General features: G+C 47.9%; 1 protein-coding gene across 1 annotated transcript; it reads left to right on the forward strand.

The window, feature by feature from the left end:
* Positions 1 to 32,881: 32,881 nt before the first annotated feature.
* CDA (cytidine deaminase) lies at positions 32,882 to 59,664 on the forward strand. Its single transcript, XM_003934913.3, has 4 exons — positions 32,882 to 33,097; positions 46,025 to 46,136; positions 53,980 to 54,037; positions 59,226 to 59,664. The coding sequence occupies exons 1-4, from the start codon at positions 32,944 to 32,946 to the stop codon at positions 59,340 to 59,342; spliced, it is 441 nt and encodes a 146-aa protein (XP_003934962.1). The 5' UTR covers positions 32,882 to 32,943; the 3' UTR covers positions 59,343 to 59,664.
* The last annotated feature ends 1,284 nt before the right edge of the window (positions 59,665 to 60,948 follow it).

Consider the following 60,948-nt stretch of genomic DNA (forward strand, 5'->3'; position numbering starts at 1 on the left):
TCAGGACAGGTGCAGTTTATAACGTAACACGAACAGTCAAACCTGGGCTTTGGCAACAGAGAGACCTGAATGCCAACCCCAGCACTGCCACCTGATGGCTGAATAACTTTGGCTAGGCTTTCGGAGCCTTGGTTTTCCAACCTTGAAAATACGGTGCCGGGCGCATCACTTGAAAATAGGGTGCCATGGCTCACACCTGTAACCCTAGCACTTTGGGAGGCCGAGGTGGGCAGATCACCTGAGGTCAGGAGTTCGAGACCAGCCTGGCCAACATGGTGAAACCATGTCTCTACTAAAAATACAAAAATTAGCCAGGCATGGTGGCAGGCACCTGTAATCCCAGCTCCACCGGGAAGCTGAGGCAGGAGAATCACCTGAACCCAGGAGGCAGAGGTTGCAGTGAACTGAGATGGAGCCACTGCACTCCAGCCTGGGCAACAAGAGTGAAACATCCAAAAAAAAAAAAGAAGGAAGGAAGGAAAGAAGGAGGGAGGGAGAGAGGAAGGAAGGGAAAGAAAGAGAGAGCGAGCGAGAGAGAAAGAAAACAGGGCTAGGTGAGTTTATTTATTTATTTACTTATTTTTGAGAGAGGATCTCTCTTTGTTGCCCAGGCTGGACTGCAGTGGTGCGAACTCAGTTTACTACAACCTCTGCTTCCTGGGCTCAAGCCATCCTCCCACTTCAGCCTCCCGAGTAGCTGGGACCACAGGTGCATGCTGCCACCTTGCCTGGCTAGTTTTTTTATGTTTTGTTTTTTATTTTTGTACTTTTTGTAGAGACAGGGTTTCACCATGTTGCCCAGACTAGTCTCGAGCTCCTGGGCTCAGCGGTCCACCCACCTCAGCCTCCCGAAGTGCTGGGGTTATAGGCGTGAGCCACTGCGCCCAGCCTCTTTTTTAAACACTATGAAAGAATTGGGGTTGTTTTTGTTTTGTTTGTTTTGTTTTGAGACAAGGTCTCAGGCTGGAGTGCAGTGGCAGGGTCATGGCTCATTTGCTCATTTGCAGCCTCGCCCTCCTGGACCAAAGCAATTCTACCCCCTCAGTCTCCCAAGTAGCTGGGACTACAGGCATGTACCCCCAAGCCAGCCAATTTTTTAATCGAGTCTTCATTGTATACAGCTGTTGGGGGAATGATGTAAGGCATTACGTTTGGATAATTTACTTAGCACCAGTGCCAGATACACACAGTAAGTGATGGCTATCACTATCCTGTTTATTATCATTTTACCTGGAATTCTCCTAACAGACAGCTCTAGGATGAGAAGTTCAGGTGGCTGGCCGCTGAGACACTAAATATGTTGTTTGTTTATGCCCCAGGATGGGTACCCACCTAAACTCTCATTCATCTCTAAACCAATAGATTGCCTTATTAACAATTCCTCTCTCATTGTTCAACCGACATAAGCCTGGTGCTTTGACACCAGATCAGTGCATGCAATATCTTATACTTCCTGTATATTCTTTTTGCCCTAGCACCCAGCACAAGGCCAGGCACACAGTACACACTCGGAGGTGAAGAAATGAATGATGGCATGAAGGATTCACTGCTGCCGACAGCAGCGTTGGCACACAACCTTCCCTGCCAAGCTCTTCCAATGGCTGGGATGCCACGTCTTTGTGGCAAATGGGTCTCCTTCCCTTCCTGGTCCCGTTTGCCCTGAACTTCAGGTGAAGAAGAGAATGCTGTTGGCTGAGGGGAAGAACAGCCGAAAAGCATCGGATGGCAGGCTGCAGACCCGGCGGGCCTCTGGGCCAGAACTGCTCCCTCTCACCCTTTGCTCCACTCCTGCTGTCCTCAGAGGGTTCTGTCACCTAATGCAGAGTGACTGATGAGCATCAGCCCCTAACAGTCGGAAGAAGGCTGTGTGGGGATCAGAGGCGAAGCTGAAGTCCAAGCCGTCAAAGAGGAGACCTCAGTTGGGAAGATGGGGCCAATACTCCTACGTGCCAGGAACCTGTGACTGAAAAGTCCCAAGGAGCTGGGCTGTACTAGAAAGGTCGGGAAGACTCTTGCGTTCGCCTGTGTGGCATCCATCCATTCCTCCTGCACAGTGGAGTCCGCCTCCTCTTCCCCAGGCGCACAGCCAAACGCCCCCTCTAGTCCCGCCTACTTAGGTGGGATCATGTGACCACGTTCTGGCCAATAGAATTGATGCATGCCATTCTCAGGCCTGGATCCTGGGAAGCGTGACCTACCCACCTGGACAGCATAGTGAGACTCCATCGCTACAAAAAAAAATTTTTTTAATTAGCTGGGCATGGTGGCATGCATCTGTAGTCCTAGCTACTTGGGAGGATGAGGTGGGAAGATGGCTTGAGCCTGGGAGTTCCAGGCTTCAGCGAGCTGCGTTTGCACCACTCCACACCAGCCTGGGAGACAGAGCAAGACCTTGTCCCTCCCCCCACCCCCCCCAAAAAAAAAAAAAAATCACGGTCTTTATTTTGCTGCCTGCCTCCGGATGTTATCACTTAGAGTTTTCTTGGAACACACGTTAAAGATGACAGAGCCCTTCTATCAGCCTGGGTCTCTGAGCGACCACATGAAGCAGAGCCCTGCCTCTGCCACCACCGGAAGCAGAAGTCATTTGTACTGTGTTCGGTCACTAACATATTGTTGTTTATTGCAAGCATGCTGCTTGCCTTGACTAACACACTCTCCTTGTAACCCACTACCCTAACGTTTCTAGTGAAATCACCCATTCCCTACTCCCCCTCCCTGGAAGTCCAGTGGAGGTGACTCCACATGGGCTCCGGGGCAGGACACGTGATCCAGCCGATGTCTGATTCAGTCCTGAGCAATCAGGATAACCCATCTCCTTAGCCACCAAGATTGGTTCAGGATAGGGCGTATGACACTGTCAGAGCCGGTGGGACCTAGTTCTGGGATTTTTGTTGAAACTGTTGGGAAGAGAGATGCTCACTTTCTGCTGGAGTTGCTGAGAAGGTGGGAGGTGTGTCTGGTGCTGCTGGCGGCCTTCCTGCCGACATGAGGGGAGGGCGCCTGAGAAGGAGGCCAGCACAGTGGGAAGCAGGGACCACGTCCAATGGCACTGCTTGAACCCCTGCATCTCATCGAGCCTGCCTAATCTGTCCTTGGAGTTTTCAGTTCCTTGAGCCAGTAAGTTGTACTTTTTCCTTAGGCCAGTGTGGGTGGGGCTTTCTGTCCCTGTGTCTGGGAGAACCCTGGCCCCACCATTGCTATTCTTATCCAGTCCCAGTTCTGAGTAAAGTCACTGAAAGACTTCGGGGGGGGTCCATCATCACATTGCCTGACTATAGGACATTCAGGCAGCACATGGGATCTGAAAGCCCCAGGCCCTTTCTCTTTCTGGGGCCACCTGGCTGCCCCTCACACACTTTCCCAGTCTGCACTCTGTGAACCGGCTTCCTTCCCCGTTCAGAGCACCCGCCCCCTTGTGCCTTCCATCAGCACGTGGCTCTGATGCTGACTCCACACGCTTCTTCAGTTCAGTCCAACCAAAGCCTGAGACCTCTGTTCAAGTGCTAAGGTGTGAGGTTGATTTGTGGTCACCTGCTGGTCACAGCCCAGTCTCTGGGTGGTCCCCAGAGCACAGATCCACCCTGATCCACTCAGCTGCAACTGGGAAGTGAGTTGACTGGCTATGAATCTGGCTTACTAAGCCAACCTTTTAGGGGAACTTCGACAGGGAGGGGCACTTCTGAGGATGCAGCATGAGCTGAACAGGCTGATCCTGGAGTCTGAGCCTGGGATTGCCTTCTACTCATCGTGGGCCATGGGCAACTCCCTTTACTGCTTCAGTCTCCATCTTCTCTGCAATATGGAGATAATAATCCCCACTGTTCCTGCCTCAAGGATTGTTCTGAGGGGCCATTCAAAGGAGAGGGAATGCAAGAGGACTTTGAAAAGCATCAAGTACTAGCCAAGAGGCAGGGGCAGGATGATTCCTTACTGGCTGTAAGACAAGAAAGCTGGAGTGAGGCAGTAACTTACCTACTGGCCTTCCTTAAAGGCTCTTGCCTGGAGGATGAAGCCCCCTGCCAAGGAAGCTGGCACAGACTGCAGCGAGGGAGGTTTCAAATGGGCATCTGCAGGGATTTCCTGGAGGGAGAACATGACCAGGAAACAGCTTGCCAAGCTCCAGCAACAAGCTCCCCCACCCCGCTGCTGCCCCCCATGATGGGCCTGAGGGGTGGTGGGTACATCCCCATTTGTAGTCAGAGGAATGACTAGGAGGTCCCAGAAGACCCTTGCAGCTGGAGCTTCTCATGCCATCATCACGCCTGTGATCTCATATCCCACAGGAATACAGAATGTGATCATTCTGCAGCCTTTGAGGTGGGGGCGGGGATGCAGGGAGGGGAGGTGGATATTCTCGTAAGATCAGACTGGGTCCTGCTCACTTCCAATCCTCTACTTCTCTCAATCCCCAAAGGACAGAAGACCTAGAGATCTTGCATCACATCAACCCTCTGCCAAAATTCCACTGAGTCGCGCAAGCCCAGATGGCTGGCTGGGCCCTGCGATGTCTCTGCATCTCCTCGGGGAAGCATACATGAAGGATGACAGCCATGGGTTAGGCATGGCCTAGGGAGCAGTGCATGCTGTCAGGGGCCAGTAGATGTCTGCAAGGATATTTCCCTGACAGCTTGACTCCTTAGAGATGTACTAAGCTCTCCTTCTAAGATGATAAAAGCAAAAAAAAAAAAAAAAAAAAAAAAAAGCAACACGTTTTTACTTGAAATCAGTGAAACAGCAAATATTCAGACAAAATGGGCCAGGCATGGTGGCTCATGCCTGTAATCCCAGCACTTTGGGAGGCCGAGGAGGGCAGATCACTTTAGGCCAGAAGTTGAAGACCAGCCTGGCCAAAATGGTAAAACCCTGTCTCTACTAAAAATACAAAAGTTAGCCAGATGTGGTGGTGAGTGCCTGTAATCCCAGCTACTCAGGAGGCTGAGGCAGGAGAATCGCTTGAACCCAGGAGGCAGAGGTTGCAGCGGGCTGAGAACACACCACTACACTCCAGCTTGGGTGACAGAGCAAGACTTCATTTCAAAAATAAAACATAAAAAGTGGGTAACCTTCCCTTATCCCCTCTCTATGCCCCAGTCCGCATTCCCCACGCTTGTAGCACATACACTCCTGGGTTACTACTCTTACAGCCTGGATCTAATCTTCCTCCGCTTTTCCCCATACCCATGAATATGAACAAAGCCCATAAACACATGGATAGAGGTTTTGTTGTTTGTTTTCACAAACAAACAACAAAAAAATGACGTCATTCTCTAACATGCTATTATTCTGCAACTGGCTTTATTCTCGTTTATATCATGCACGCCCCTCCAGCTCAGTGGATTTAAGTGTATAGCTCATTCTTCTTTTAATAGCTGTGCAACGTATGATGAGACCATTCCCTGTTAATGTATGTTCAGATTGTCTCCTGTTCTCAAAAATGTCTACTACGTTTTGGTTGCATGCACACTTCTCGCAAGAAGGAACAGACATAAGCAGGACATGTCAAGCTGAAAATAAATAGGATCAGAAAGACTTTATGTGAATTCCTGGTGCCCCAGGTCTCAGCCAGAAGAGCCCTTAGAACTTGTGGTCTAATCCCCTGGTTTACGGATCAGAAAAGTGACTTGTCCAAGGTCATGTAACTTGCTACTGAAAAAGCTGTGGCCAGAATTTAAACTAGCTGACTCCCTGATGAATGTCCTGTTCCCTTTACAAAAACTGTTAAAATAAAAGTAGAAACTGGTCCAAGAAGGGTTGGTTGGTTGGTTTGCTTCCTTGCTTGTTGTGAGACAGGGTCTTGCTCTGTCATCCAGACTGGGGTGTAGTGGTGTGATCAAAATTCACTGCAGCCTTGACTTCCTGAGCTCAGGTGATCCTCCCACCTCAGCCTCCCAGAGAAAGGTTTATTTAAGCTCACAGATGCCCAGAGTTTAGGGTCAAGCTAGGAAGTGAGTTATACTCAAACCTCAATGGAGTTAACGGCGAAAGGATAGGGTCTCACTTTATGTTCCTCCTACCGCCCTCCCCAGCATTTTTCTCTTAATACTCCAGGCTCACTTCTGGAGCGCTGACCATTCCTCCTCCAGGACTAGTCTGCTCTCGTATTTGTGCACGGCTGCCTCCTTCCCACGCACAGATCTCAGCTCTAAGGTCACTCCTCAGAGAGGTCCGCCTTGTTTCCAGGCTCGCCCTCCACTGGAAGCCGTCCTGGCGCACCCGGCCTCTTCTGTCCCCTTTCTGTGCCTGTTGTCGTCGTCACTGCCCTGTCACCATCCGACATCTTGATCATGTCTTTGCTTCCTTGTTCATCAGCAGACGCCTCCATTGGAATAGAAGGCCCGTGAGTTACACATCCGGCCTTGGGAGGACAGTGCCTGGCACGAAGTAGGGGCTTAGTCAAGATTTGAAATGATAGCACCTGAGTTCCCTGACTGCTGGTCCAGGGGTGCCTGCTTCCTCCATGCTTCTTAGCATCTTTGCTACATCAGGGCTGCAGAGGCTGGTGGCCCCAGCTCCTGGCGAGAGCTCCTCCTGTGGAGGTTGGGGAAGGGGTAGGGCCCTTCTAAGTATTCAAAAGCCTCAGGTGGGCTGGGCACTTTGGGAGGCCAAGGCGGGCAGATCACAAGGTCAGGCGTTCGAGACCAGCCTGGCCAATATGGTAAAACCTTGTCTCTACTAAAAATACAAAAAAAAAAAATAGCCGGGTGTGGTCGTGCATGCCTGTGGTCCCAGCCAGCAGGAGGATCACTCGTGCCTGAGAGGTTAAGGCTGTTGCGTGGTACGTCTGCACCACTGCACTCCAGCCTGGGTGACAGCAAAACCCGTCTCAAAAAAAAAAAAGAAGATAAAAGAAAAAGGAAATGTCCTTTGGATGACTGGAAAGCCTGGCCACTCAAAAGCTGCTACCTGATAAGTGTGTTTATTCTTCAAAACTGGAAAACAGGAAGCAGGCTCCTTTCTGTATCTTTGTTTGTTTGTTTTCAAAACGGAGTCTCGCTCTGTCGCTCAGACTGGAATGCAATGCGGTCGTGCCATCTCAGCTCACTGCAACCTCTGCCCCTGAGTTCAAGCAATTTTTGTGCCTCAGCCTCATGAGCAGTTGGGATTACAGGCTTACACCACCACACCCGGCTAATTTTTTGTATTTTTAGTAAAGATGGGGTTTCGCCATGTCGGCCAGACTGGTCTCAATCTCTGGACCTCAGATGATCCACCCATCTCTGCCTCCCATGTTTTTCATGCCTGTAATCCCTTTCTCTGTCTTACATAAAAAACAAGTCCTGGTAAAAGAGACTGGAATAGGTTACCCTGTGGAAGCGGATAATGACATGGCACCATGGCCTCTTGTCCAGAGGAAGCTTCTCAGCTCCAGTGGAATCTGGGACCTGGTCCAGAAAGGTCTGGGATCCTTGGGTGGGGAATTCCACCCCCTACAGCTTCCCCAGCAGGCAGAGGAGAGACATCTCTCTAGGGCCTAACGTGCTCTGAAAATTAGACTGCAGGCCAGGGGTCCACATCCCTCATTCATTCAGCTTTCTTTCATTATTGAAATATTTTTTATTGATATGTAATAGATGTACATATTTGAGGGGGTACATGTGATAATTTGATACATTCATGTAGTTTGTAAAGATCAAATCAGGGTAATTGGGATGTCCATTGCCTTAGATATTCATATTTTCTTTATGATAGTAATGCTCTAATTATTCTCTTCTAGCTATTTTGAGATGCACAACAGATTAATGTTAACTACAATCACCCTACGAATCTATCAAACACCAGGTCTTATTTCTTCTAGTTAACTGTATATTTGTACCTCTCTTCATTGCTCTCCCACCGTAACTGCCAATTTGCTCTCTGTCTTCATAAGCTCTACTTTTTTTTCTTTTTTTTTTTTTTTTTTTGAGATGGAGTCTCGCTCTGTTGCCCAGGCTGGAGTGCAGTGGCACAATCTCAGCTCACTGCAACCTCTGCCTCCTGGGTTCAAGCGATTCTCCAGTCTCAGCCCCCCAAGTAGCTGGGACTACAGGCACACACCACCACATCTGGCTAAATTTTTTATTTTTAGTAGAGATGGAGTTTCACCATTTTGGTCAGACTGGTCTCAAACTCCTGACCTCAGGTGATCCATCCACCTCGGCCTCCCAAAGTGCTGGGATTACAGGCATGAGCCACTGTGCCCAGCCAGGATCTACTCTTTTAACTCCCACCTATGAGTGAGAACATGCATTATTTGTCTTTCTGTGCTTGGCTTATTTAACTTAACATAATGGCCTCCAGTTCCATCTATGTCACTGCAAATGACAGGATTTTATTTTTTATGGCTAAATAATATTCTGCTGTGTATATAAACCACATTTTCTTTCTTTCTTTCTATTTTTCTTTCTTTTTTTTTTTTTTTTTTTTTGAGATGGAGTCTTTCTCTGTCACCCAGGCTGGAATGCAGTGGCACCATCTCGGCTCACTGCAACCTCTGCCTCCCGGGTTTAAGTGAGTCTTCTTCTTTAGCCTCCCAGGTAGCTGGGATTACAAGCACCTGCCACCATGCCCAGATAATTTTTGTGTTTCTAGTAGAGACGAGGTTTCACCATGTTGGCCAGGCTGGTCTCCACCTCCTGAGCTCAAGTGATGTGCCCTCCTCAGCCTCCCAAAGTGCTGGGATTATAGGCATGAGCTATCACGCCCAACCCAAAACTGCATTTTCTCTATCCATGCATCCACTGATGCACTGGGGAAGATGGACAACCATACGCAGAAGAATAAAACTAAATCCCTATCTCTCACCATATGCAAAAATCAAATCACAATGGATTGAAGACTTAATTCTGGCCAGGTGTGGTGGCTCACACCTGTAATCTCAGCACTTTGGGAGGCCAAAGCAGGTGGATCACCTGAGGTCAGTATCACCAGGAGGTCAAGAGCAACCTGGCCAACATGATAAAACCCCATCTCTACTAAAAATACAAAAATTAGCTGAGCATGGCAGCACACTCCTGTAATCCCAGCTACTCAGAGACTGAGGCAGGAGAATCACTTGAACCAGGGAAACAGAGGTTGTGGTGAGCTGAGACTACATCACTGAACTCCAGCTTGGGCAACAGAGTGAGACTCCATCTCCAAAAAAAAAAAAAAAAAAATGGATTAAAACCTTAATTTTAAGACCTGAAACTATGAAACTACTAGAAGAAAAGATTGGAGAAATGCTCTGGGACATTGGTCTGGACAAAGATCTTTGTGTGTAACACCTCAAAAACACAGGAAACAAAAGCAAAAATAGACACACGGGATTATATCAAGTGAAACAACTTCACAGCAGAGGAAACTATGAACAAAGTGAAGAGATGACTCACAGAATGGGACAGAATATTTGCAAACTAACCATCTGATGAGGGATTAATAAATACAATGTATCAAGAGGTCAAGCAGTTCAATAGCAAAAAGAAAAAAAGCACAAATAATTCTATTTCAAAACGGGCAAAAGATCTGAATAGACATTTCTTTTTTTTTTTTTTTTTTTTTTTTTTTTTTTTTTTTTTTGAGACAGAGTCTTACGCCGTCACCAGGCGCCAGGCTGGAGTGCAGTGGCACAACCTCGGCTCACTGTAACCTCCGCCTCCCAGGTTCAAGCAATTCTCCTGCCTCAGCCTCCTGAGTAACTGGGACTACAGGTGCACGCCACCACGTCCAGCTAATTTTTATTTATTTTTAGTAGAGATGGGGTTTCACTGTGTTGACCAGGATGGTCTCGATCTCTTAACCTCGTTATCCACCTGCCTTGGCCTCCCAAAGTGCTGGGAGACATTTCTCAAAAGAAGACATTTCTCAAAATGGCCAACAGATATGTGAAAATATGCTTAACATCACTGATCATAAGAGAAATGCAAATCCAAACCGCAATGAGATATCATCTTACCCTAGTTAAAATGGCTTTTATCAAAAAGGCTGGGGATAACGGATGCTGCCAAGGATGCAGAGAAAGGGGGATGCTTGCTTGCACACTATTGGTGGTAATATAAATTAGTATAGCCACTATGGGAAAGAATGTAGAGATTCCTCAAAAACTAACCATAGAACTACCATACGATCCAGCAATTCCGCTATGGGATATACATCCAAAAAAAAAAAAAAGGAATCATTACAACAAAGAGATATCTGCACTCCCACATTTATTATAGTAGTATTCACAATAACCAAGATATGGAATCAACTTTCTTTTGATCAGTATCATATTGAGTGCCTACTACATGCCAGGCACCATCCCAGTGTGGAGGAGACAGTGGTGAATAAAGCAAAGAAAGACCTTTGCCTTTGGGAGGCACATCCTGGTGAGGAGGGATCAATAAACAAGAGGTTTAATAAATGCATAAATTACATTAGAAGGTGACATGCTATTGCAGTGAGGGGTGTGAGCAAAAGTTGAGAGGCGTAAGGAAAGTGAGTGCCTCCCCACTGCCCTGGTCCCATGAAATGCAAAATTTCTGGGCTGGAAACAGTAGTCATAGCAGAAGCTGACTAGATGGTCAACCAAACCCATCACCTCTTCTTCCAGAGCCAAGGCAACACATTTCCCAGGCTTCTCTGCAGCTAGTTACAGCCATGTGACTAAATTCTAGCCAATAGGATGTGAGACTCTTTCAAATCTGGCTCATAAATACTTCCTACTCCTTCAGTTCCCCCACCCTGTGAGCAAAACTTGTTCCCTCTTTCCCCAGCTGCTAGCTGAAGGGAGGGGACACTGAGAACCTAGAGGAGGGCAGAGCCGTAGATAGAAGGGGCCTGGATCCCTGAAGACCGCATAGAGAGGTGGCCCGCTGGCCCTCACCTGTTAGACTTTACATGGGGGGGATGGCTGATCACTGGGCCTGAAGACCAGAAAAGGGTGGTTTGCAAACCATTTTAGGTAGCAAAGAGAAGGCAAGGGCTTTCAGGGATTTCTTTAAGGATTTCTCCATGCCACGGGTCTATTTTTTTCCCATTTTCTCCCACCTGCTACTTGAAATTCCCTATTCATCTATTCATGTATTTGTTCATTCAGTAAATATTTATTGAGCACCTAGTATATCCCAGGCACTGTTTTAGGCACTGGGGATACAATGGTGACAAAGTAGCAACAACCCCAGCTCTCAAGGAGCTAGTAAGCAAGAACAGACAATAAACAAAATGAAAGAAAAGGTCAACACCTGTAGGGGTGTTTGTTTGTTTTTGTTTTGTTTTGCTTTGATACAGTCTCACTCTGTCACCCAGGCTAGAGTGCAGTGACCCAATTTTCGCTCACTGCAACCTCTCCCTCTCAGGTTCAAGCGATTCTCCTGCCTCAGCCTCCTGACTAGCTGGGATTACAGGTGCACACCACCATGCCTGGCTAATTTTTCTATTTTTAGTAAAGACAGGGTTTTGCCATGTTGGCCAGGCTGGTCTCAAACTCCTGACCTCAAGTGATCTACCTGTGTAGATCCCAAAGTGCTGGGATTACAGGCATGAGCCACTCACCCAGCCAAGATCAACACCTGTGAAAAGAAGGGAAGGAAAAATAACAGCTTTGTTACAAACCCACTTTATAGATGAGAAATATGCAGAATAAACAAGTTAAGTGACTTAAGCTAATGTAACTTGGGCCAACTGTAATAAAAGAAGTGCAGCTGAGAGCTCAGTGAAGATGGACTTGACATCTTGTCGTTTCACAAGGTGGTGTCTTGATTCCTCCAGGTGAGGACTTCATTGCTTTTGGAAGGCAGTGGAGATACTGAGGCTGCAAGCAAAGGCTTTCTGTTCCCCTCTGCCTTTAGTAGCTCTGGGTCATGGAGCAGATTTCTTACCCTTTCTGTCCCTCAGTTTCCTCACCTGTAAAACATGGATAATAAAGTTCTAACCTCCGTGGTAGATTGCTTGGTAATGGCCCCAATAAACAAGTTTCCCCTTGCGTGGTCTCCTTTCACATCGACTCTGGGCTTGGCTATGTGACTTCCTTCAGCAATAGGACATCAATAAACACAACTCAAGCAACAGCTTGAAAAATGCCATAAGCCTTGCTATTGTGGAACTCTGCCGTCATGTGAAAGAAACCCAGGCTGGCCTGCTGGAGACATGTGTCCTAGCTGACAGTTGGCACCAGGCACCAGACACATGAGTGAAGCCATCTTAGCCCCAGTTGTGCCGCTGGAAGATTGCACATGACCAGCAAATGAACTACCCAGCTGAGCCCAATCCAAATTGCTGACCTACAGAATTATGGGCCAAAAAAAGTTATTCTTTTAAGCCACTAAGTTTTAAAATGATTTGTTATACAGTAATAGATAACCAATTCAACAACTTCAAGGAGCATTTCTGAGAATAGAATGAGGAAATGCACTGAAAACATTTAAAATCTTTTTTGGCACAAAACATAGCCCCAAAATATAGTTATTATTGTCACTATATCATTTAGAGCCAAGTTTCTTCATTTTTTGGATTCTCCATGTTGGCCTCTGTAGTTACTCAAGTATAAAATGATTGATGCTGGAAAATTCTGTGAGATCACCCTGAATCTATCTATGGTGGCTGTGGGCTTCAGAGGTTAACAGTTGCCTTGGATGGACTTTAGTCTGACTTAAGTAGGGAGAAGAAAAGATAGGGAGAAGAATTTCAGATAGTGAAATCATCACTCCCACTGGGAGTTATTTAAGATTAAGGAACCAAGATTAGCAGTTATAGTATGGGCTTTTTGATCTCTTAGTGATCCCCAGAGATTGCCCTAAACTACACTTTGGGGGTTTTCTCTCTCCCTTCTTTCTGCTTATGTTTTTTAAGCCTCTACTGTTTGCCAGACACAGATCTAGCTACCCAGACAAAGCAAGATACAAGACAGACATTCATCTATTGTTACAGACAGACGGTAAATCTGTAACTAAAGTTACCAGACAGCAATAAGTGCTCTGAAGAAAACTGAGCAAGGAAATGGAACAGTGATGGGTGATGGGATATGTAGTCAAGGAGTGCCTCTTGGAGGTTGTGATATTTAAAGACCACAGGGAAGAGGTGTCCAGGGAGTGAGAGCAACTTATGCAAAGACCCTATAATGAGACTCACCTTGATATATCTAAAACCTCCTTGGGACTAAATGTGGCTGTTGGATGGTGGAAAACCGGCAGGGGATGGTGCCATGGAGGTGGGCAGGCTATGAGCAAGGTTTTGGGTTCCATTCTAAGTATTAGGATACTTCTGGGATAGTTATGTTTCGGAAAGCACACTCAGGTCACTTTTTAAAGGACAGGATTGGCAGGAGGGTGCTACAGTGAAGAAGGCAGTAGGAAAGGAAGCAGGAGATCTAGTCAGCGGGCCCTGCAAGGGTCCAGGTGAAAAATGATGGTACCTTGGACCAGGACTCTAACAGTGAAGATGGTGCCAAGTGGCTGGATTCAAAACAGGTTTGTGTTTCGTTGTTGTTTATTTCAACAGTTTTGGGGGAACAGGTGATATTTGGTTACATGAGTCAGTTCTTTAGTGGTGATTTCTGAGATTTTGGCACACCATCATCTGAGCAGCGCACACTGGACCCGATGCATAGTCTTTTATCCCTCATGCCCCGCCCACCCTCCCCCCACCCCCCGAGGCCCCAGAGTTCATTGTATCACACCTTTGCCTTTGCATCCTCACGTCTTAGCTCCCACTTTGAAGTGAGAACATGAGATGTTTGGTTTTCCATTCCTGAGTTATTCACTTAGAATAATGGTCTCCAACTCCATCCAGGTTGCTGAAAATGCCAGTATTTCATTCCTTTTTATGGCTGAGTAGTGTTCCGTGGTGTGTATATATCACACACCATGTGAGACAGATATATAGATATATAATCACTCATGACTACATATCCCATCACCCATCACTGTTCCATTTCCTTGCTCAGTTTTCTTCAGAGCACTTATTGCTGTCTGGTAATATTAGTTACCCATTTACTGTCTGTCTATAACAGGCGTCCCCAAACTTTTTACACAGGGGGCCAGTTCACTGTCCCTCAGACCGTTGGAGGACCGCCACATACTGTGCTCCTCTCACTGACCACCAATGAAAGAGGTGCCCCTACCTAAAGTGCGGCGGGGGGCCGGATAAATGGCCTCAGGGGGCCGAATGCGGCCCTCGGGCCGTAGTTTGGGGACGCCTGGTCTATAATAATAGATGAATATCTATCTTGTATCCTGCTTTGTCTGGGCAGTTATAGTTAAGTCTGGCACACAGTAAAGGCTCAAAAGAATATATATATATATATATATATATATATATATATATATATATATGTCACATTTTCTTTATCCACTCATTGACTAATGGATCAAAACAGGTTTTGAAGGTAGAGCCAGGGCATGGGAATAGATCGAATGTGAAGGTGAGGGAAACAAGGCATTCAGGGGCATGTCTCAATTTCTAGCCCAAGTAACTGAGTGACTGGTCATGCCTTTAGCTGAAGCATAGACTGGCATGGGGTGGGGACAGGTGCAGGGTTGGGTGAGGAGTGAAACAGAAGTTGCTTTAGACTTTCCTGCTTTAGACTTTCCTGCATTAAGAGGCTAATTAGACATCCAAGTGCAGAGGTCAAGCGGGCAGTCGGATCCATGCAAGACTTTCCAAGAGCAAGGCACACAGGTGTGGGAGTGATGATTCTAAAATGGCACCTCAAGCTGTAACTGTGGATGAGCTCACCCTGGAGAGAAGGAGCAAACGTGGACAGAAGTCCAGAGGGCTTAGGACTGAGCTGAGACACGGCCCTGTTGGTAGCTGAGCAAAAGAGAAGGTAAGCAAGGATGGAGAAGGCAGAGAGGCAGGAGGAAAACCAGGAGAACATGGCATCCTAGAGGCCATCAGGAGGCCGAGGCAGGAAGATGCTCCGAGCCCGGGGGTTTGAAGTGACAGTGAGCTGTGATCTTGCCACTGCACTCCAGTCTGGGCAACAGAGCAAAACCCTATCAGAGAAAGAAAGAAAAGAAAAGAAAGAAAGAAAGAAAGAAAGAAAGAAAGAAAGAGAGAGAGAAGAAAGAAAGGAAGGAAGGAAGGAAGGAGGGAAGAGGAGGGGGGGAGGAGGAGGGAGGGGTGATGGGGAGGGGAGGGAGGAGGAGGGAGGGGTGATGGGGAGGGGAGGGAGGAGGAGGGAGGGGTGATGGGGAGGGGAGGGAGGAGGAGGGAGGGGTGATGGGGAGGGGAGGGAGGAGGAGGGAGGGGTGATGGGGAGGGGAGGGAGGAGGAGGGAGGGGTGATGGGGAGGGGAGGGAGGAGGAGGGAGGGATGATGGGGAGGGGAGGGAGGAGGAGGGAGGGGTGATGGGGAGGGGAGGGTGGAGGAAAAGGGAAGAGAGGGGAAGGAGGAAAGAAGAAAGAGAAAGAAAGCAAAAAGAAAACAAGAAACAGGGAGTTGACACATCAGATAGTCTTCAAAGTTGAAAATGATGGTGTCACACCTTAGCAAGAGCCATCTCAGCATCTTGCTGGGAATCAAAGCCTTAGTAGGAGCACATTAAAGAAAGGAAAGGAAGTCAGAGACAAAGACAGAAGAGAAGGGATTTTGCTGTGAGCAGCTAAAAGAAGTGGTGGCTGGAGGGAGACTGAGGTCAGGGGAGCCACTCTCAGTCTCTCGTCCCTATTCCAGCACGTGGCCTATTAAACACTAGAAGAGGCAGGCACGGTGGGAGAAGCTGCAGGCACAGTGGAGCACGGGACTGTCACCTCCTCAGGCCAAAAGGCCTTCTCCATCCTTCCTACCTAGAGTGGAACCCCTGTGCTAGTCCCTGTAACCCCTAAGATATTCTTCCCAGCATCCTCCTTTACATGTACTGGAACGAGGCCATATACCTTTGACATTTTAAAGATTTTCTCATTCATATCTACAGGGAGAGGGTGGAGAGTACCTCTGAGCCATCGTTCAGGCCGTTCCCTCTTCTTGACATGCCCTTCTCTGCTCAGCTACTGTCAAACGACTCATCCTTCAAGATCCAGCTTATATTTATGAAGTTGGAGAGGCCTCTCCTAGGAGTCTGACTCTGAATTACTTGCTACCGCCTCCATTTGTAATTGAAGCCATGATTCGGCCTTAAAGGAAAAACACGAATGCCCAAAGAACTGGGCCCTGACCCAGCCTGGGTGGTCAGAGAAGGCCTCCTGAGGAGCTGACATCTGCCGTGGGCCCTGAAGGACCCGTGAAAGGACCTGAAAAGTGTTTCAGGAAAGAGCCTCCCTGACCCCTGAACAGCATGTCCAAGGGCCTGAGGCAGCAGGAAGTTCAGCGGCTGAGGATCTGGAGAGGTGACCGCGATGGTGATGGTCTGGGAGTCACAGCCTGCGCAGGGACATTTGAAAGAAATGGGGTGTGGATCAATGCGGGAAGAAGACTGGGGAGGGAACAGGGGTCCGGAGGAGGGAGCCCTGTCCCCGCAGTCTGGGCAGTCCAACTGTCTCAAAGCCAGCTCCTCTCTGCAGCTCACGCCCTCCATCCCTGAGCGGCCCCGGGCTCCAGTAGGGGGCGCACCCACCCTATCTGGGTGGAACGTGGCTTTAAAAAATCAATGGGGAGGAAGTGACAGTGGTTTTAAAAAATCAATGGGGAGGAAGTGACGGCTCAGCTGGGCGAAAGTGGGTAGAAGAAGAGGGACCAGGCCTTTCTCTAAGGGAGGCGGGGGCACAGCAGGCCTGCTGTGGACGGGTCTCGGTCCTTCCCCTGGCAGCTCTGGGCCCTTTTCAACATACCCATTCCCCATTCCAGGGGAGATTCTCATCCCTGGATGGGCTTCATTGCAGGCAGAAACCCATCTTTGAATCTTTGCTGGCAGGAGGGGCCCCTCACAGATTGCTGTTCCTCACCCTGGGATGCGCCCCTACCTAGGAGTCCTCTTAAAGTCCCTCTCTCCCACTCACTGGTCTCCCCCAGCAAATCCCTGAGCATGGAGGCTGGGGAAGGAGGGCATGATGTGTCCTGGGCCCTACAAGGGCATGGCCTGCCTGCCTGACCCCACAGCCGGTGCAGCAAAGGGACCCACTGCACCCATCCCCAACCCACGCCCCATGGCCCTATCCCATGGGGAGCAGGAAGCCCCTCTATTTAAAGGACAAGGGTTTGGTCCAGGAGTGGCCCAGTTTCTACTGAGTTGCTCATGCTTAGGAGGAAAGTGCAGCTGCCTATTTTTGTCTTATGTTTTGGGGTCCCTAAAGGGCCCAGATATATTTCCTGTTTGATATGGTTTGACTGTGTCCCTACCCAAATCTCATATTGAATTGTAGCTCCCATAAATCCCACGTGTTGTGGGAGGGACCCAGTGGGAGATAGTTGACTTGTGGTGGTGGTTCTCGTGGTAGTGAATAAGTCTCCTGAGATCTGACGGTTTTATAAGGGGAAGCCCCTTTCGCTTGGTTCTCATTCTCTCACCTGCTGCCATGATTGTGAGGCCTCCCCAGCCATTTGGCACTGTGAGTCCATTAAACCTCTTTTTCTTTATAAATTACCCAGACTCAGGTAACGTCTTTATCAGCAGCGTGAAAATGGACTAATACACTGGTTGAACCTTCTGTGTTCTCCCTTAATGCTAGTTAGGGTCATAAAATCCGAAGTCAAATCTTGCCACTCTTGCTTTCTGAGGGGCCATGTGCAAGAGATTTCACCTTTCAGAACCTCAGTTTCTTCATCTGTGTAATGGGCAGCACACCTCCCTTGCAAGGTGGCTGTGAGGTGGCAAATGTGTCCGAGTCCCCAGCTGATGGCCTGGCACTTGTATGAGACTCTGCTGTCCCCCCTCTCATAGCTCCCCAATCCAGGCAATCACGGGATGTCTTTTCCCTGGGACTTATCAGAGCCTGGGACTCGCCCCAGCATCCTCCTCTGCAGGCCTCAGAACAAGACCACACACTTTTGACATTCTAAAGATTCCACCATTAATATCTATGAGGAAATAGGGTAGGCAACGTCTTGAGCCATTGTTCGAGCCCTTCCCTACTCAACCCCTGGGGAACTCATCATCCTTCAGGATCTAGCTGCAGTGTTACCTCCTCTCTGGGGCTTTTCCTGCTGCCCCCTCCCCAGGCAGACGGAATCCGCCTCCTCCTCTCCTGTCTCCTCCTTACGGCCACAGTCTATGAGAGGAGCGGCATCGCAGAGACAAATCCTGGCTCAGGCTGGTCTGCAGTGCACAGAGGGTAACCACAGGGGGCGCACCTTTGTCTTCTGCTCCCCTGTGGTCTCCTCTACAGGCCAGACTTTACTCCCTCCAGGGACCCCTGGGAGGGAATGGGATCCCACAGGCTCCCAAGGCTGGGAGTTCAGAACTTTAGACTCCCATGGGCCATGTTAACAATAAATCTGCAAGAGAGTTCCAGAAGAAATTGTCAATGACCCCCTCAACACCCATTTTCCCTCCAGTGACCTCCCTAACCCCCATTCTCCCTCCAGTGACCCCCTAACCCCCATTCTCCCTCCAGTGACCCCCCTAACTCCCATTCTCCCTCCAGTGACCCCCTAACTCCCATTCTCCCTCCAGTGACCCCCCTAACCCCCATTCTCCCTCCAGTGACCCCCTAACCCCCATTTTCCCTCTAGTGACCCCCCTAACTCCCTTCTCCCTCCAGTGACCCCCTAACCCCCCTTCTCCCTCCAGTGACCCCCCTAACACCCATTCTCCCACCAGTGACCCCCTAACCCCCATTCTCCCTCCATTACCAGCTCTGCCCTACTCCTCTGTTCCTGGACTCTGAGAAAGGCAGGGACTAACCTAGGAACTTTGAGTCTGGAAAATGTTTGAAGCAGTGGGGCTGGGCCCTGGGACTAGGAAGAAGTGGATGGGACAGGAAGACATGGCTTAGCCAAGCACGTACCCAAAATCCTAAAGTTCATAATGATTATAACATCATCATTATCAACAACAGTAATAATAGTAGCTAACCCTTGTGCTAAGCGCCTCACATGAACAATCCCCTGTGACCTTCACAACAACCCGGCAAAAGAGATGCTGTGAGGTCAGCCCCACTTGGCAGATGAGGAGAACAAGGCTCAGAAGGAAGTTAGGTAATGTCCAAGATCATGCAGCCAGTCCACTGGTCCCCATGTGCTTTTTTTTTTTTTTTTTTTTTTGAAACGGAGTCTCACTCTGTTGCCCAGGCTGGAGTGCAATGGCATGGTCTCAGCTCACTGCAACCTCCTCCTCCCGGATTCAAGCGATTCTCCTGCCTCAGCCTCCTGAGTAGCTGATATTACAGGAATACGCCACCATGCCTGGCTAATTTTACTGTATTTAATAGACTTGGGTTTTCACCATGTTGGTCCAGCAGGTCTCAAACTCCTGACCTCTGGTGATCCGTCTACCTCCGCCTGCCAACGTGCTGGGATTACAGGTGTAAGCCACTGTGCCCAGCCCCGGGTCCTTTAAGAATGAACACTTTTTTCAAATAAAATTATAAGTAATCCCAATATAGAAAACAGAAAAGAGCAACACGTTTTGGGTTGATTGGTTGGTTTGTGATGGAGTCTTGCTCTGTTGCCCAGGCTGGAGTGCAGTGGCGCAGTCTTGGCTCACTGCAACCTCCGCTTCCCAGGTTCAAGTGATTATCCTGCATCAGCCTCCTGAGTAGCTGGGGTTACAAGCACCTGCCATCACACTCGGCTAATTTTTGTATTTTTAGCAGAGACAGGGTTTCGCCATGTTGGCCAGGCAGGTCTCAAACTCCTGCCCTCAGGTGATCTACCCTCCTCAGCCTCCCAAAGTGCTGGGATTACCAGCATGAGCCACTGTACCCAGTCGAGCAATATGTTATTAATTCACATGTCTTTTTGGTAAAAATTTTTTATTTATTCTGAAGTCAGTCATTAAGAATAATGAGGCAGGGTGTTCTTTTTTTTTTTAATTTGGACTTTGAAGGTCACAGAGGCTACGTCAATCTTATTGACACTTCAGAATCCGTTGGATGCTTGTGTTTTGTATGAATGGCTGGTATCAAGTAAATCCTCATTCTCATAGAAAAGCATCTACTAAGGTCATCATTTGTGAACAGTTGCTTGCCATTTGAGGATTTTTTTTTTCTAATTCAGAAATTTGAAAGTTGTCTAAGTCTGTTTTGTATTGCCATACCAAAATACCACAGACTGCATGATTCATAAAGTAAAGAGACTGGGCGTGGTGGCTCATTCCTGTAATCCTAGCACTTTGGGAGGGCGAAGCCAAACAATGTCTTGAGCCAGAAATTCGAAACCAACCTAAGTAACATAGGCAGACACCGTCTATTAAAAAATGAAAGAAAGAACCAGGTATAGTGGCACATGCTGTAATCCCAGCTACTCTGGAGGCTGAGGTGGAAGGATCGCGTTAGCCCAGGTATTTGAGGCTGCAGCAAGCCCCATGATTGCACCACTGCACTCCAGCCTGGGCAACAGAGCAAGACCCTGTCTCTTAAAAAATAAAAACAAAAAATAAAAAACAAGAAGCAGCAGAAGCTTACTAGCTATCACTGTCAAGGGAGGTCGCCTCAGTCTCACGCAGAGCTTCCATATATCACGTGGGTGAGTCTCATTGGCAAGAACTACATCTGTTGCAGACCCTAGGAACAAGGGATTCCAGAAACGGTAGTTTTCAGCCTCTTCAATAGAAGTCAGACCATAGGAGGGGTCAGAATGAAGGTCATGCGCCAATGGACTGCATCTGGCACATTGGTGCTAGAAACATACTTTAAAATGTTATGGTCAACCCTTGCTCGGTGTTTCATTAAGCCTAGTAAGCAGTGCATATTATACTATGTAATATGTACTTGCTTGTACAATTTTGAGAGGCAGAATTTTTTTGTTTGGTTGGTTTTGAGATGGAGTCTTGCTCTGTCGCCCAGGCCAGAGTGCAGTGGGGTGATCTCGGCTCACTGCAACCTCCGCCTCCCAGGTGCAAGCAATTCTCCTGCCTCAGCTTCCTGAGTAGCTGGGACTACAGGTGCACACCACCATCCCCAACTAATTTTTGTATTTTTGGTAGAGACAGGGTTTCACCATGTTGGCCAGGCTGGTCTTGAACTCCTGACCTCAAATGATCTGCCTACCTCAGCCTCCCAAAGTGCTGGGATTATAGGCATGAGCCACCATGCCCGGCCAGAAGCAGAAATTTGAGGGACTGGATTCAAGGGAAAAAAAAGAGAGAGAGTGCTTCTCAATGGCATATGAAAATAAGATAAAAGCTGGGTGTGGTGGCTCACGCCTGTAATCCTAGCACTTTGGGAGGCTGAGGCAGGCAGATCACCTGAGGTCAGGAGTTCAAGACCAGCCTGACCAATATGGTGAAACCCTGTCTTTTAAAAAATAAATAAATAAATAAAATAAGATAAAATGCACCAGGCTTGCTCCAGGATGTAAAGCCCCTGCTGTGACTCTTCCCTCTGCTGGGAACACCCTTCCCTAGATACCTGCTCGGCTCACCCCTTCACCTGCTTCAAGCGTTTGCTTCTCAATGAGGTCCACACTGACTACTTGACTGAATAACACAATCGGCCCCTCTCCGGCCATTACTTGTCCCCCATCCCTGCCTACTTGTCCTTTTTGTCCATGGAACTTATCACCTTCTCACACACTCTATAACGTGAACATTTGTTATGCTCATTTCCGTGACCTGTCTCACTTGTTAGAAGGTAAACTTGGCCGGGTGCAGTAGCTCATGCCTGTCATCCCAGCACTTTGGGAGGCCAAGGTGGGTGGATCACTTGAGATCAGGAGTTCAAGACCAGCCTGGCCAACATGGTGAAACGCTCTTTCTACTAAAAATACAAAAATTAGCCAGGCGTGGTGGCATGCGTCTGTAATCCCAGCTACTCAGGAGGCTGAGGCAGGAGAATTGCTTGAACCCAGGAGGCAGAGATTGCAGTGAGCCGATTTGCCACTGCACTCCAGCCTAAGCAACAAGAGGAAGACTCCATCTCAAAAAAAAAAAAAAAAAAAAAAATACAAACATTAGCTGGGTATAGTGGCAGGTACCTGTAATCCCAGCTGCTTGGGAGGTTGAGGCAGGAGAATCACTTGAACCAAGGAGGTGGAGGCTGCAGTGAGCTGAGATCTCACCACTACACTCCAGCCTGGGTAGCAGAGTGAGACTCCTCAAAAAAAAAAAAAAAAAAAAAAAAAAGAAGGTAAGCTTGAGGGCAGGAGTATCTGTCTGCTTTGATCACTGATGCATCCTAACAGAGGAAGAGAGAAGGAATAATTCGCAAATGAGTAAAAGGAAAAGTATCAGTGTACTAAAAGGCAGAAGAAGAGGGGATGGGAAAGAAACAAAAATAGAGATAGTGATTGGTCAGTGAATATAAGAGCATACAAAAGTGTTTGGCACACAGTAGTTACTCAATAAATATGTGCTGAATGTCTCACTCTGTTGCCCAGGCTGGAGTGTAGTGGCATGATCTTGGCTCACGGCATCCTCTGCCTCCCAGATTCAAGCAATTCTTCTCCCTCAGTCTCTTGAGTAGCTGGGATTACAGGTGCATGCCACCACGCCCGGCTAATTTTTGTATTTATAGTAGAGACGGGGTTTCACCACGTTGGTCAAGCTAGTCTCAAACTCTTGACCTCGTAATCTGTCTGCCTCAGCCTCACCAAGTGCTGGGATTACAGGCTTGAGCCACCCACCGCACCCGGCCAAAATAACAGTTTTAAAACAATTGTATGGAAATAGCTATCAGAATAGTTAAAATATTTGTGATATTATATTGTATTTCCTTTCTTCCTTCCTTCTTTCTTTTTCTTCTCTCTTTTTTTTTTTTTTTTTTTTTTTTTTTTTTTTTTTTTTTTTTGTGAAACAGAGTCTTGCTCTGTCACCTAGGCTGAAGTACAATGGTGCGATCTCGGCCCTCTGCAACCTCTGGCTTCCAAGTTCAAGTGATTCTTGTGCCTCAGCCTCCTGAGTAGCTGGGATTACAGGTGTGTGCCACCATGCCTGACCTGTCATGCATATATTTATTGTTGGTTATAATTTTTCTCTTTCCTTCCTCTACTATTTTGAATAATGTGGTTGGTTGGCAGTAAACTTTACAATTTAATGAATAGATTATAGAATATCAAGACGAGATTGTGACTAAACCAGAGAAGTGAACATCACCCAGGTTCCTTGGAGTGGGAGCTGAAAGCAGTAACTGCTGGGGCTTTAGATGTTCTTGTCTGAGCAAAGGATAAGAGCGTTTCTTGTTTGATTGAGGTATGTTTGCATTACAGTGGGTGGTAACATGTTGGGGGTGTTTTATGGAAGTTCAAGAAAGGAATGCAGGTCAGAAATGGAGATTGGGTGACGAAGAGTGAGTGGACTGTGGCAAGGGCTGAAGACGGACCCCACTCAGCCCCTCTCCAAACCTCCTTCTTTCCATCATGACTTCCTGTACTTTAGAGGCTGGACGCCTAGAGAGGACATTTCCAGACTCTTGTACAGCTAGGATTTCCACATGTCACCTGGCTTCTGCCAAGAAAATGCAAACAAACCAGAAAGAGAAGGCACTGGGGGGAAGTGGCCAGGCAGCTCTTCCGGCTGCATCGTGGTGGAAGCGTTTCGGTTCTTCGGAGGTGGCTGCCGAGGAGGCCCGAGTTCCAGATCAACTCCTGGCTTCCTGGTGCTTAGCAGGTGTCAGCAGCTTTGTGACTTGGAGCCTCCTGCACAGCAACATGGGTAGTGAGGGTCTTGAGTCAGCAGCAGTGGCAGAAGCTCTCCAGCTAGGCTCATTCTGCAGTGAGATTCAGGGGTTATTCCTGGAAGCTCAGCCTAAAGACAGCTGGCTTCTCGACCCTTCCAATGTGTCTGAAACCAACCCGATAACTCTAGTCAACCCATTCTGGTTAGCCTGCTGGGTGGATACCGTTGTCTGCAATGGAATATATTCCTGACCAATCACTATATTTTATTTTTGTTTCTTTCCCACCCCCTCTTCTTCTGCCTTTTATTACATTGATACCTTTCCTTCTACTCATTTGAAAAGTATTCCTTTTCTTTTTCTCTCTTTAGTGGTTAGACATAATTTTTGTTTATTTATGTTAATTTCCCCTGTCGGTTTCTAAAGTTTATCGACTTTTGGCTGGGTGTGATGGCTCATGCCTGTAATCCCAACACTTTAGGAGGCCAAGGTGGGTAGATCACCTGAGGTCAGGAGTTTAAGACCAGCTTGGCCAACATGGTGAAACTCCATCTCTACTAAAAATGCAAAAATTACCCAGACATGGTGTCACATACCTGTAATCCCAGCTACTCGGGAGGCTGAGGCAGGAAAATCATTTTAACCCGGAGGCAGAGGTTACAGTGAACCAAGATCATGCCACTGCACTCCAGCCTGGGTGACAGAGTGAGACTGTGTCTCAGAAAAATAAAATAAAATAAAAATTGTTATTTTTAAAAGGGACTCACAGGCATCAACGCAGTCTACAGTAAAAGGATTCCTAAAGTATTAACATTAATATCAGAAAGAAAAGGATTTAAGATTTTAGTAAAAAGTATGAAAAATAGGGACATTATATACAAATAAAAGAAACAATCACTTAAGAAGATATAATGATAACAAATATATATATATATGTACCTAACAATATAGCTTCAAAAGATATAAAGCAACAACTAATAGGAATACATGGAAAATATATATAAATGAAGAGTTGTAGTTGGAGATTTTAACAAACCTCTCTCAGAAACTGATAGATCAGTTAGATGGAAATAAGGGAGATACCCTTTTTTGAAGAGCATGGTTAATAAGTTCTAAATATTACATAGACCTTTTGCCCAATAAACCTAAAAATATACAAATTTTCTTATACCTATGGAACACTTGCAGAGATCAACTATGTGTTAAATCACAGATAAAGATCAATATATCAGAAATTTCAAAAATAAGAATAGAATAGTATATGTAATTTTATGTCAATAATTTTAAAAATTTAGATAAAATGAACAAATTTTTAAAACAGGCCACAGCTAGTTTACTAAAACTGACTTCAGAAAAAATAGAAAATCTGACTAGCCCTACAATTTTTAAATACATTAAATTGATAATTTAGGTTAGATTTAATTTTTTTTTTTTTAAGAGACAAGGTTTCATTATGTTGCCCAGGCTGGTCTCAAACTCCTGACCTCAGGGGATCTTCCCACCTCAGCCTCCCAAAATGCTGAGATTATAGGTGTGAGCCATTGCGCCTAGCCAATAGTTTAGATTTTTTTCTTAAAATAAAACACCAGGCTCAGGATGGTGTTACTGAAAAATTCTACCAAAACGTCAAGGAATAGGCTATTCCAACAAATTCCTCCAGAGGCTAGATAAGATGGTTGTCAAGGGAAATTGAAAAACTGATTCTAAAATTTATATAGAAGAGCAAAAGCCCAATGGGGAGATAAATCTCCAGAAATCAGACCTATTAAACTGTAATAATAAAGACAGGCATGGTATACATGTAGGAATGAACAAATTCACCAGTGGAACAGAATGGAAAGTCCAAAATCATTCTCACTCATATAGAAATTAGAAATTTAACATAGCTGGCATTGTAGTTCTCTGGGGAAAGAAGGGAGCATTCAATTAATAGTGCTGAGATAATTGGATGCCCATATGGAAAAAATTAAATTGGATCGCTGCCTTACACCAGAATTAATAAAAATTAATTCCAGATGAATGAAAGACTTAGAAGTGAAACGCAAAACTTTAAAACTTTTCATAGCCAAGTGTGGTGGCTCACGCCTGTAATCCCAGTGCTTTGGGAAGCCGAGGCAGGTGGATAACCTGAGGTCAGGAGTTTGAGACAAGTTTGGACAACATGGTGAAACCCTGTCTCCATTAAAAATGCAAAAAATCAGCCAGGCATGGTGGTACGTGCCTGTAGTCCCAGCTACTCAGAGGCTGAGGCAGGAGAATCACTTGAGCCCAGGAGGCAGAGTTTGCAGTGAGCCCAAATTGCGCCACAGCACTCCAACTCGGGTGACAGAGTGAGACTATGTCTCAAAAAAAAAAATTAATTAATTAAAAAATAAATAAATAAAACTTTTCAAAAGACATCTTCATGCAAATCTTCTTATGGATACAGGTAAGAGTTTCTCTGTTGACCCAGGGCTGGAATCACTGAATCTCAAGGTAAGCACATACCTAATTTGACTATGCCCTGCTAGATTGCTCTCCAGAAGGTTGTGCCAGTTTGAAATCCCAGCAGCAGTGCATGAGGGCTTATTTCCCCTCCTCTTTGCCAACACTATCATTATCCAACTTTTTTTTCTTTTTGCCCAAAGTGACATCTCACTGTCTTAATTTTATCTCTGAATATTTACAAATATTGTACGAACACTTCCCTCTTCTGTAAATTGTCCATCCATATTCTCTGACTGTCTCCCTACAGAGTTCCTTGTCTTTTTCTTGTTAGTTTGTCATGAGTTCCTTTCATAGTCTCTACATTAATCATTGTAATAATTCCAGCCATCGAAAAGATTTTTGCTCGTTTTTTGAGACTGAGTCTCAATTCTGTCACCCAGGTTAGAGTGCAGTGGCTCAATCATGGCTCACTGCAGCCTCAACCTCCCTGGGCTCAAGCTGTCCTCCCACCTCAGCTTCCAGAGTAGCTGAGACCACAGGTCTGTGCCATCATCTCCAGCTAATTGTTTTGTATTTTTTTGCAGAGACGGGGTTTTGTCATGTTGTACAGGCTGGTTTGGAGCTCCTGGCCTCAAGCAATCCTCCCACCTCAGACTCCCAATGTGCTGGGATTACAGATGTGAGCCCCTGAGTCCAGCCAGAAAGATCTTTATTTCCAGGTTTGTTTTTTTCAATCTTATACTGGCTTTGTCCGTGAAGTCCCTAATTTTTATGTAGCCAAGTTTGAAGACTTGAACATTTGTAGTAAAGTTTTTTCCATTCCCATCTCTTCTGTAAAATATCTATTCAAGGCTTTTGCTTACTTTTCTATTGAGATGTTTGTCTTTTTCTTACTGGCTTTTAAGAATTCTTGATATACTGTGGATCATAATCTTTCCATTTCTGGCCTACCCTATGCATGGGATGAGCAGACCCACATGCCCAGGGAATACTTAAGGTAAGAAGCCATGGGTATGTCTAGGAACTAACCATTAAAGCTGGAGGTGACATCTGGGATGACTAAGGGGGTGTGGGTGAGGCGTCAACAGTATTTGCTATACCCACATTGTCCAGTATTGCATATCCTGACGTGTGTAATGAATTATATTGTTTGCTGAGAACAGCAGCGAGAAAAACCAAGCTGGCACACAAAGCAGAAAACTGCTCAGAGCATTCTAAAACAGTAAACAATATGAATATGTCTCACACCAGAAGAACTCGTTCTTTGAACACAAGATATGTGACTGCCTCCACTGTTCCCTCATAAAGAATGTTCTCTAGTTTATCTTTAACCTATAGTGAACATACACTAGCTGCCTGGTTAGTTTACCTTTAATCTACGAAAGAACACAGAGCATCACCTTGATAAACTTATCACTCGAATGCAAAGAATAAATACGTGGATCAGAGTCTGCTCTGGGCTCTCAGCTGGGAAGGCTGTCAGCCCCCGATCCCATCTTTGCACTCTATCTCTGTGTCTGACTCTTAATTCCTTCAGCACCACCTGGGTTGGGGTCTCCACGACCGAGCTAGTCTCGGCACAGTATGAACAGCCAACCATCATTTAAGACTTTTTTTTTTTTTTTTTTTTTTTTTTTGAGACGGAGTTTCACTCTGGTTACCCAGGCTGGAGTGCAATGGCGCGATCTCGGCTCACCGCAACCTCCGCCTCCTGGGTTCAGGCAATTCTCCTGTCTCAGCATCCTGAGTAGCTGGGATTACAGGCACGCACCACCATGCCCAGCTATTTTTTCTTCTTTTTGTATTTTTAGTAGAGACGGGGTTTCACCATGTTGACCAGGATGGTCTCGATCTCCTGACCTCGTGATCCACCCGCCTCGGCTTCCTAAAGTGCTGGGATTACAGGCGTGAGCCACCATGCCCGGCTTATGACTCCTTTTATTCTTCTGTCATCTGGGAAGCTTTCCCTAACCTACCTACCCTACCACTCCTTCCAAACAACAGTTTTTCTGTTTTGCTATAGGACCCGGTACTTAATCTCATTTTATTGTGTTTTATATCTGTCTGTTACCTTATCTGTCTCCTTCACTAGTGTGAGATCCTCAAAGACAGGCACCGAGTCTCATCCACCTCTAATTCTGTGGAACCAAACACAGGACCTGGCACACATTATTTGCTATAACACGCGCTAACACTTGGTGAGCACTTACCATGCGCCAGTTGCGTGCTAAAAGATTTACATATATTATCTCGCTTAATTTTTACAACAATCCTAGGAAGTAATATGTTCCTGTAAACACCACAGGATTGACAGAAACAAAACTCAAACAAGTTTAAGATCGAAGTGAATTGTATTGGCTCAATTAAAGGAAAATCTAGAACCATGCCTTCAGGCATGGCTGGATCCGGACGCAGCGAGCAGTCGGGGTTCTTTCCCTCCATCTCTCAGCTCTGTTTCTCTCCACCAGGCTTCATTCTGCAAGCAAGCTCTCTCTACCAAGAGGGGGAAGCCAGATGCCAGCAACAGTCATATCTTCTTAGCTTGACAACAGCAGTGGGGAAAACCAACATTCCCACTGACTCAGCAGAAAAGCAAGGTCTCTGATGGGCACATCCTGTGTCCGCCGCCTGTACCTGCTCACGGGGTGGAAGCACAATGATTGGCAGCCCACCAAGAGGTCTCACCTAAAAGAACCAAAATAAAACAAAAGAGATGGGAAGCCTTCCTGAGCAGAATAAAACCATGATCTACCATGGGTGGGTCCTTGCGCTGTCCCATTGTATAAATGAGGACAGGGGCACAGATCACTTGCCTGGGGGCGCCACTGGTGATAAGTAGCAGAAAAAATATTTAAGCTAATGGGTCTGGTGCCAAGTCTTGCACCCCTTGCCAGTCCGTTATACCAGCTCCTCCCATGAATTCTGAGATGGATGAGAGCCCAGGATTCAGAGGGCAAACAAAGTCAGGGTTAAGATCCATCATCATCACTATTATTATTATTATTACTAAATAGGGTCTTGCTCTGTCACCAGACAGAATGCAGTGGCAACACCATAGCTCACCTCAGCCCCAAACTCCTGGATTCAAGCCCCCCACCCACCTCAGCCTCCTGAGTAGCTGAGACTAAAGGCATGTGCCACCATACCTGGCTAATTTTTTTTTTTTTTTTTTTTTTTTTTTTTTTTTTTTTTTTTTGGTAGAGATGGGGTCTCACTATGTTGCACAGGCTGGTCTCAAACTTTTGATCTCAAACAATCCTCCAGCCTCAGCCTCCCAAAGCACCGGGATTACAGGCTTGAGCCACTGCATCCAGCCTGAGATCCATTTTTGAGGCTGTGATCTCTATGAATTCATATGTCCTCATCAGTCAAATATGGGCAATAGTAGTATCTCTATCTTGTGATGAGAATTAAATGAAATCATTCAAATAATGTATTTGGCATAGGGCCTGGCACATAAAAATAACTAAATTAATGTTAGCTTCTATTATCAATAACTGTTCATTGAATGAATAAGTGAGTGAATTGTATCTGGACTCTAACAGGAAGACTCTGGTGGCTCATCTTACAGTGTGAAGGCCTAAGAGTAGGGTTTAAGGGAGAGCTTTAGACCCTTGAAAATCTCCACCACAACTCAAAACACTCTCTGTGGATATTTCTACTCTTTGAGCTGGGCAATTAACTTTTCTTAATTTTTCTTTCTTTCTTTCTTTCTTTCTTTCTTTTTGAGACAGTGCTCATATTGTAATGTTTCCCAAGCTGGGGTATAGTGGCGCGATCATAGCTCACTGCAGCTTCAAACTCCTAGGCTCAGGCGCTCCTCCTGCATCAGCTTCCTGAGTAGCTAGGATTACAGGTGCACACCAGCATGCCCAGGGGATTTTTTTTTTTTTTTTTGAGAGATAGGTCTTGCTACATTGTCCAGGCTGGTCTCAAACTCCTGACCTCAAGCCATCCTCCCACCTTGGCCTCCCAAAGCACTGGGATGAGCCACTGCAACCAGCAAACTTTTCTTAATTTTACATAAAGGGAAAATAAAAGCATGTTTAGAAAGTCCTGTTCATAGTATTGATCTGTAACTTAGCTCTAAGCAAGTCTCCAAGCCCAATTTCTCCCTCCAACCAGATGGCCACCCCAAGTCCCTTCCAGTAGGAATTCTAGGCTGGATGCAGTGGCTCATGTCCATTATCCCAAGACTTTGGGAGGCTGAAGGAGGCAGATCACATGAGGCCAGGAGTTCGAGACCAGCCTGACCAACACAGAGAAATGCCATCTCTACTAAAAATACCAAAAATTACCAGGGCATGGTGGCGCATGCCTGTAATCCCAGCTACTTGGGAGACTGAGGCATAAGAATTGCTTGAACCCAGGAGGCAGAGGTTGCAGTGAGCAAGATTGTGCCACTGCACTCCAACCTGGGCAACAGAGCAAGACCCTGTCTCAAAAAAGAAAACGGAATTCTAGAGCCACCACTGGCACCCATGCTCCATACAGCTGGGCCTGGAATGAGCGCTGTCCCCACATATGACCACGTGCATGTAAAGAGCCTTGAAGGTGCCGAGGGCCATAATTAGCTCAGAAGGTCATCTAGGTTCTCCTAGCACTGTGGAGTCAAGGAGTCCGGAAGTCCAGTCCCAGGCCGGGACAGGGCAGAGGACAGGAACAGGCTGACTTACTGAGGTCTCTGACGGGCCAGCAGAGCACTACAACTCTTTTCCCAATTGCAATGACACGTGGCCCCCAAAAGCTTTAGAATTCTCCCCACATCGAGTGAGCACACAGTGTCCTGAGACATCCTTGGCTTTCTGCAATCCAGGAAACTGCACTAGATGCCAAAGGTACAGAGACAGGAGCAAAGTGCCTGAGTGGAGCGGCCCTCAGCCCCAGCGGGAGGGGACAGGCTGCCTCTCCGAGGGCTGGAGGCAGGGGGAAGGAAGGGGATCCGAGGGGAGGGCTGGCGAGGGGGAAATGAGCGAACTTTACCCAACTCTTTAGAGGCCCAGTGGGATGTCTATGGTGTCCACATACGGCTGACAGCTCCAAGTCTGGGGCCAGAGATGCCAGCAGGCAGGACACGAGATGCTGCCTCATTTTCTCCACCTTTCTCCTGCCTTTCTCCCTTCGCCTTCCCCATTCCCCTTCCAAATCCTCCTGCTGGTCAGGGGTGTGGAAACAGTTGGGAATCTTTGGCCACTCTAGCTGCAGTTCTGCCCTCTGCAATCTTGGCCGAGTCACTTAATGACGATAACCCAGTTCGTGTGGAGTCACAAAGGGTGTTCACATCATGACGTCACCAGACCCTCCAACCACACCCACTGCACAAGCATTATCTCATTCAATCCTCATGACAACTCTGGAAGTGAAATAATATTAGTGCACCCATTTCACAGATGAGGACCCTGAGGCTTAGGGAGATTGTGTGTGACCTTCCCAACGTCATACGGCTAATAAATGGCAGGACTGCAGTTGAAACCATGGTTTACTAAACGCCAAAGCTGGAGCTTTCTAGATCTCAGGATCTAGAGCAGGGATTATTACTATCCCTGCTGTTTACATGAGGAAACTGTGGCTCAGGGAGGTCAAGTGACCTGCCAAAGCTTGTACACGTGCAAAGTGGCAGAACCAGGGTGCAAACACATTCCTTTCTCTCTCTTTCTTTCTTTCTTTCTCTCTCTCTCTCTCTCTCTCTCTCTCTCTTAATCAATCTCTTTTCTGAGACAGAATTTCTCTCTCATTGCCCAGGCTGGAGTGCAATGGCACGATCTCGACTCACTGCAACCTCTACCTCCCAGGTTCAAGCAATTCTCCTGCCTCAGCCTCCCGAGTAGATGGCATCACCATGCCCGGCTAATTTTGTATTTTCAGTAGAGACGGGATCTCACCGTGTTGGTCAGGCTGGTCTCGAACTCCCAACCTCAGGTGATCCGTCCACCTCGGCCTCCCAAAATGCTTGGATTACAGGCACGAGCCACTGTACCTGGCCAACAAACACATTTCTTTTACCACCAACATCAATGTCTATTTTGCCGACAAAACAATGAGGGGCCTGAGTAAATGATCTCAATGGTCCCTCCACCCTCCAGCTGAGATATTTTTATAGTTTGTTTTGTTTTGTTTTGAGACAGGTCTGGCATTCACCCGGGCTGGAATGCAGTGGTACAATCTGAGCTCACTGCAGCCTTTGTCTCCTTGGCTCAAGCCATCCTCCCACCTCAGCCACCCAAGTAGCTGGGACTACAGGCTTGTGTCACCATGCCCAGTTAATTTTTGCATTTTTTGTAGAGACAGGGTTTCACCATGTCGCCAAGGTTGTTCTCAAATTCCTGGGCTCAAGCAATCCTCCTGCCTGAGCCTCCCAAAGCGTTGAGATTACAGGTGTGAGCCACTGCACCCAGCAGTTGAGATACTTTTTAATTCTGGCCTGGGGTAAAGAGAAGTTGGATAGAAAATGGGTGAAAATAAAAAAGGTCTCAGTCTTACTGCAGCTTGTTCATGCCTCCTGCCTCAGGATGCCATAGTGGCTGCCCCAGCCCTGCCCTTTCAGCCTCATTCCCTCCCTCAGTGAAGGAGAGAAAAAGTGATTTAACAAACTGAGGGCTGTCAGCCCTTGGTGTTTAGACCTCTGAGATCCCACACTGACCTACCCAGTAGCTTCCTCCTGGAGAAATGTGTGTTCACAGCTACCTTCTACAGTGTCCCTAAGGGAGAGTGTGAAGCACACGCAGGCACCATCTGACACACCACACCTGCTGAGTCCAAACCATGGGAGGTTCCTCTCCTAGACCCTGCATCCTGAAAGCCGGGCACTTGACAGCCTGCCAGCTGGCTGCAGAGACACACCCAGGGGGAGGAGCCGCAGTCCTGTCTGGGGCACCAGCCTAGGCTGGCCAGAGCTCCTGTTTCCACTGCTCTGCCACCTGCCCGGGGTACCAACATGGCCCAGAAGCATCCCGCCTGCACCCTGAAGCCCGAGTGTGTCCAGCGGCTGCTGGTTTGCTCCCAGGAGGCCAAGAAGTCAGCCTACTGCCCCTACAGTCACTTTCCCGTGGGGGCCGCCCTGCTCACCCAGGACGGGAGGATCTTCCAAGGTAAAGGCGGGCACCCCAGGGTCCCCAGCCCAGCAGCCTGGGTGGGGGGTCAGAGGAGGATGTGCAGGACTGGGTGCAGGGGCACAGGCAGTGGCGGGAGCGCAGCTCTGTCCCTTCTTCCCCAGCCTCCGCTGAACCACTCCACCCCGTAAACCGCCCCAGACCACACTCAAATGTGGCTTCAATCCAGGGGCTTTCAATGTTTACTGGACTGGGATGAGGAAGGAAGTTAGAAGGGGGCAGGAAGGGGAGGCCATAAATCAAGAACCCCAACAGTCCCGGGGTGCTGGCGGGGAGAGGGTTAATGCTTTCCCAGCCTGGGAAATGCCTGGCACCTTACTGAGGCTTCCACCACGCTACCTCCACACCTCCCACCCCCTGACCTAGGAACATGCTCATTTTTAAATGAAAACTACCGAGGCCAGAGAGGTGACATGACTTGCCCAAGGTCACACAGGGCGCTGGTGGTGAAACCCTGGACTGGAGTTTCCCCAAAGCCCTGCTCTCTCCTTCAACCCGCTGTGCTCCGTGCTGGCCAGGGTGGTGACGCGTTTGTCGGGGCTGGTCCTTGCGGAATCTTGGAGGAGAGAAGCCGGATGGGGTTTTTGGGGTTTCGTAGTCCAGCAATGAGCAGTGCCCTGCAGGGTCTGGGCGGGTAGGAACCTGAGCCCACCTGAGTCTACTCTAATCTGTTCCTAAACTCTTGTCTTTGGTTCATTGCTTGTGTAGAAAAGTTCACGTGAACTTGTTTTAAACTCGTTTTTGCTAAGCTTAGAAGCATTCTCCTTGGGGCAGTGGGGGACAGAGTGTGGAGGCGCTCCTTGGTGTTATTCCTTGTCTGTCGGGGGTGTGACTTGCCTGGGTCTTAAAGGCTTTTGAGCAGGAGAAGCAGCCTTGATTGAGTGCTAACAGCCTGTGAAAGGAAGGTGACTAATGCTATCTGTTTAACCCCTGCAACCCTGAAAGGCAGAGAAGGAAACTGAGGTTCAAAAAGGTTCAGTGCCCCAAATCACAGAGCTGGCGCTGGAACCCAGAGTTCCCAACACCAAAAGCCGTTGCTCTGTGAAGAGTGAAGGATCTCTGAGTACCACGCTGAAATTCAGACCCGTTTTGGTGGCTGAGATGAATGTTAAACATTAACCACCACCACAAACAACAAACATTAATTAACCACCACTGCAAACACTGTTGCAATTCGCAACTTACAGAATCTTGAATGTGGAATCCGCCCTTGATACTTTCAAACACCTTCACATCCTTTCCAGACAAAGGGCCCTCCTACAATCCCCCCGGCACCCACACTGACCCCTCCCGCAGTGCTTATCACAGGGTGTCATCGCCGTCCACGTACGTGTCTGCCTCTCCCTTGGGACTTTGTGCTGTAGAGGGCAGGGGCTGTGTCTTGAATCTTTGTACCGTTGACTTTCTCCTGCTGTGACCTAGCACCTGCCTGGCCCAGAACAGGCACTCGATAACTGCTGAGTGACTGATTGGATGAATGAATGAGATGAGAACGTTTGGCGAAGCAGAAGGAAGAGGGATGGCGGGGCAGGTGGTGGTGACGGGGCTCAGCATGCTGGGCCACAGCATTTCCTGGCCTGTGGGGCCTTCCATCCATGCTTTCCAGCACTGGGGCTGGTGTTCTGCTTGGACCAGCAGGAGGTCAGACAGCCTCATCGTGCCTCCACAACCAGGGGACCCCCATGCCAGAATGCTCTGGTCCTTTCTTGTCTTAAAATCCACAATATGTTCTCATTGTTCAACACCCACTTATGAGTGAGAACATGTGGTGTTTGGTTTGCTGTTCTTGTGACGGTTTGCTGAGAACCATGGTTTCCAGCTTCATCCATGTCCCTGCAAAGGACATGAACTCATCCTTTTTTATGGCTGCATAGTATTCCATGGTCTGTATGTGCCACATTTTCTTTATCAGAAATACCTAAGATGACAGGGGGCTGGATGACAGGGGGCTGGATGACAGGGGGCTGGATGCAGCAAACCACCATGGCACATTAGTATACTTATGTAACAAACCTGCATGATCTGCACATGTACCCCGGAACTTAAAGTATAACAAAAATAAAATAAATAAGAATAAATAGAAGGTAAGATAAAGGAGGATAAAACTAATAAACAAAAAAAGACCCACAATAAAGGAGGCACACTTTCACTCACAAGTGACACCTGGGAGCTCCTTCCAGCAAAGTTGACGCCTTTGTCACCCTCATACTGATCATTCAATGGGTATTTGCTGAACATCAACTCTGTGCCAGGTCAGGTGCCAGGTGCTGGGGATATCACAGTGAGCAGGGATGACACAGTCTCTGTCCCCATGGTGGGTCCCTCATCTTGCACAGGTGATGAGTGAAGGTAGGAGCCGCATCTAATGGCTGTGGACAGAATGAACGGAGGAGGTGAGCAGGACTGTGGCCCATTTGCATCGCAGGGAAAGACCTGGTATCACCAGAGAAAGGGTTGCATGGTGGGGATTTACCGAGTGGAGGCTTCAGAGGCAGAGGTCCCTGGATTGGAAAGCTGGTGTTTACCAGCTGTGTGACCCTGGGTAAGACCCTTCACCTTTCTGAGTGTCCGCTCACACATTCATTCATTTTTTTTTTTTTTTTTTTTTTTTTTGAGATGGAGTCTTGCTCTGTCACCCAGGCTGGAGTGCAGTGGCGCGATCTTGGCTCACTGCAACCTCTGTCTCCCGGGTTCAAGTGATTCTCCTGCCTCAGACTCCCATGTAGCTGGGCTTACAGGCACCCGCGACATACCCAGCTAATTTCTGTATTTTTAGTAGACACGGGGTTTCATCATGTTGGCTGATCTGGTCTTGTACTCCGAGGTGATCCACCCACCTCAGCCTCCCAAAGTGCTGGGATTACAGGTGTAAGCCACGGTGCCCAGCCAGCTCACACATTTTAAGCCAGGGATCATAACACCTACCTTTCAGGGTTACTGTGAACAGAACCGGATTCAGCTGGTGTGCCTGGCATGGCATAGCAGGCAGCATCCGCTCTGATTGATTGGTGCCTGTGCTGAATATGGTGAATTTCCCCCCCGGTTGTGAGGCTTTAAATGAGCAAATGCCTATAAAATGTTCAGCGCATTTTCTGCCTTGTAGTGAGAATGTCACAAATGGTAGCTGTTTCTGTTACCACTATTAATGCTATCATTATTCTTATTATCTGGAGGCAGATTGTGAAGGGCGTTTGGAGGCCAGAGACACTAAGATTTGAAGAGGTAGGAAGTAGGGTGCCAAGGAATGTTATTAGGAAGAAGAGCAACATAAAAGCGGTGTGTGATGACAATTAGTGTGACAGGTGCTCCAGAAGGGCGGAGGCAGAGGAACAGTGTCAGGGGACAGTATCTGCTCTGTCCACTGACCTCTCCGTATTGTCAACCCATTTCCCGGGCTATCATTGGGCCTGGTAAGCTTTGCTGAACACATGAATGAAAGGCCTGGACTAGGACTGGGGCAGGTAGACTGAAGAGGAAGGAATGATCTGGGAGATACTGTGTGGGACAATGGATCGGGCCTGGCACAGGCAGTAGTAGAAATAAAGGAAAAGTCTGGCTGTGGTGACTCACACCAGTAATCCCGATGCTTTGGGAGGCCGGGGCTGGGGGATCACTTGAGTCCAGGAGCTCGAGACCAGCCTGGACAACATGGCGAGACTCCATGTCTACAAAAAGTACAAAAATGAGCTGGACGTGGTGGTGTGCACCTGTGGTCCCAGATATGTGGGAAGCTGAGGTGGGGGGATCACCTGAGCCCCAGGAGTTTGAGGCTGCAGTTAGCTGTAATTACACCACTGTACCTCAGGCGGACAACAGAATGAGACCCTGTCTCAAAAAGTAAAAAATAAAACAAGAAATTAAGGAAAGGCATATGGCTTTAGGATTTCCAGCCAGGTGGCCCAGGGGAAAGATGACGCACTGACTGAGGTGAGATGCTGAAGTCATGGCTGGACCGTGCTGGGGATGTGCCGGGCGGGGGCCAGCAGCAGTGTGCAAAGCTCCAGTGGGGTAAGCTCACTAAGGGCTTCGTATAGACGACCTCTTGTCATCTCACGGCCACCTCATGATGGGAGATGATGCGCTAAGTTGGGGCTTGGAGCATGGGGCGCCTGGACGCCCCGAGGAAGCCTGGTGTGGCATCATGTGGTGAAGCAGAGCTGATCAGGAGGCAGAAACGGCACAGCTGGGTGTAGACACTGTGAGTTTACAGCTTATGGCGGGACAGGTATGCCCAGGGCTGTGACTTTCTCCAGCTAAACGCAAGACCAGCCCCAGTGAAGGCTTCCCCACTCCCCCGAGGCAGCTGGCATCCTATCCAATTCAAAAGCAGGCCTGGCTGCAAAGACAGCTTTGCTGTCACGACTTCATAATAATCATCATTTTCTCTCTGTTACTCCCCACCCCGGCCAGGACCTTGTGCCTCTCACACACGGGCCACTCAGGATGGTGATTAACAACTACAGCAATTAGGTTCTCATGATGCACCTCCGGCTGGTGACACTCGTGACTGCTTGTGGGAGAGCCGAGGGAGAGGTACCGAAAGAGGAGCTCACTGGTGAGGAAAGAGCTGCGAAGGGAAAAGGAAGTGAGGACACTAAATGGAGAGTGAGATGGCACCGAGGAGGACTGAGAAAGCAGAGAAAATGGGCCGGGCACCGTGGCTCACGCCTGTAATCCCAGCACTTTGGGAGGCCGAGGCGGGTGGATCACCTAAGGTCGGGAGTTCAAGACCAGCCTGGCCAACATGGTGAATCCCTGTCTCTACTAAAAATACAAAAAATTGGCCGGGCGCGGTGGCTCAAGCCTGTAATCCCAGCACTTTGGGAGGCCGAGGCGGGTGGATCACGAGGTCGAGAGATCGAGACCATCCTGGTCAACATGGTGAAACCCCGTCTCTACTAAAAGTGCAAAAAATTAGCTGGGCATGGTGGCACGTGCCTGTAATCCCAGCTACTCAGGAGGCTGAGGCAGGAGAATTGCCTGAACCCAGGAGGCGGAGGTTGCGGTGAGCCGAGATCGCGCCATTGCACTCCAGCCTGGGTAACAAGAGCGAAACTCCGTCTCAAAAAAAAAAAAAAAAAAAATACAAAAAATACAAAAAATTAGCCAGGCCTGGTGGCAGGCACCTGTAATTCCAACTGCTCAGGAGGCTGAGGCAGGAGAATTGCTTGAACCCAGGAGACAGATGTTACAGTGAGCTAAGATTGTGCCATTGCACTCCAGCATGGGTAATAAGAGTGAAACTCTTTCAAAAAAAAAAAAAAAAAAAAAAAAAAGTGGTTCATTACAAAGGCTAGCTTTACCACAGTCCCTTGACTCTATAGCTGAGTTCAAATATAATTTATACCTGAAATGGTGCATTTGCAGTGGGAGGAAGTTAGGAACATGGAGAGAGTGTCGTATTTCTTCAAGTATATGGACAGGACATTCCTCATGTGATTCTCAAATGTGATGCTAGACCTGTAGCCTCAGCAACTCCTGGGAACTTGCTAAAATTTCAAATTGTTGAGCTCCAACCCAGCCCAGACCTATTGCATCAGAAACTCCAGGAGAGAGGCTGAGAAGTGTGTTTTAAGACGCCCTCTACTCAGGAGGCCAAGGCAGGAGGATTGCTTGAGTCCAGGAGTTCAAATTCCAGCTGGTCAACATAACAAGATTCTGTCTCTAAAAAATATATAAATAAATAAATTTCAAGCTGGGCGCGGTGGCTCAAGCCTGTAATCCCAGCACTTTGGGAGGCCGAGGCAGGTGGATCACGAGGTCGAGAGATCGAGACCATCCTGGTCAACATGGTGAAACCCCGTCTCTACTAAAAATACAAAAAATTAGCTGGGCATGGTGGCGCGTGCCTGTAATCCCAGCTACTCAGGAGGCTGAGGCAGGAGAATTGCCTGAACCCAGGAGACAGAGGTTGCGGTGAGCCGAGATCGCGCCATTGCACTCCAGCCTGGGTAACAAGAGCGAAACTCCATCTCATTAAAAAAAAATAATAATAATAATAATAATAATAATAATAAATTTTAAAAGAGAAGCCCTCCAAAACATTCTGATGCCCGTTTGTTTACGTGTGAGAAATACTGCTTCAATCTTGTTAAGATCCCTCAGAAAAGAGAGTGGGTGCGGTGCTCTCTGGCGTCACTCTTTTCTTTGAGTGTCTTGGGCCCAAATTGCTTCACTGTGAGCTGCTTTCCTTGTTGATGTCTATTTTTTTTTTTTTTTGAGACAGGGTCTCACTCTGTTGCCCAGGCTGGAGTGTAGTGGCACAATCTCAGCTCACTGCAATCTCAACCTCCTCAGCTCAAGCAATCCTTCCACCTTAGCCTCCCAAGTAGCTAGGACCACAGGCATGCACCACCATGCCTAGCTAATTTTTAAAATTTTTTGTAGAGGTAGGGTTTTGACATATTGCCCAGGATAGTATCAAGCTCATGGAATCAGCCTCCAAAAGTACTGGGATTACAGGTATAAGCTACCACACCCAGTCTTGCTGATGTCTTCATCACATCTGACCCTAGCCCTGCCTTAAGCACCAAACCACCTCAAAATATGGCCTTGTTTCCTGCAAGGCTGTAGAGAATAAGAAGAGCCCATTATATCTCACAGGCCGGGATGCATGCTTTGGCCTCCTGCCACTAGCCTCCACTTTTACCTTCTGTAAAATGGTGTTATAATAGTATCTACCTTACCCAACAGTTAAAAGGATCAACTGACATTATGCCGTTAAAGTACTCCACAGAGTGCCTGGCAGATGAGTGCCCAGTAAAAGAAAGCAACTAGTAGGCTGGGCTCGATGGCTCACACCTGTTGTCTCAGCCCTTAGGGAGTCCAAGGCGGATGGATCATGAGGGAACAGAATCTACCTCTGTCAGGAGTTCGAGACCAGCCTGGGTCAAAAGGGTGAAACCTCGTCCTTTTTTTCTTTTTTAGATGGAGTCTCATTCTGTCACGCAGTCTGGAGTGCAATGGTGTGATCTCAGCTCACTGCATCCTCCACCTCCTGGGTTCAAGCAATTCTCCTGCCTCAGCCTCCTGAGTAGCTGGGATTACAGGCACGTGCCACCATGCCCAGCTAATTTTTTTGTATTTTTAGTAGAGACAGGGTTTCACCATGTTGACCAGGATGGTCTCGATCTCTTGACCTCGTGATCCACCCGCCTCGGCCTCCCAAAGTGCTGGGATTACAGGCGTGAGCCACCGCGCCCAGCCTACTTCTAGTTCTTTTATCCACCCTATGAGGTGTAGGTACCGGTCTCATCCTCTTCCTAATGATGAAGAGACTGACATAGACAAAGTTTCTGCCCTCAGAAAGTCTGTAATATGATGGGAGGAATTAGACGATAAACACATTTATTTCAAGAGAGTGTTACGTGCCATGAAGTAAATGAAAGCAGGAGAAATGGAGAGGGTTGGAGGCAGTGGTGGGAGGAAGCCATTTTAGATGGGTAATCGGAGAAAGTGTCTCTGAGGAGGTGACATTTGAGCAGAGGCCTGAGTAGGGTGAACATGTGCACAAAAGGGAAAGAGGGTTCCAGGCAATGGAAACAGCCAGTGCAAAGGCCCTGTGGCAGGCACATACTTGGTGCCCTGGGGGAGCAACTGAAGGATAACAGGTCTGGAGACTCAAAGGAGATGAGGGCCGAGAGGTAGCACCAGGTCACGTATGACCTTGACACCAGATCACGTATGACCTTGTAGTCCTAGAAAGAATTTCAAAGTGCCTGAAGGACAGGGACAGGAACACTGTCACACCTTGTCTAGAAGGCGCAGAGGGTCACAGAGCCCAACCGCCACCAAAGCCTTGATTTGTATGCAATTAACAACACAGCAGCTAACAGCTGCTGAGATCGTCTCTGTGCCAGGCTTTGTGTTAGGCGCTTTACAGGAGTGATCTCCATTCATTCTCACAGGAGGACTATGAGGGAGACTCTGTCGGTTCAGTCCCCTTTCTCAACACTCAGAGCCAGTAGGGCAAAGAGTCCCAGGGCAGAATGAAACCTAATGGAAGCTCTCCAGGGCACTGTTTGAGTAGTGGGGTGTGAGTGTGCCCCCTGCCACAACAATCTTTCTCTCCCATTAACTGGCCTGAAATGTTTTAACACAATGAAGGAAGATTTCTCTCTCTGACGCCTGCCTGAACTTCCAGCGCAGACACATGTGACTGAGAGACAGGGTCTTCTGCAAGTGTGGAAATGTGCTTTCACAGCCCGTCAGCAAAACCCAGCCTCTGCATGCATCATGCTTGATGGGAAAACTGTCAGACCTTAGTCAGGGGTGCGGCAGGGAAGCTGGAAGGGCAGGGCTGAGAGGGTGGCTAGACTGGGAGTGAGGCTGGCAGGACCGGAATCTGGGAGAGAGGCAGAAACCAAGTGTAGGGGTGTCAGTGAAGGTGGGAGTGGTGAGCAGATATGGCAGGTGAGAATGGTGTTTAAAGAAAGTCATTTTCAGGGGCTGGGTGCCATGACTCACACCTGTAATCCCAGCATTTTCGGAGACCGAGGCGGGCAGATGACTTCAGGCCAGGACTTCAAAACCAGCCTGGGCAACATGGTGAAACCCCGTCTTCACTAAAAATTTAAAAATTAACCAGACATGGTGAGGCACATCTGTAGTTCCAGCTACTAGGGAGGCTGAGAAGAGATTCACTTGAACCTAGGAGGCAGAGATTACAGTGAGCTGAGATCGTGCCACTAACGCTCCAGCCTGGGTGACAGAGCAAGACTCTGTCTCAAAAGAAAAAAGAAAAGAGCCTGTAATCCCAGCACTTTGGAAGGCCAAGGTGGGTGGATCACGAGATCAAGAGATAGAGACCATCCTGGCCAGCGTGGTGAAACCCCATCTCTTCTAAAAATACAAAAAATTAGTTGGGCATGGTGATGCGTGCCTGTAATCCCAGCTACTCAGGAGGCTGAGGCAGGAGAATCACTTGAACCTGGGAGGCAGAGGTTGCAGTGAGCCAAGATGGTGCCACTGCACTCCAGCCTGGGTGACAGAGCGAGACTCCGTCTCAAGAAGAAAAGAAAAAGAAAGTCATTTCAGGAGAGGATCAGGAATGACACAGAGCAAGACTCTGTCTCCGAAGAAAATTTAAAAAAAAAGAAAGTTATTTCAGGGGAGGATCAGGAACCTGGCTGGGGAGATAGGGTGGGGAGAAAGAGGCATTCATTCATTCATTCATTCATTCAACTTTCATTGACTCAGCAGAGACACTGAGCAAAAAGGGGCCAGCTATCTGAGCTATAATAACTAACATTTAAATATGAACAAAAGCTCTCAGGGTTGCAACTTCCTGATTGTTCCCTATCCCATATCCCAACTGTATTAACTGATCTCTGTACAGTTGCAAATGATAAAAATACACATGCAGTATTTCAGACAAAAGGAGGGTGTATTGGTTCCTATAACTAAACGGTGGGAAGAGCTGGGGCGTAGCCAGATCTCGGAGCAACTGGCACCGGCCAGACTCTTTTCTTTCCATCTCTCGTCTCTCATCCATCCTTCTGAGGGTCCATTTCAGCCTCTCTCATTGGTCTCTTCCGTAATAAATGGAAACATGGCAGCCCACACGCAGTGTCTTAGAGAGAAACTGAAGTTCCCACACAGAGATGAACTCTGATTGGCCAGTTGGAGTCAGGTGCTCATCTTTAAGCTCATAGCAAGGTCATAGGAGACAAGATGGCAGCTCCCATTTGAACTTCATGCTGAGAGATAAGGTAAGGGTCATTCCTCGGGGGGAAAAAAAGTAAGAGGTGCTAAGTTGTCAAAACAGTAGATGTTCACTATAGTCTACCCTTTGGTGTTCAGTATACATGCCTGCTCTTTGTCCCCAAAGCAGAATTCCAAACCGGCCCCCACCTTACACCATCTCATGCACCACTGTGACCTCTCTCACCCTCACCCCAGCAAGGGACCTGCAGCGGTAGCACCCAGCACTGTCTAATGACATCCATCAACTCTGGACATGAATGCCTGTGTGCCTGTGATCCTGAGAACAATTACCTAAATGACTAATCACTCCTAACATGCCAGTGTAAATAATGAAGGGACAGAGAAAAATGTGAGGAAAAATATACAAGAAGACAATGACCAAATAATTTCCAAATTTGATCAATGCTGAACAAAATACTGCATAATCCCAATGAAGACTTGGGACTTAGAAAAGGAACGGTAGGCTGGGCACCATGGCTCACATCTATAATCCCAGCACCTGGAGAGGCCAAGGCAGGAGGATCACTTGAGTCCAAGAGTTTGAGACTGGCCTGGGCAATATGGTGAAACCCCATCTCTACAAAAAATACAAAACAATTAGCCGGGTGTGGTGGCGTGTGCCTGTGGTCCCTACTACTCGGGAGGTTAGGATGAGAGCCCAGGAGTTTGAGGTTACAGTGAGCTATGATCGTGCCACTGCACACCAGCCTGGGCAACACAGTGAGATCCTGTCAAAAAGAAAGGAAAGCAGGGAAGGGGAGGGGAGGGGAGGGGAGGGGAGGGGAGGGGAGGGTTGATGAAATAGATAAGAATACAGTGACTCAAACAAGACAGTCGCTTATTTCTGTTACCTAGCAGACCAGAGGTGGACTGAGTCCACAGCATAGATGATGCATTCCTCTGTCCTGCAAGGTTGTCCTGGAGACCAGATTCTTCTGTCTAGGTGTCCCACCATCCCAAGTTGCGTCCTCATCTGCATGTTCAGACTGACACACATCATCCTCACACCCACCTCCTGGGGTTTTATAGGCCAGACTTGTGGCTTCTTTGGCGATCCAATTCTATCAAAAACTAAGAAACATCCTGATCAATTTGCTTCCAATCATTTCCATACAGAAGTGCCACACCCAGAGAGCCCTTCTGGACACGGTCCTCGAGCCTGCCAACTCTCTCATTTTCCTCACTGGCTTCCATGCCTGGCCCATCTTCATGCTGGCTATGGTGGTGCCTGAAACAACAGGCTGGGTGGGCAGATGGCATATCATTTCTTTGCCACAGGGCTGATTCCCATTGCCAGGGAGAGAAATTTTAGTGGTGGGTACCACGGCCTGCCTTCCCAGTTATCACAGGTGGAACTTTACCAAATAACAGACTAGTAGAAGTCACCGTCTGGCCATCTTCATTCGTCTGTGTTTTCTTCTTCGTGTCGCTCAACCGCTAAGTCAATGTCACATACTTTAGATTTTTTTGTTGTTCAAGTTGCATCTCACTTTCACACAAATGTCTGTATTAGGTGTGGGTTACGCTACTATAACACACAGATTCCAAGATGCAGTGACACAAACATGATGGAACTCTGTTTTTCTCTCACACAACAAATCAGAGTTGGCAGTGGGCCCCAGGTAGATAGGCAACTCTGGGCCATGAGTCGACCAGCTTTCCAGATTCCTTCTCTCTCCTTGCTGCTCCTCCATTCCCATGGCCACGCACGAAAGGAGTCCCACCCCATCACCTCCACCTTCCAGCCTGTGGAAGGGGAAGAAAACAGAAGTAACAGGCAGAAGCAACCTCCTTACCAAAAGTAAGATCCAGGAATTTCCCATGTCAATTTGGGCCACATCCCATTGGCCAGAACTACTTTACGTGGCCACATTGTGCTGCAAGGGAGTCTGGGAATTACAGTCTCTAGCTGAGTGGCCATGCTGGAATCGGGGGGCACTTGTAGTACTTAAAGGAAGATTTAGGAAATGAATACTGCGGAATAATTCACATCTCTGCCTCAGGGAGAAAGGCAATTGACAACAGTGATACAGACCATATCCCACATCTTGCCGGTCAGGGGAAAGCTCAGCTCCCATGGTGATTTGTTGGTGGGCTCACTTCCCTGAAGATGAACTCTCTCTTAACCAATCTGGTTATGTCAACATCTTGTCTCCTGGGAGCAGCCCTGGCTCACTGTCCCCCCGGAACCACCCTGAGAGAGCCACTAGGAGGGACTCCCTTACGGAGAGCTGGGCCATCTTAGGAGCCCACATCCTATTGGAGGACTGAAGATTGCCTTAAATCTTGTGCAATCACAGACAACTTGCACAAAGCTCGGGGGGGTGGGGGGGCGTTTGTTTGTTAGTTGATTTCGTTGTTAGTTGGTTTGCGCAGTTTGTCTTGCAACACAACTGGCATAGAACCCTGGCTGAACTCTGACAGCCAGTACTTAGCCCCCCAAATTTTGTCTTGGCTCACACTTGGAATCAAGGTCTGTCTCAGTCCGTCAAGGCTGCTATAACATAATACCATAGACTGGGTAGCTTATAAATAACAGAAGTGTATTGCTCACAGTTCCTGTGACCGGAAAGCCCAAGGTCAAGGCACTGGCAAATCCAGCGAGGGCCTGCTTTCTCGTAGACATGACTCCTTGCTATGTCCTCATGAGGCAGAAGGGGCAAGGCCGTTCTCTGGTTGTATGAGGGCGTGACTCCCACTCCTAGGCTTAGTCCCCTTCATTCCGTTCTCAGTACCTAATCATGCCTCCAAAGACCCCACTTCCTGATACCATCACCTTGGGGGCCAGGCTTTCAACATATGAATTTGATGGGAACACATTCATACCATGGGGCTCTTAGATCTCTTAGATGCAGGTGTGGAGGCTCTACTTTGCTTTGGTAAGCCTCAGCCTCTCCCCTGGCCTTGACCTCTGCGGGAGTGACGGGACTGCCTGATCTGCCTGTTGCGCTGCCCTGCTCCCAGGCTGCGCTTCATCCTGGAGGCACTGGGTAAATTAAGACAGTGCGAGGTTCTCAGGAAGGGCCACTGCCATAGACCAAAGGGTCTACCGATGCCCCAGGTCAATTGTCCTTTCCTTCGCCCCACCTCGTTTGGAGTAACCAGTTCCTTCCTGCTCTGGAATGGGGCAAGCCTCTTACTCAACACACGTGCAGGAAGTGGCTCTGTCGGACATACCCCTGGACTCTCCTCTCTTCTCAGGGTGCAACATAGAAAACGCCTGCTACCCCCTGGGCATCTGTGCTGAACGGACTGCTATCCAGAAGGCCATCTCAGAAGGGTACAAGGATTTCAGGGCAATTGCTATTGCCAGGTGAGTGGGAAAGCCAGGTTGCAACAATACTCATTCATCTCTTCAGCCAACATCCCCCTTACACATGTTATTCATTCATTCCTTTATCTGACATGTTTATTGTGGACTTCCTATGTGCCAGGCACTGTATAAGGCCTTGGGCTGAGTGCTGAGGATAAGGAGATAAATAAGGAAATGGACTCTGCCCTCAGACAGCCTACAGGGTAGGTAAATAAGCAAGGCAACTCTCATCCAAGGGCCGGTATGCCCTGTTCCAGCAACAGAAAATCATACAGATTCCTCTCCTAAAAGATATAACAGAAAGGCAGCATTAGGAGGCAGCACACACAAAGAAGGAGGGACCTAAAAATCACCTGCTATAGACTCCCTTGCCACCAACCCCATTTTATAGCTGATGAAATTGAGGCCCAGAGAAGTTGAACAACTTTCCTGGGAGTTAGTGGCAAAGCCGGGAAAAAACTCAGGTTCCAGAGTCTCACTGCAGGGCTCATTGCCCCGCGTCATGATGTGCCAGGAGTTGGAACACTTTTCCCTGCTCTCCTCAAGCTGATGCTAGGATCCTGAAGGAGCCACTCAGCACTGCTCACTCCATTTGACAACACTCACCTCACGGTGCAAGAACCGGGATACAAAGACAGCCAGGTAAACCCTAGTTATGGTTTAAATTAATCAGAGTCCAGCCCAGGTTCTGGCTGAATACGAGACCCAATCAATGCTCCTGTGAGCCCCAAACAGAAATATCCTAGTTTGCATGAGCGTACTCTCCAAGGGAGCATGTTGAATCCTTTTTTTTTATTATTATTATTTTTTGAGACGGAGTTTTGCTCCTTACCCAGGCTGGAGTGCAATGGCATGATCTCGGCTCACCGCAACCTCCGCCTCCTGGGTTCAGGCAATTCTCCTGCCTCAGCCTCCTGAGTAGCTGGGATTACAGACACGCGCCACCATGCCCAGCTAATTTTTTTGTATTTTCAGTAGAGATGGGGTTTCACCATGTTGACCAGGATGGTCTCGATCTCTTGACCTCGTGATCCACCCGCCTCGGCCTCCCAAAGTGCTGGGATTACAGGCTTGAGCCACTGCATCCAGCCAGCTTGTTGAATTCTTATTGGCTCTGGCCCCAGACTCAATGGTTTCAGGATTCAAGCATGTAAATGAGCCCTTTTTCTAATTTGGACTCTGTTAATTTCATGACTTCGCGGTGAATTGCTCCTGTCGGCACCTTTGCATTATGTATGACAGTTTTCTTAACAAGTTAATGAGGAAAATGACATGGGAAATGTTTATCCTACCTAGAAGGAGGCTGCATGCCCATTGGTCTTTAGGGACATCTGAGTGCACAGGTCACATTCTATGAGGGAATTGTCTCTTCACTCACAGTGGAGTTAATTCCTGTGGCATAGCTACAACACCTTTCTAGCTAATAGGAAACCAGCAGAAATGCAGGCGTTTAGTGCAAGGCCAGTGGGGACTGCACAGAACCAAGCCCACATGCCTTTTCTAAGATCCTAAACTTTGCCTCAGTCTGTCCTGGAGGTGACCCAGCTTATTCCAGGTTTGTTTCCGAGTAGATGAAACCCCAGGGGCACTTAAGGAGAAGGACTCCAGTACCCAAGAGCCTTCCCTGTGACTGAGCTGTGTCCTGGCTTCCTTTCCGTTTCCAGAGGAATAAATGATGCCGTGCTGAGAACATTTTGTGCAGATAGGCCAGGATCACGATGTGAATTGCACTTTATGAAACGAAAAGGAGGGAAATAACTCAATTTCAAAGGTGATCCAAGAAAATAATGATATTCTAGGGAAAAAGAGGCCAAAGTCAACCAAAGGATAAAGATGCCTTGCTCTGTTTAGAATTTTCCAAATGAGAGGCTTTTTCTCTTGGTCATTATCTCCTTTTAAACACAGCTAAGTGTCACTAGCGGTGATTAGCAAGTGTCCTTATTTACACAAAACCCGCCATTTTCCCAGCACCCAACTGCTGTACTCTGGGTATGCAGCCTGCATCAGCTTCCCTGAGCCAGAAACGTACTCATTATCGCACTAATGATCTGTTACATTGAGAGCATTTGTGGATTTAGAGGATGACTGCGAAGTGCCAACTCCCTTGTTAATATCGGATGCGTCTGAACAGCCTCAGAGAGAACCCCTCTGAGATCTCTAACAAGGGTGACCACACTCAGGAAAGGTGCGGGTGAGTGTGTCTTACTGCTCACAGAGAGTTAAGCTTGCCCCACTGGGGTCCCAGCTGTGGTGATCAGAGTCTAGGTTTCCAGCTCGTTTAGTCTGATAAGCACGGTCTCAGTGTGCGACCAAGGTGAGCACAAACCACAGAAAACTGTAAATAGCCAGCAAGAGGCAGGACAAAGTGAAGCGCAGGGGAGAGGGAGAAAGGGGGAAGCGTGAAGAAACATCCTGATGTAGCCAGCAGGCGCTCACTCTTGAGTGCTCTCTCTTGGCAGGAACGTTGAATAACAGAAGCCCAGGCTTTGGGCTCAGTGAAACCGGTTTCCAAATTCAGCCCCATTGTCGACCTGGGGCATGTTGCTTAGACCCGGAGCCTGGCTTCTTATCTGTGAAATGGAGGGCACTGGTCTGCTATGGGGGTCTCATGAAACAATTTCTGTAAAGTTCCTGACACAGAGTGTGTAATAAATTCAAACCAAGACATAGTTTGTTTTCGCTTTTTGTTCTGTTCTCTTTTGTTTTGTTTGAGAATAAGTCTTGCTGGTGCTGCTCAGGCTGGAGTGCAGCGGCAAGATCTCAGCCCACTGCAACCCCCGCCTCCCAGGTTCAAGTGATTCTCTTGCATCAGCCTCCCAAGTAGCTGAGACTACAGGTGCCAGCCACCATGCCTGGCTAATTTTTGAATTTTTAGTGGAGACAGGGTTTTCACCACGTTGGCCAAGCTGGTCTCAAACTCCTGGCCTCAAGTGACCCACCCACCTCAGCCTCCCAAAATACGGGGATTATAGGTGTGAGCCACCCCACCCAGCCTCAAACTATTACATTTTGTTGGGGTTTTTTTTTTGTTTTTTTTTTTTTTTTTGAGACGGAGTTTCGCTCTTGTTACCCAGGCTGGAGTGCAATGGCGCGATCTCGGCTCACCGCAACCTCCGCCTCCTGGGTTCAGGCAATTCTCCTGCCTCAGCCTCCTGAGTAGCTGGGATTACAGGCACGTGCCACCATGCCCAGCTAATTTTTGTATTTTTAGTAGAGACGGGGTTTCACTATGTTGACCAGGATGGTCTCGATCTCTTGACCTCGTGATCCACCCGCCTCGGCCTCCCAAAGTGCTGGGATTACAGGCTTGAGCCATCGCGTCCGGCCTATTACATTGTTTTAAAGTTACCATTATTTCTTCTGCCGCAAACCTACCGAAGGCAGAGTGTATAGATTTGGGGTTCAAATCTTGGTTCTGCCACTTACTAGCTCCGTGGCCTTGGGCAAGTCGCTTCACCTTTCATGATCTCCAGCATGCGGGTGATAAGAATGCCTACATACCCCCATCCCTTACAGGGTCGTTGGGGTATTAAATGAACTAATACACTTAAGGTCCTGAGCACAGAGGCTGGCACACAGAACCACCATGTCCATGTCAACCATGACTGTTAGTGGGCTGTCTACATCCTCAGCGCTAGGCTGCCTGGAAACACCATCCTGTGACTTCTGTTGTTGAAGCCTACACCAAATCTGCCTTCCCAGTGGAATGCATGCTTTCCCACCTTGGAATCCCTGATGCAGGTCACCTTGTCCAGGAAGCTAGCCTTTGGGTGGTGGGCCACACATGCCACAAGATTCAGAAAGGAAGCAGTGAGCTCAGCAGGGGTCAGATCATACAGGGCCTTACAGATCGTGGAAGGAAGGCTGAATTTCATTCAGAACAGCTCTCCCGTGGCCCTAACTATGCCTTTGTTATGGCATTTATGTGAAATTTTATCTTCCCCTCCAGAGGGTAAGCTCCAGGGATTGTCTGATTGGTCTCTGTGGCTCCTTTCCCATGCCTGCCTGGCATAGAGAAGGGCTTTGGTTGACATGTGTGGCATGAAGTGAAAAATAACCCTAAAGAGCATAGGAGAGGCCCCGGCTGCAACAGCTGTCACTCAGTAATTGCAAGGGTTCACTGGCGTCCTGGGCGGGAGTCCCCACCCTCTCAGGTGCCCATGGGTTTTTCTTCTGAAGCTGGAAGCATGCTCAGAGAGGACCCCATCTTTCCATGGAACAGAACCTTTCATTGACTGGACCCCCACATATAAAAGGTAGTTACAGTGAGGATTAGGGAAAATAGCACCACGGCTGTTTTATTCTAATCATATTGTCTATCCCTAGCTCCATCTGATGCCTTGGCTGGTTGGGTGGTTGGCTGATCAATTGCCTAGCTCCCCTCACTAGTCTATAAACTCCTAAGCATAGGGGATTTTGTCTGTTTTGTTTACTGCTGCACTCCTAGCGCCAATGACAGTGTCCGGCACATAGTAGGTGCTCAGTAAATACTTGTTGGTTGAAATGCGACGATGCATATAAAATGCTTTGCAGAATGCCTGACACATTTTAGGCACACATTGTCTTAATCACAATTGTTGGGCTGGCGCGGTGGCTCACACCTGTAATCCCAGCACTTTGGGAGGCTGAGGCGGGCAGATCACGTGGTCAGGAGATCAAGACCAGGCTGACCAACATGGTGAAATCCCATCTCTACTAAAATAACAAAAATTAGCCGGGCATCTTGGCATACACCTGTAGTCCCAGCTACTCAGGAGGCTGAGGCAGGAGAATCGCTTGAACCCAGGAAGTGGAGGTTGCAGTGAGCCAAGATTGCACCACTGCACTCCAGCCTGGGCGACAGAGTGAGACTCTGCCTCAATTTAAAAAAAAAAAAAATTGTTGTTAAGATATAATAAGATGAATTATGAAATAGTACATAAAGCACGTAGCATATAATAAAACTGTATATGATAAAGTACCAAACTTATGACAGAGCTTACATATGTAAAGAAATAAATGTCCAGCAATTAGTACAGGCAGTAACAATATGTATATAACATTCTAAAGTTCACAGAGTCTTCCATACACCTTATCTCATTTTATCTTCTAGCATTCTTTTTTTTTTTTTTTTTTTTTTTTTTGAGACGGAGTCTCGCTCTTGTTACCCAGGCTGGAGTGCAATGGCGCAATCTCGGCTCACAGCAACCTCCGCCTCCTGGGTTCAGGCGATTCTCCTGCCTCAGCCTCCTGAGTAGCTGGGATTACAGGCACGAGCCACCATGCCCAGCTAATTTTTTGTATTTTTAGTAGAGACGGGGTTTCACCATATTGACCAGGATGGTCTCGATCTCTCGACCTCGTGATCCCCCCGCCTCGGCCTCCCAAAGTGCTGGGATTACAGGCTTGAGCCACCGCGCCCGGCAAAGATCCTGCCCCCATCCCCAGCTCTGGATTACTTGGTCTTCTTCTAGCATTCTTACAAAGTAAATGACATATCATCCACAATTTACAGCAAATAAATGAGCCTTGGATGAGTTAAAATGACTTAGTCAAAGTCACACATAGTAAAAGGAAGAGCCAGCTAAGAACCAAAATTTAAATCCTGTGTTCTGCCAGGCATGGTGGCTCATGTCTATAATCCCGGTACTTTGGGAGGCCAAGGTACAAAGATCTCTTGAGCCCAGGAGTTCGAGACCAGCCTGGGCAATATAGTGAGACCCTATTTCTACAACAAATCAAAAAATGAGCCGAGTGTGGTGGTGCCTACCTGTAGTCCCAGCTACTCAGGAGGCTGAGGTAGAAGGATCCCTTGAGGCCAGGAGGCAGAGGCTGCAGTGAGCCATGATTGTGCCACTACACTCCAGCCTAGACAATAGAGCAAGACCCTGTCTCAAATAAATAAATAAATAAATAAAATCCCATGTTCTTTCAGAGATATTACAAAGTTATGGGTCCAGAAAATCAAGACAGATGGTGGCTGCTGGCTTCACCTGTGATGCTCCAACAGGCTTGGAATTTTCCATCATCAAAGCCACGTGTTTTAGGGACCATCCCTTTCCTGCTAGAGGTCTGCTCGCAGGAGCCTAAACTCTCACAGGCAATCCCTGGCTGGTGATCTCTCCTCCAGGCTTTCTCCGGGGCAAGGAGCCCATTTTTCTCTCTGAGTCACACGCACTTTATTCTTTCATGCCTCAGGGCCTTTGCACATACTGTTTTTTGTTTGTTTTGTTGTTGTTGTTGTTGTCATTTTGTGAGACGGGGTCTCACTCTGTCACCCAGGCTGAAGTGCAGTGGCACAATCTTGGTTCACTGCAACCTCCACTTCCCAGGCTCAAGTGATCCTCCCACCTCAGCCTCCTGAGTAGCTGGTACTGCAGGCCCACACCACCACACCCAGCTAATTTTTTGTATTTTTAGTAGAGACGGGGTTTCACCATGTTGGCCAGGCTGGTCTCGAACTCCTGACCTCAGGTGGCCCACCAGCCTTGCCTTCCAAACTGCTGGGATTACAGGTGTGAGCCACTACACCTGGCTGCACATACTATTTATTTCCTTTGCCTACAACACAGAGAAGCCCAGAGCTTCGGAATAGCATCTCTGCCTCTTCATCACACTAAATTTATCTCCTCACCCTTAATGTGCCATTCTGACATTTAGGCTGCTCTGAGAATTACACGAATTAATGAATGTTGAGTGCCTGGTACAGAGCCTGGCATAGTAGACACTCACTGAATGGTGGCTTATGAACTCTACACTTCCTCCAGGGACCAGGACACATGCCTCCTCCTCTATAAAATTTTCCTTCTCAGTCCACAGGCAGGGATTATTTTCCTCATACTGTGTGTTCCTGCATTATTATTATTATTATTATTATTATTATTATTATTTTGAGAAGTTTCATTCTTGTTGCCCAGGCTGGAGTGCAATGGCACAGTCTTGGCTCACTGAAACCTCCACCTCTCAGGTTCAAGCTATTCTCCTGCCTCAGTCTCCTGAGCAGCTGGAAACTATAGGCGCGTGCCACCACACCTGGCTAATTTTTGTATTTTGAGTAGAGACGGCGTTTTACCATGTTAGCCAGGCTGGTCTCAACTCCTGACCTCAGGTGATCCACCCATCTCAGCCTCCCAAAGTGCTGGGATTACAGGTTGGAGCCACCAGGCCCAGCTGCATTTTGTTTAAAATCATAACTCAAGCCGGGCGCGGTGGCTCAAGCTTGTAATCCCAGCACTTTGGGAGGCTGAGGCGGGTGGATCATGAGGTCAAGAGATCGAGACCATCCTGGTCAACATGGTGAAACCCCGTCTCTACTAAAAATACAAAAAATTAGCTGGGCATGGTGGCACGTGCCTGTAATCCCAGCTACTCAGGAGGCTGAGGCAAGAGAATTGCCTGAACCCAGGAGGTGGAGGTTGCGGTGAGCTGAGATCGCGCCATTGCACTCCAGCCTGGGTAACAAGAGTGAAACTCTGTCTCAGATTTAAAAAAAAAAAAAAAAAAAAAAAAAAATGATAACTCAGCTGGTTTTTTACATCACCCATTGGCCTGAACAATCTCCTGACGACTAGAGACAGATTCTCTTCGACCTTTGTATTCCCAGGGTGTGGGTGACGGTAGGTGCTCACTAAATGTTTATGGACGGCACTAACCAGAAGTCCTGCCCATGGCCCTACCTTGCGGCATTGTGGAAAGCCAGCACGTGGCCTTCTCAGCCTTTAGGACACAGCGTGTCTGTGAATCAGGAACAGCCTGATGGGGTAGGACTCAAGTCAGGAACAACCAGGACTCAGGGCCTGAATACTAGCAGTTGTCCTCAGGCCTTCGGAGAGACTAATTTGAGTTTGATTCTTTGCTTCCCTAGTGACATGCAAGATGATTTTATCTCTCCATGTGGAGCCTGCAGGCAAGTCATGAGAGAGGTAAGCAGCTTATCTTGCTTTCTGGAATGCAAACTTCTTCCTGTCGCAGGCTATGGGAGCCACGCCAAGCTGCGGACATGGCAGGCGTGGAGATGCAGCTACTGTCCTGTTTGCTGGGTTGGCTGACTTCTAAGGCCCCTCCCTACACTTGCATGAGTCACTAGAAATTATTCTTTCATTTAACAAATACTTGGCTGGGCGCCCTGGCTCGCGCCTGTAATCCAAGCACTTTGGAGGCCAAGGCGGGCGAATCACCTGAGGTCGGGAGTTCAAGACCAGCCTGACCAACATGGTGAAACCCCATCTTAAACAAACAAACAAACAAGCCAAAAATACTTACTGAGTGAGTGTTGGCTCTGTGCCAGGCACTGAGGTAGCTCTGGGGAGGCAACAGGGAAAAGCTGGGCCAAGCCCATAGACTAGTTTAGGAGACAGACGATAAACAAAGAGCAAAATAAATAAAAGAACAGTGGCGTTTCTGAGAGTCAAGAGGGCTACAGAGGAGGAAAAAACGCAGAAAAAAAGGCCAGTGACAAAGGGGCAAGCAGGGGACACTGCAGATTGGGGTCAGCAAATGACGGCCTGTGGGCCAAATCCAGCCTGCTGCTTGTATTTATAAATAAAGTTTTATTGGTACACAGCCATGGACATTCATTCACCTATTGTCCATAGCCACTTTGCCCTGACAACAGCAGAGGTAAGCCATTATAACAAAGGCCACGTGGCCTCTAAACCTAAGATATTTACTATCTGGTCCTTGACAGAAAAAGGTTTGCCGATCCCTGTTTAGATGTTCAGGAAGGTCGTCTTTTTGAGGATGACATTTGAGTAGAAATATAAATAATGAGAAAAAAAATGAGACAGACAAAGGCCTAGAAGGGGAGATTCCAAGGCAGCAGAAGCAGCAGATTTCACGCTCAGACCCTTGGTGAGTTTGAGAAGAGTCAAGAAGGCCCCCAAAGGCCTAGGGTCTGGTAAGCGGAAGGAAAGGAGCGGGATTAAGTCAGAGGGGACAGCAGGGGCCAGATCACAGAGGGCCTTGTAGGCCATGGGACGAAGGGCATATTTTATTCCAAGAATAAAGGAAACTGAAGTGTACACAACATGGTTAAAATGGCAAATTTTATGTTATATATAATTTATCACATTAAATACACTGGGGGAAAAAAGAGAGTAGAGGTCAGCCATTGGGTATTTCTAGGAAGAGTCTTGAGGGACCCGAAGCACTTTTTATAAAAGTCTTCTTGTTGGAAAGCTGCCGTTTCTTCAATTCTAAAAACAAAAGCGTAGGCCAGGCGTGGTGGCTCAGCCTGTAATCCCAGCAGTTCGGGAGGTGGAGGCAGGAGGATCACTTGAGACCAGGAGTTCGAGACCTGCCTGGGCAACATAGGGGAGACCCTGTTCTCCACACACACAAAGAATAGAACAAAACAAAAAAATGAAAACGAAGAGATCGTTTAGCTCATGGGTTCTTAATCCAGGCTCAGAGGAAGGTTTTTATATTTATATGTACATTTGGGGAACGGGGAACGTCAGTAACTACTGTGGATTCTCAAAGAGATCTGTGTCCTCTAGAGCCTCAAAAGATGAGAGAATCACAGGCCCTGAGCTCCAGCATGATACCTTCAACCCCTTGAAATACAGCATCTTGCGTTCATGGTGGCTCACACCTGTAATCCCCACACACTGGGAGACTGAGGTGGGAGGATCACTTTAGCCCAGGAATTCAAAACCAGCTTGGGCAACATAGTAAAACCCAGTCCCTTCAAACAATTTAAAAATTAGCAAGGCATGGTGGTGCATGCCTGTGGTCCTAGCGGCTCCAGAGGCTGAGGTAAAAGGATCACTAGAGCCTGGGAGGTCAAGGCTGCAGTGAGCTGCACTCCTGCCTGGGTGGCAGAGCGCGATCCTGTCTCAAAAATAAATACATAACCAAGGGCCAAGTGTGGTGGCTCACGCCTGTAATCCCAGCTCTTTGGGAGGCCAAGGCGGGTGGATCACAAGGACAGGAGTTCGAGACCAGCCTGGCCAATATGGTGAAACCGCGTCTCTACTAAAAATAGAAAAACTAGCTGGGCATGGTGGCACACTCCTGTAGTCCCAGCTGCTCAGGAGGCTGAGGCAGGAGAATTGTTTAAACCCGGGAGGGGGAGGTTTCAGTGAGCCAAGATCGCACCACCATACTCCAGCCTGGGCAACAGAGCAAGACTCCTTCTCAAAAAATATATACATACATACATACATACGTACATACATACATATATACATACATACATACATACGTACATACATATATACATACATACATATGGCATCTTGTTTAATCCCCTCCCCAGGACTGAGGGAAGTGTATGCCATTATTCCCATTTCCCAGTGACTACTCTGAGGCTCAAAGGAGTAAAATGACTTACTAAGGGGCCCCCTGCCAGGCGGTGACACATGGGTGTTCCCGGCCCTTGAGGCTGTCTCTAAGGCCCATGCTCCTGACAGCTGCCTCTCTGTCTTTGTGGTTCTATATGTCGGGCAAATTATTTTCAGCCATGGAGGAAACACAATGATATTTTGCCATGTGGATGCTGCTTGTACTGTGGGAGTTTCTGCTTTTGGAGTTGTGTTTTGGGAGAGAGGAGGTTGTTTTAGCTTTGTTTTTGTGCCGTGGGGTTTCAAAGCATCTGGGAATACAGACATTTCCATCTTTCTCCTGCTTCCTGCCAGGAGTGTAAATCAGACACATTTCCCAAACCCAAAAACATGCCACCAGGAAAGCAGTGAATTTATACCGTGGAATTTGTCTCACTGAAGACGGGTGGAAACAGCTGCCCTGCACGGTGGAAACGTTGAAGGTCACATAAGGAAGCCACGACAGGGCGCCACGTCCCTGGCTCCCCGGGCCCCGACATGATCCAATTGCTCAGTGCTGTTTTCTTCGAACAGATTGGATGTTGGCAAACGAGAGAAGGCAAATGAAAAAGCTGAAGGAGGCAGAGGCGAAACTGAAACCAAAATGCAAATAATAAGCGACCAGGTGTTGGGGCCAGGGACCCAGCATAGAAATTCGCCTCTGCTCAACTTTCATCTGTACCCTCAGGCACAGCCTGTCAAGCAGAAACATTTCCCTCCTTAAAACATTAATTCTAGGCCAGGTGCAGTGGCTCACACCTGTCATCCCAGCACTTTGGGAGGCTGAGGTGGAGGGATCACCTGAGTTTGAGACCAGTCTGACCAACAGGGAGAAACCCCTTCTCTAAAAAATAAAAAACATTAAAAGGTGAAAAAAAAAAACATTAATTCTAAAAAAGCCAGAAGATTGTGTGCCCGGCATTAACTTGGTGATTGAGAGAGAAGTGTGGAAGAACAGGAGGATACAGATCTGAGCAGTCACTGGCTACCAACATAATCAGTAAGAATGGCATCTATTAACTGAGCACCTACTATGTGTACAGAGATGCTTTACATGGGCTGGGCGCGGTGGCTCACACTTGTAATCCCAGCACTTTGGGAGGCCGAGGCAGGCAGATCACAAGGTCAGGAGTTAGAGACCAGCCTGGCCAATATGGTGAAACCCCATCTTTACTGAAACATACAAAAATTAGCCGGGTATAGTGGCGTACGCCTGTAGTCCCAGCTACTGAGGAGACTGAGGCAGAAGAATCACTTGAACCTGGAAGGTGGAGGTTGCAGTGAGCTGAGATCGCGCCACTGCACTTCAGCCTGGGTGACAGAGCAAGGCTCTGTCTCGGGGGTGGCGGGGGAGATGCTTTACATGAATCATCTCTGCATCTCACAATACCTGGCCAGGAAGAGCTTGGGTCTGACAAGAACTTCCAGTGCTCTTGTCATGATGCCACTGCTGACTTATTTGTCGCACGGACCGAGAGACTGAGTGAGCCCCAGAAAGTTGTGATTTTTCCCAAGGTCACACAGCAGACAAGCAGTGCTCTTCTTAGTACAGGAGAAAGATCAAGAGACAAATTAGTCTTTGCTGACTTTATCCTGCTAAGCTTCAGTTTCCTCATCAGAAAAATGGGCATTATAATAGCACTTACCTCACAGTGTAGATCATGAAACCATGCGGGTGCAGTATCTGTGTGATATGGCTTGGCTGTGTCCCCACCCAAATCTTTTATTGAGTTCTAGCTCCCATAATTCCCATGTGTTGTGGGAGGGACCTGGTGGGAGGTAACTGAATCATGGGGGTGGGTCTTTCCCATGCTGTTCTCGTGATAGTGAATAAGTCTCACAAGATCTGATGGTTTTATAAATGGGAGGTCCCTTGCACAAGTCCTCGCTCGCCTATTGCCATGTAAGATATCCCTTTGCTCTTCCTTCATCTTCTGCCATGGTTGTGAGGCCTCCCCAGCCGTACGGAACTGTGAGTCCATTAAACCTCTTTTCTTTTTTGTTTTTTGTTTTCTTTCTTTTCTTTTCTTTTTTTTTTTTTTTTTTTTTTTTTTTTTGGACACAGACTCTTGCTCTGTGGCCCAGGCTGGAGTGCAGTGGTGTGATCTTGGCTCACTACAACCTCTGCCTCCTGGGTTCCAGAGATTCTCCTGCCTCAGCCTTCCGAGAAGCTGGGATTACAGGTACTTGCCACCACACCTGGCTGATTTTTATAATTTTAATAGAGATAGGCTTTCACCATGTTGGCCAGGCTGGTCTCAAACTCCTGACCTCAGGAGATCTGCCTGCCTCAGCCTCCCAAAGGGCTGGGATTACAGGTGTGAGCCACCGTGCCCGGCCTAAACCTCTTTTCCTTATAAATTACCTAGTCTTGGGTATGTTTTTATTAGAGGCTTGAGAACAGACTAATACACTGTGTGTATGTAGCAGGCATGCAGCTTCTCCTGGTGTGAGGTGTGAAGGGGATACGGTAAGGGAAGCAGGTGTTAGTTGTCATTTGTCGTAGCAGAAGGAGGTCTGGCTCCAGGGTTGGCTGTTGCTCTTATGAAGTCCTGGGTGAGTCTTTCATGGTGCCCGTTCGCAGTGTGCCATGCACTGATCAGCTTCACAGCATTCTTTCTTTTCCTCCTCCCTACAGCTCTCTGATCCAGACACAATTATGGTCATTCCCATTTTACAGATGAGAAAATCAAGGCAAAGAGAGGAACGTTAGACAGTGAGTGGTGGAGTCAGACTCAGACCCTGCAGTCATGCTGCATCTCTCATGCCGGCTTTGCCTCTTTTCCAGTTTGGCACCAACTGGGCGGTGTACATGACCAAGCCGGATGGTACGTATGTTGTCATGACGGTCCAGGAGCTGCTGCCTTCCTCCTTTGGGCCCGAGGACCTGCAGAAGACCCAGTGACAGCCAGAGAACACCCACTGCCTGTGACAGCCACCTGGAGAACGTCATAAAGATGTCTCAGCCCTGGGGACACCTGCCCAGTGGGCCCCAGCCCTACAGGGGCTGAGCAAAGATGATGTTTCCAAATTACACTCCAGACCAGACCAGCACCCCCCTTAGCAACCTGCCTGGGGACTTAGAACACCCCCGCTTTTCCTTTCCTTCCTGTGGGGCTCTCTTTCAAAGTCCCGCCCAGTGCGGACTGGTTCCCCATCAGCCTTCCCAAGGTTCTACCCGGTTCCAAGCAACTTTTATAATTACAAACATCACAGAACATCCTGAATCCAAGAGCGTGTCTTGTTCTGTCTCTTTGCTTGCTTGCAGCTCTGAGGAGCATGATTTGTCTTTGTAGGAAGACCTGGACTCTTCCCGCTGGGAGAGGAAATGGGTCCCTGGGAACCATGGACCTGTGGTGCGGAGAGCTGAGGTTTTCGGCGACTTGGCGACTTGCCCTGCCCCTCCCCCATTCTCTAAATGGGCAGCTCCCCTCGGCTGGACCTAACTGCCAATAACCATCCTAGAGTGTGTTTTTGTCTCCTTATAGACCTGCGCATTGGACGGTGTGACTGAGAGATTCCAGAGTATAAAGGGTCTAGACAATGTAACAAAGGTTTATCTCGTAGCTGCTGTAGGTCAGAGACTTGTGTGTGCAGTATTTTAAGTTTAAAGTGCTCCACAGTTCTGTGAGGTGGGTGTGGAGATGCCCCCTTCTCACAGATGAGAGCACTGGGCTTTAGAGAAGTGGAATGCCCTGCTCCAGGATGATGGCAAAGCTCAGAATAGAATCCGGGGCCCTTGACCCCACTGTGGTCTGGAAACACCGCCTACTTTTTGCCATGCACTACACTGAGGTGTGTGACCTGTGTGGACCTGTTCAGTCCTCATTTATCAAACTCAAAGGTTAGTTATTAATGTTCTCAATTTAGCAATAAGCAACTGAAAGCTCACAGTGATTGAGTTGCTCATCCAAAGTCACATAGCTAATGTGGCAGAACTGAAATCAGAATTAGGTACATCTGGGCCGGGCATGGCGCCTCATGCCTGTAATCCTGGCACTTTGGGAAGCCAAGGAGAGTGGATCACCTGAGGTCAGGGGTTCGAGACCAGCCTGACCAACATGGTGAAACTTCATCTCTACTAAAAAATACAAAAACTAGCCAGGCATGGTGGCAGGCACCCACGATCTCAGCCATTCAGGAGGCTGAGGCGAGAGAATCATTTGAACCTGGGAGGTGGAGGTTGCAGTGAGCTGAGATCGTGCCATTGACCTCCAGCCTAGGTGACAGAGTGAGACTCTTTCTCAGTAAAACAAAAACAAACAAACAAAAAAACTAGGTCTGATTCCAAGCATTTTTTTCCCCGTTTCCCCATAATTGATATCTCAATTTACTGATTATCTTTTAAATGTTAAATATGCTAAATACTACAGAGAAAAATAGCCTCTGCCCTTAAGGAACTCCCAGCCTGACAGAAAGAGAGAGGTGTACATAGGTCTAACGCACAGGACTGCACACTGTGATCCAGGAGAACCAAGTGTAAGGTGTCGGGAGCTTATTGCTGTCTGGAG

The sequence above is a fragment of the Saimiri boliviensis genome, chromosome 11 (genome assembly GCF_048565385.1).
Source record: "Saimiri boliviensis isolate mSaiBol1 chromosome 11, mSaiBol1.pri, whole genome shotgun sequence".
NCBI classification, from domain to species: Eukaryota; Metazoa; Chordata; class Mammalia; order Primates; family Cebidae; genus Saimiri; species Saimiri boliviensis.

What these genes read in the sequence shown, in the direction of transcription:
- CDA (XM_003934913.3), top strand. Translation starts at nt 32,944, where the DNA reads ATGGCCCAGAAGCATCCCGCCTGCACCCTGAAGCCCGAGTGTGTCCAG. An exon ending in GGACGGGAGGATCTTCCAAG is followed by an intron (nt 33,098 to 46,024) that starts GTAAAGGCGGGC and finishes CTCTCTTCTCAG; the next exon opens with GGTGCAACATAGAAAACGCC. An exon ending in AGGGCAATTGCTATTGCCAG is followed by an intron (nt 46,137 to 53,979) that starts GTGAGTGGGAAA and finishes TTGCTTCCCTAG; the next exon opens with TGACATGCAAGATGATTTTA.